Consider the following 71,769-nt stretch of genomic DNA (forward strand, 5'->3'; position numbering starts at 1 on the left):
AATTTCGGCTTCAAAAAAGTTGAAAATTTTCACGACAGGATTTCGGCTTTAAAAAAGTCGAACATTTTCATGAAGTATTTCGGATTCAAAAAAGTTGAAAATATTCATGAAAAGATTTTTGCTTCAAAAAAGTTGAAAATTTTCATGAAAAGATTTCGGCTTCAAAAAAGTTTAAAATTTTCACGACAGGATTTTGGCTTTAAAAAAGTCGAACATTTTCATGAAGTATTTGGGCTTCAAAAAAGTTGAAAATTTTCATGAAAAGATTTCGGCTTCAAAAAAGTTGAAAATTTTCACGACAGGATTTCGGCTTTAAAAAAGTCTAACATTTTCATGAAGTATTTCAGCTTCAAAAAAGTTGAAAATTTTCATGAAAAGATTTCGGCTTCAAAAAAGTTGAAAATTTTCATGAAAAGATTTCGGCTTAAAAAAAGTCGAAAATTTTCATTACAGGATTTCGGCTTTAAAAAAGTCGAACATTTTCATGAAAAGATTTCGGCTTCAAAAAAGTTTAAAATTTTCACGACAGGATTTCGGCTTTAAAAAAGTCGAACATTTTCATGAAGTATTTCAGCTTCAAAAAAGTTGAAAATTTTCATGAAAAGATTTCGGTTTCAAAAAAGTTGAAAATTTTCACGACAGGATTTCGGCTTTAAAAAAGTTGAACATTTTCATGAAGTATTTCGGCTTCAAAAAAGTTGAACATTTTCATGAAGTATTTGGGCTTCAAAAAGTTTGAAAATTTTCACGACAGGATTTCAGCTTCAAAAAAGTCGAACATTTTCATGAAGTATTTCGGCTTCAAAAAAGTTGAACATTTTCATGAAGTATTTGGGCTTCAAAAAAGTTTAAAATTTTCACGACAGGATTTCGGCTTTAAAAAAGTCGAACATTTGCATGAAGTATTTCAGCTTCAAAAAAGTTGAAAATTTTCATGAAAAGATTTCGGCTACAAAAAAGTTGAAAATTTTCATGAAAAGATTTCGGCTTCAAAAAAGTTGAAAATTTTCACGACAGGATTTCGGCTTTAAAAAAGTCGAACGTTTTCATGAAGTATTTCGACTTCAAAAAAGTCGAACATTTTCATGAAGTATTTTGGATTCAAAAAAGTTGAAAATATTCATGAAAAGATTTTGGCTTCAAAAAAGTTGAAAATTTTCATGAAAAGATTTCGGCTTCAAAAAAGTTGAAAATTTTCACGACAGGATTTTGGCTTTAAAAAAGTCGAACATTTTCATGAAGTATTTGGGCTTCAAAAAAGTTGAAAATTTTCACGACAGGATTTCGGCTTTAAAAAAGTCGAACATTTTCATGAAGTATTTCAGCTTCAAAAAAGTTGAAAATTTTCATGAAAAGATTTCGGCTTCAAAAAAGTTGAAAATTTTCATGAAAAGATTTCGGCTTCAAATAAGTTTAAAATTTTCACGACAGGATTTCGGCTTTAAAAAAGTCTAACATTTTCATGAAGTATTTCAGCTTCAAAAAAGTTGAAAATTTTCATGAAAAGATTTCGGCTTCAAAAAAGTTGAAAATTTTCATGAAAAGAATTCGGCTTCAAAAAAGTTGAAAATTTTCACGACAGTATTTCGGCTTTAAAAAAGTCGAACATTTTCATGAAGTATTTCAGCTTCAAAAAAGTTGAAAATTTTCATGAAAAGATTTCAGCTTCAAAAAAGTTGAAAATTTTCATGAAAAGAATTCGGCTTCAAAAAAGTTGAAAATTTTCACGACAGGATTTCGGCTTTAAAAGTGTCGAACATTTTCATGAAAAGATTTCGGCTTCAAAAAAGTTTAAAATTTTCAAGACAGGATTTCGGCTTTAAAAAAGTCGAACATTTTCATGAAGTATTTCAGCTTCAAAAAAGTTGAAAATTTTCATGAAAAGATTTCGGTTTCAAAAAAGTTGAAAATTTTCATCACAGGATTTCGGCTTTAAAAAAGTTGAACATTTTCATGAAGTATTTCGGATTCAAAAAAGTTGAAAATTTTCATGAAAAGATTTCGGCTACAAAAAAGTTGAAAATTTTCATGAAAAAATTTCGGCTTCAAAAAAGTTGAAAATTTTCACGACAGGATTTCGGCTTTAAAAAAGTCGAACATTTTCATGAAGTATTTCGGATTCAAAAAAGTTGAAAATATTCATGAAAAGATTTTTGCTTCAAAAAAGTTGAAAATTTTCATGAAAAGATTTCGGCTTCAAAAAAGTTTAAAATTTTCACGACAGGATTTTGGCTTTAAAAAAGTCGAACATTTTCATGAAGTATTTGGGCTTCAAAAAAGTTGAAAATTTTCATGAAAAGATTTCGGCTTCAAAAAAGTTGAAAATTTTCACGACAGGATTTCGGCTTTAAAAAAGTCTAACATTTTCATGAAGTATTTCAGCTTCAAAAAAGTTGAAAATTTTCATGAAAAGATTTCGGCTTCAAAAAAGTCGAAAATTTTCATGAAAAGATTTCGGCTTCAAAAAAGTCGAAAATTTTCACGACAGGATTTCGGCTTTAAAAAAGTCGAACATTTTCATGAAAAGATTTCGGCTTCAAAAAAGTTTAAAATTTTCACGACAGGATTTCGGCTTTAAAAAAGTCGAACATTTTCATGAAGTATTTCAGCTTCAAAAAAGTTGAAAATTTTCATGAAAAGATTTCGGTTTCAAAAAAGTTGAAAATTTTCACGACAGGATTTCGGCTTTAAAAAAGTTGAACATTTTCATGAAGTATTTCGGATTCAAAAAAGTTGAAAATTTTCATGAAAAGATTTCGGCTACAAAAAAGTTGAAAATTTTCACGACAGGCTTTCGGCTTTAAAAAAGTCGAACATTTTCATGAAGTATTTCAGCTTCAAAAAAGTTGAAAATTTTCATGAAAAGATTTCGGCTACAAAAAAGTTGAAAATTTTCATGAAAAGATTTCGGCTTCAAAAAAGTTGAAAATTTTCACGACAGGATTTCGGCTTTAAAAAAGTCGAACGTTTTCATGAAGTATTTCGGCTTCAAAAAAGTCGAACATTTTCATGAAGTATTTCGGCTTCAAAAAAGTTGAACATTTTCATGAAGTATTTGGGCTTCAAAAAGGTTGAAAATTTTCACGACAGGATTTCAGCTTCAAAAAAGTCGAACATTTTCATGAAGTATTTCGGCTTCAAAAAAGTTGAACATTTTCATGAAGTATTTGGGCTTCAAAAAAGTTGAAAATTTTCACGACAGGATTTCGGCTTTAAAAAAGTCGAACATTTGCATGAAGTATTTCAGCTTCAAAAAAGTTGAAAATTTTCATGAAAAGATTTCGGCTACAAAAAAGTTGAAAATTTTCATGAAAAGATTTCGGCTTCAAAAAAGTTGAAAATTTTCACGACAGGATTTCGGCTTTAAAAAAGTCGAACGTTTTCATGAAGTATTTCGACTTCAAAAAAGTCGAACATTTTCATGAAGTATTTTGGATTCAAAAAAGTTGAAAATATTCATGAAAAGATTTTGGCTTCAAAAAAGTTGAAAATTTTCATGAAAAGATTTCGGCTTCAAAAAAGTTGAAAATTTTCACGACAGGATTTTGGCTTTAAAAAAGTCGAACATTTTCATGAAGTATTTGGGCTTCAAAAAAGTTGAAAATTTTCACGACAGGATTTCGGCTTTAAAAAAGTCGAACATTTTCATGAAGTATTTCAGCTTCAAAAAAGTTGAAAATTTTCATGAAAAGATTTCGGCTTCAAAAAAGTTGAAAATTTTCATGAAAAGATTTCGGCTTCAAATAAGTTGAAAATTTTCACGACAGGATTTCGGCTTTAAAAAAGTCTAACATTTTCATGAAGTATTTCAGCTTCAAAAAAGTTGAAAATTTTCATGAAAAGATTTCGGCTTCAAAAAAGTTGAAAATTTTCATGAAAAGAATTCGGCTTCAAAAAAGTTGAAAATTTTCACGACAGGATTTCGGCTTTAAAAAAGTCGAACATTTTCATGAAAAGATTTCGGCTTCAAAAAAGTTTAAAATTTTCACGACAGGATTTCGGCTTTAAAAAAGTCGAACATTTTCATGAAGTATTTCAGCTTCAAAAAAGTTGAAAATTTTCATGAAAAGATTTCGGTTTCAAAAAAGTTGAAAATTTTCACGACAGGATTTCGGCTTTAAAAAAGTTGAACATTTTCATGAAGTATTTCGGATTCAAAAAAGTTGAAAATTTTCATGAAAAGATTTCGGCTACAAAAAAGTTGAAAATTTTCATGAAAAAATTTCGGCTTCAAAAAAGTTGAAAATTTTCACGACAGGATTTCGGCTTTAAAAAAGTCGAACATTTTCATGAAGTATTTCAGCTTCAAAAAAGTTGAAAATTTTCATGAAAAGATTTCGGCTTCAAAAAAGTTGAAAATTTTCACGACAGGATTTCGGCTTTAAAAAAGTCGAACGTTTTCATGAAGTATTTCGACTTCAAAAAAGTCGAACATTTTCATGAAGTATTTTGGATTCAAAAAAGTTGAAAATATTCATGAAAAGATTTTGGCTTCAAAAAAGTTGAAAATTTTCATGAAAAGATTTCGGCTTCAAAAAAGTTGAAAATTTTCACGACAGGATTTTGGCTTTAAAAAAGTCGAACATTTTCATGAAGTATTTGGGCTTCAAAAAAGTTGAAAATTTTCACGACAGGATTTCGGCTTTAAAAAAGTCGAACATTTTCATGAAGTATTTCAGCTTCAAAAAAGTTGAAAATTTTCATGAAAAGATTTCGGCTTCAAAAAAGTTGAAAATTTTCATGAAAAGATTTCGGCTTCAAATAAGTTGAAAATTTTCACGACAGGATTTCGGCTTTAAAAAAGTCTAACATTTTCATGAAGTATTTCAGCTTCAAAAAAGTTGAAAATTTTCATGAAAAGATTTCGGCTTCAAAAAAGTTGAAAATTTTCATGAAAAGAATTCGGCTTCAAAAAAGTTGAAAATTTTCACGACAGGATTTCGGCTTTAAAAAAGTCGAACATTTTCATGAAAAGATTTCGGCTTCAAAAAAGTTTAAAATTTTCACGACAGGATTTCGGCTTTAAAAAAGTCGAACATTTTCATGAAGTATTTCAGCTTCAAAAAAGTTGAAAATTTTCATGAAAAGATTTCGGTTTCAAAAAAGTTGAAAATTTTCACGACAGGATTTCGGCTTTAAAAAAGTTGAACATTTTCATGAAGTATTTCGGATTCAAAAAAGTTGAAAATTTTCATGAAAAGATTTCGGCTACAAAAAAGTTGAAAATTTTCATGAAAAAATTTCGGCTTCAAAAAAGTTGAAAATTTTCACGACAGGATTTCGGCTTTAAAAAAGTCGAACATTTTCATGAAGTATTTCAGCTTCAAAAAAGTTGAAAATTTTCATGAAAAGATTTCGGCTTCAAAAAAGTTGAAAATTTTCATGAAAAGAATTCGGCTTCAAAAAAGTTGAAAATTTTCACGACAGGATTTCGGCTTTAAAAAAGTCGAACATTTTCATGAAGTATTTCAGCTTCAAAAAAGTTGAAAATTTTCATGAAAAGATTTCGGCTTCAAAAAAGTTGAAAATTTTCATGAAAAGATTTCGGCTTCAAATAAGTTGAAAATTTTCACGACAGGATTTCGGCTTTAAAAAAGTCTAACATTTTCATGAAGTATTTCAGCTTCAAAAAAGTTGAAAATTTTCATGAAAAGATTTCAGCTTCAAAAAAGTTGAAAATTTTCATGAAAAGATTTCGGTTTCAAAAAAGTTGAAAATTTTCACGACAGGATTTCGGCTTTAAAAAAGTTGAACATTTTCATGAAGTATTTCGGCTTCAAAAAAGTTGAACATTTTCATGAAGTATTTGGGCTTCAAAAAGTTTGAAAATTTTCACGACAGGATTTCAGCTTCAAAAAAGTCGAACATTTTCATGAAGTATTTCGGCTTCAAAAAAGTTGAACATTTTCATGAAGTATTTGGGCTTCAAAAAAGTTTAAAATTTTCACGACAGGATTTCGGCTTTAAAAAAGTCGAACATTTGCATGAAGTATTTCAGCTTCAAAAAAGTTGAAAATTTTCATGAAAAGATTTCGGCTACAAAAAAGTTGAAAATTTTCATGAAAAGATTTCGGCTTCAAAAAAGTTGAAAATTTTCACGACAGGATTTCGGCTTTAAAAAAGTCGAACGTTTTCATGAAGTATTTCGACTTCAAAAAAGTCGAACATTTTCATGAAGTATTTTGGATTCAAAAAAGTTGAAAATATTCATGAAAAGATTTTGGCTTCAAAAAAGTTGAAAATTTTCATGAAAAGATTTCGGCTTCAAAAAAGTTGAAAATTTTCACGACAGGATTTTGGCTTTAAAAAAGTCGAACATTTTCATGAAGTATTTGGGCTTCAAAAAAGTTGAACATTTTCACGACAGGATTTCGGCTTTAAAAAAGTCGAACATTTTCATGAAGTATTTCAGCTTCAAAAAAGTTGAAAATTTTCATGAAAAGATTTCGGCTTCAAAAAAGTTGAAAATTTTCATGAAAAGATTTCGGCTTCAAATAAGTTGAAAATTTTCACGACAGGATTTCGGCTTTAAAAAAGTCTAACATTTTCATGAAGTATTTCAGCTTCAAAAAAGTTGAAAATTTTCATGAAAAGATTTCGGCTTCAAAAAAGTTGAAAATTTTCATGAAAAGAATTCGGCTTCAAAAAAGTTGAAAATTTTCACGACAGTATTTCGGCTTTAAAAAAGTCGAACATTTTCATGAAGTATTTCAGCTTCAAAAAAGTTGAAAATTTTCATGAAAAGATTTCAGCTTCAAAAAAGTTGAAAATTTTCATGAAAAGAATTCGGCTTCAAAAAAGTTGAAAATTTTCACGACAGGATTTCGGCTTTAAAAGTGTCGAACATTTTCATGAAAAGATTTCGGCTTCAAAAAAGTTTAAAATTTTCAAGACAGGATTTCGGCTTTAAAAAAGTCGAACATTTTCATGAAGTATTTCAGCTTCAAAAAAGTTGAAAATTTTCATGAAAAGATTTCGGTTTCAAAAAAGTTGAAAATTTTCATCACAGGATTTCGGCTTTAAAAAAGTTGAACATTTTCATGAAGTATTTCGGATTCAAAAAAGTTGAAAATTTTCATGAAAAGATTTCGGCTACAAAAAAGTTGAAAATTTTCATGAAAAAATTTCGGCTTCAAAAAAGTTGAAAATTTTCACGACAGGATTTCGGCTTTAAAAAAGTCGAACATTTTCATGAAGTATTTCGGATTCAAAAAAGTTGAAAATATTCATGAAAAGATTTTTGCTTCAAAAAAGTTGAAAATTTTCATGAAAAGATTTCGGCTTCAAAAAAGTTTAAAATTTTCACGACAGGATTTTGGCTTTAAAAAAGTCGAACATTTTCATGAAGTATTTGGGCTTCAAAAAAGTTGAAAATTTTCATGAAAAGATTTCGGCTTCAAAAAAGTTGAAAATTTTCACGACAGGATTTCGGCTTTAAAAAAGTCTAACATTTTCATGAAGTATTTCAGCTTCAAAAAAGTTGAAAATTTTCATGAAAAGATTTCGGCTTCAAAAAAGTCGAAAATTTTCATGAAAAGATTTCGGCTTCAAAAAAGTCGAAAATTTTCACGACAGGATTTCGGCTTTAAAAAAGTCGAACATTTTCATGAAAAGATTTCGGCTTCAAAAAAGTTTAAAATTTTCACGACAGGATTTCGGCTTTAAAAAAGTCGAACATTTTCATGAAGTATTTCAGCTTCAAAAAAGTTGAAAATTTTCATGAAAAGATTTCGGTTTCAAAAAAGTTGAAAATTTTCACGACAGGATTTCGGCTTTAAAAAAGTTGAACATTTTCATGAAGTATTTCGGATTCAAAAAAGTTGAAAATTTTCATGAAAAGATTTCGGCTACAAAAAAGTTGAAAATTTTCACGACAGGCTTTCGGCTTTAAAAAAGTCGAACATTTTCATGAAGTATTTCAGCTTCAAAAAAGTTGAAAATTTTCATGAAAAGATTTCGGCTACAAAAAAGTTGAAAATTTTCATGAAAAGATTTCGGCTTCAAAAAAGTTGAAAATTTTCACGACAGGATTTCGGCTTTAAAAAAGTCGAACGTTTTCATGAAGTATTTCGGCTTCAAAAAAGTCGAACATTTTCATGAAGTATTTCGGCTTCAAAAAAGTTGAACATTTTCATGAAGTATTTGGGCTTCAAAAAGGTTGAAAATTTTCACGACAGGATTTCAGCTTCAAAAAAGTCGAACATTTTCATGAAGTATTTCGGCTTCAAAAAAGTTGAACATTTTCATGAAGTATTTGGGCTTCAAAAAAGTTGAAAATTTTCACGACAGGATTTCGGCTTTAAAAAAGTCGAACATTTGCATGAAGTATTTCAGCTTCAAAAAAGTTGAAAATTTTCATGAAAAGATTTCGGCTACAAAAAAGTTGAAAATTTTCATGAAAAGATTTCGGCTTCAAAAAAGTTGAAAATTTTCACGACAGGATTTCGGCTTTAAAAAAGTCGAACGTTTTCATGAAGTATTTCGACTTCAAAAAAGTCGAACATTTTCATGAAGTATTTTGGATTCAAAAAAGTTGAAAATATTCATGAAAAGATTTTGGCTTCAAAAAAGTTGAAAATTTTCATGAAAAGATTTCGGCTTCAAAAAAGTTGAAAATTTTCACGACAGGATTTTGGCTTTAAAAAAGTCGAACATTTTCATGAAGTATTTGGGCTTCAAAAAAGTTGAAAATTTTCACGACAGGATTTCGGCTTTAAAAAAGTCGAACATTTTCATGAAGTATTTCAGCTTCAAAAAAGTTGAAAATTTTCATGAAAAGATTTCGGCTTCAAAAAAGTTGAAAATTTTCATGAAAAGATTTCGGCTTCAAATAAGTTGAAAATTTTCACGACAGGATTTCGGCTTTAAAAAAGTCTAACATTTTCATGAAGTATTTCAGCTTCAAAAAAGTTGAAAATTTTCATGAAAAGATTTCGGCTTCAAAAAAGTTGAAAATTTTCATGAAAAGAATTCGGCTTCAAAAAAGTTGAAAATTTTCACGACAGGATTTCGGCTTTAAAAAAGTCGAACATTTTCATGAAAAGATTTCGGCTTCAAAAAAGTTTAAAATTTTCACGACAGGATTTCGGCTTTAAAAAAGTCGAACATTTTCATGAAGTATTTCAGCTTCAAAAAAGTTGAAAATTTTCATGAAAAGATTTCAGCTTCAAAAAAGTTGAAAATTTTCATGAAAAGAATTCGGCTTCAAAAAAGTTGAAAATTTTCACGACAGGATTTCGGCTTTAAAAGTGTCGAACATTTTCATGAAAAGATTTCGGCTTCAAAAAAGTTTAAAATTTTCAAGACAGGATTTCGGCTTTAAAAAAGTCGAACATTTTCATGAAGTATTTCAGCTTCAAAAAAGTTGAAAATTTTCATGAAAAGATTTCGGTTTCAAAAAAGTTGAAAATTTTCATCACAGGATTTCGGCTTTAAAAAAGTTGAACATTTTCATGAAGTATTTCGGATTCAAAAAAGTTGAAAATTTTCATGAAAAGATTTCGGCTACAAAAAAGTTGAAAATTTTCATGAAAAAATTTCGGCTTCAAAAAAGTTGAAAATTTTCACGACAGGATTTCGGCTTTAAAAAAGTCGAACATTTTCATGAAGTATTTCGGATTCAAAAAAGTTGAAAATATTCATGAAAAGATTTTTGCTTCAAAAAAGTTGAAAATTTTCATGAAAAGATTTCGGCTTCAAAAAAGTTTAAAATTTTCACGACAGGATTTTGGCTTTAAAAAAGTCGAACATTTTCATGAAGTATTTGGGCTTCAAAAAAGTTGAAAATTTTCATGAAAAGATTTCGGCTTCAAAAAAGTTGAAAATTTTCACGACAGGATTTCGGCTTTAAAAAAGTCTAACATTTTCATGAAGTATTTCAGCTTCAAAAAAGTTGAAAATTTTCATGAAAAGATTTCGGCTTCAAAAAAGTCGAAAATTTTCATGAAAAGATTTCGGCTTCAAAAAAGTCGAAAATTTTCACGACAGGATTTCGGCTTTAAAAAAGTCGAACATTTTCATGAAAAGATTTCGGCTTCAAAAAAGTTTAAAATTTTCACGACAGGATTTCGGCTTTAAAAAAGTCGAACATTTTCATGAAGTATTTCAGCTTCAAAAAAGTTGAAAATTTTCATGAAAAGATTTCGGTTTCAAAAAAGTTGAAAATTTTCACGACAGGATTTCGGCTTTAAAAAAGTTGAACATTTTCATGAAGTATTTCGGATTCAAAAAAGTTGAAAATTTTCATGAAAAGATTTCGGCTACAAAAAAGTTGAAAATTTTCACGACAGGCTTTCGGCTTTAAAAAAGTCGAACATTTTCATGAAGTATTTCAGCTTCAAAAAAGTTGAAAATTTTCATGAAAAGATTTCGGCTACAAAAAAGTTGAAAATTTTCATGAAAAGATTTCGGCTTCAAAAAAGTTGAAAATTTTCACGACAGGATTTCGGCTTTAAAAAAGTCGAACGTTTTCATGAAGTATTTCGGCTTCAAAAAAGTCGAACATTTTCATGAAGTATTTCGGCTTCAAAAAAGTTGAACATTTTCATGAAGTATTTGGGCTTCAAAAAGGTTGAAAATTTTCACGACAGGATTTCAGCTTCAAAAAAGTCGAACATTTTCATGAAGTATTTCGGCTTCAAAAAAGTTGAACATTTTCATGAAGTATTTGGGCTTCAAAAAAGTTGAAAATTTTCACGACAGGATTTCGGCTTTAAAAAAGTCGAACATTTGCATGAAGTATTTCAGCTTCAAAAAAGTTGAAAATTTTCATGAAAAGATTTCGGCTACAAAAAAGTTGAAAATTTTCATGAAAAGATTTCGGCTTCAAAAAAGTTGAAAATTTTCACGACAGGATTTCGGCTTTAAAAAAGTCGAACGTTTTCATGAAGTATTTCGACTTCAAAAAAGTCGAACATTTTCATGAAGTATTTTGGATTCAAAAAAGTTGAAAATATTCATGAAAAGATTTTGGCTTCAAAAAAGTTGAAAATTTTCATGAAAAGATTTCGGCTTCAAAAAAGTTGAAAATTTTCACGACAGGATTTTGGCTTTAAAAAAGTCGAACATTTTCATGAAGTATTTGGGCTTCAAAAAAGTTGAAAATTTTCACGACAGGATTTCGGCTTTAAAAAAGTCGAACATTTTCATGAAGTATTTCAGCTTCAAAAAAGTTGAAAATTTTCATGAAAAGATTTCGGCTTCAAAAAAGTTGAAAATTTTCATGAAAAGATTTCGGCTTCAAATAAGTTGAAAATTTTCACGACAGGATTTCGGCTTTAAAAAAGTCTAACATTTTCATGAAGTATTTCAGCTTCAAAAAAGTTGAAAATTTTCATGAAAAGATTTCGGCTTCAAAAAAGTTGAAAATTTTCATGAAAAGAATTCGGCTTCAAAAAAGTTGAAAATTTTCACGACAGGATTTCGGCTTTAAAAAAGTCGAACATTTTCATGAAAAGATTTCGGCTTCAAAAAAGTTTAAAATTTTCACGACAGGATTTCGGCTTTAAAAAAGTCGAACATTTTCATGAAGTATTTCAGCTTCAAAAAAGTTGAAAATTTTCATGAAAAGATTTCGGTTTCAAAAAAGTTGAAAATTTTCACGACAGGATTTCGGCTTTAAAAAAGTTGAACATTTTCATGAAGTATTTCGGATTCAAAAAAGTTGAAAATTTTCATGAAAAGATTTCGGCTACAAAAAAGTTGAAAATTTTCATGAAAAAATTTCGGCTTCAAAAAAGTTGAAAATTTTCACGACAGGATTTCGGCTTTAAAAAAGTCGAACATTTTCATGAAGTATTTCAGCTTCAAAAAAGTTGAAAATTTTCATGAAAAGATTTCGGCTTCAAAAAAGTTGAAAATTTTCATGAAAAGAATTCGGCTTCAAAAAAGTTGAAAATTTTCACGACAGGATTTCGGCTTTAAAAAAGTCGAACATTTTCATGAAGTATTTCAGCTTCAAAAAAGTTGAAAATTTTCATGAAAAGATTTCGGCTTCAAAAAAGTTGAAAATTTTCATGAAAAGATTTCGGCTTCAAATAAGTTGAAAATTTTCACGACAGGATTTCGGCTTTAAAAAAGTCTAACATTTTCATGAAGTATTTCAGCTTCAAAAAAGTTGAAAATTTTCATGAAAAGATTTCAGCTTCAAAAAAGTTGAAAATTTTCATGAAAAGAATTCGGCTTCAAAAAAGTTGAAAATTTTCACGACAGGATTTCGGCTTTAAAAAAGTCGAACATTTTCATGAAAAGATTTCGGCTTCAAAAAAGTTTAAAATTTTCAAGACAGGATTTCGGCTTTAAAAAAGTCGAACATTTTCATGAAGTATTTCAGCTTCAAAAAAGTTGAAAATTTTCATGAAAAGATTTCGGTTTCAAAAAAGTTGAAAATTTTCATGACAGGATTTCGGCTTTAAAAAAGTTGAACATTTTCATGAAGTATTTCGGATTCAAAAAAGTTGAAAATTTTCATGAAAAGATTTCGGCTACAAAAAAGTTGAAAATTTTCATGAAAAAATTTCGGCTTCAAAAAAGTTGAAAATTTTCACGACAGGATTTCGGCTTTAAAAAAGTCGAACATTTTCATGAAGTATTTCAGCTTCAAAAAAGTTGAAAATTTTCATGAAAAGATTTCGGCTTCAAAAAAGTTGAAAATTTTCATGAAAAGAATTCGGCTTCAAAAAAGTTGAAAATTTTCACGACAGGATTTCGGCTTTAAAAAAGTCGAACATTTTCATGAAGTATTTCAGCTTCAAAAAAGTTGAAAATTTTCATGAAAAGATTTCGGCTTCAAAAAAGTTGAAAATTTTCATGAAAAGATTTCGGCTTCAAATAAGTTGAAAATTTTCACGACAGGATTTCGGCTTTAAAAAAGTCTAACATTTTCATGAAGTATTTCAGCTTCAAAAAAGTTGAAAATTTTCATGAAAAGATTTCAGCTTCAAAAAAGTTGAAAATTTTCATGAAAAGAATTCGGCTTCAAAAAAGTTGAAAATTTTCACGACAGGATTTCGGCTTTAAAAAAGTCGAACATTTTCATGAAAAGATTTCGGCTTCAAAAAAGTTTAAAATTTTCAAGACAGGATTTCGGCTTTAAAAAAGTCGAACATTTTCATGAAGTATTTCAGCTTCAAAAAAGTTGAAAATTTTCATGAAAAGATTTCGGTTTCAAAAAAGTTGAAAATTTTCATGACAGGATTTCGGCTTTAAAAAAGTTGAACATTTTCATGAAGTATTTCGGATTCAAAAAAGTTGAAAATTTTCATGAAAAGATTTCGGCTACAAAAAAGTTGAAAATTTTCATGAAAAAATTTCGGCTTCAAAAAAGTTGAAAATTTTCACGACAGGATTTCGGCTTTAAAAAAGTCGAACATTTTCATGAAGTATTTCGGATTCAAAAAAGTTGAAAATATTCATGAAAAGATTTTTGCTTCAAAAAAGTTGAAAATTTTCATGAAAAGATTTCGGCTTCAAAAAAGTTTAAAATTTTCACGACAGGATTTTGGCTTTAAAAAAGTCGAACATTTTCATGAAGTATTTGGGCTTCAAAAAAGTTGAAAATTTTCATGAAAAGATTTCGGCTTCAAAAAAGTTGAAAATTTTCACGACAGGATTTCGGCTTTAAAAAAGTCTAACATTTTCATGAAGTATTTCAGCTTCAAAAAAGTTGAAAATTTTCATGAAAAGATTTCGGCTTCAAAAAAGTCGAAAATTTTCATGAAAAGATTTCGGCTTCAAAAAAGTCGAAAATTTTCACGACAGGATTTCGGCTTTAAAAAAGTCGAACATTTTCATGAAAAGATTTCGGCTTCAAAAAAGTTTAAAATTTTCACGACAGGATTTCGGCTTTAAAAAAGTCGAACATTTTCATGAAGTATTTCAGCTTCAAAAAAGTTGAAAATTTTCATGAAAAGATTTCGGTTTCAAAAAAGTTGAAAATTTTCACGACAGGATTTCGGCTTTAAAAAAGTTGAACATTTTCATGAAGTATTTCGGATTCAAAAAAGTTGAAAATTTTCATGAAAAGATTTCGGCTACAAAAAAGTTGAAAATTTTCACGACAGGCTTTCGGCTTTAAAAAAGTCGAACATTTTCATGAAGTATTTCAGCTTCAAAAAAGTTGAAAATTTTCATGAAAAGATTTCGGCTACAAAAAAGTTGAAAATTTTCATGAAAAGATTTCGGCTTCAAAAAAGTTGAAAATTTTCACGACAGGATTTCGGCTTTAAAAAAGTCGAACGTTTTCATGAAGTATTTCGGCTTCAAAAAAGTCGAACATTTTCATGAAGTATTTCGGCTTCAAAAAAGTTGAACATTTTCATGAAGTATTTGGGCTTCAAAAAGGTTGAAAATTTTCACGACAGGATTTCAGCTTCAAAAAAGTCGAACATTTTCATGAAGTATTTCGGCTTCAAAAAAGTTGAACATTTTCATGAAGTATTTGGGCTTCAAAAAAGTTGAAAATTTTCACGACAGGATTTCGGCTTTAAAAAAGTCGAACATTTGCATGAAGTATTTCAGCTTCAAAAAAGTTGAAAATTTTCATGAAAAGATTTCGGCTACAAAAAAGTTGAAAATTTTCATGAAAAGATTTCGGCTTCAAAAAAGTTGAAAATTTTCACGACAGGATTTCGGCTTTAAAAAAGTCGAACGTTTTCATGAAGTATTTCGACTTCAAAAAAGTCGAACATTTTCATGAAGTATTTTGGATTCAAAAAAGTTGAAAATATTCATGAAAAGATTTTGGCTTCAAAAAAGTTGAAAATTTTCATGAAAAGATTTCGGCTTCAAAAAAGTTGAAAATTTTCACGACAGGATTTTGGCTTTAAAAAAGTCGAACATTTTCATGAAGTATTTGGGCTTCAAAAAAGTTGAAAATTTTCACGACAGGATTTCGGCTTTAAAAAAGTCGAACATTTTCATGAAGTATTTCAGCTTCAAAAAAGTTGAAAATTTTCATGAAAAGATTTCGGCTTCAAAAAAGTTGAAAATTTTCATGAAAAGATTTCGGCTTCAAATAAGTTGAAAATTTTCACGACAGGATTTCGGCTTTAAAAAAGTCTAACATTTTCATGAAGTATTTCAGCTTCAAAAAAGTTGAAAATTTTCATGAAAAGATTTCGGCTTCAAAAAAGTTGAAAATTTTCATGAAAAGAATTCGGCTTCAAAAAAGTTGAAAATTTTCACGACAGGATTTCGGCTTTAAAAAAGTCGAACATTTTCATGAAAAGATTTCGGCTTCAAAAAAGTTTAAAATTTTCACGACAGGATTTCGGCTTTAAAAAAGTCGAACATTTTCATGAATTATTTCAGCTTCAAAAAAGTTGAAAATTTTCATGAAAAGATTTCGGTTTCAAAAAAGTTGAAAATTTTCACGACAGGATTTCGGCTTTAAAAAAGTTGAACATTTTCATGAAGTATTTCGGATTCAAAAAAGTTGAAAATTTTCATGAAAAGATTTCGGCTACAAAAAAGTTGAAAATTTTCATGAAAAAATTTCGGCTTCAAAAAAGTTGAAAATTTTCACGACAGGATTTCGGCTTTAAAAAAGTCGAACATTTTCATGAAGTATTTCAGCTTCAAAAAAGTTGAAAATTTTCATGAAAAGATTTCGGCTTCAAAAAAGTTGAAAATTTTCATGAAAAGATTTCGGCTTCAAATAAGTTGAAAATTTTCACGACAGGATTTCGGCTTTAAAAAAGTCTAACATTTTCATGAAGTATTTCAGCTTCAAAAAAGTTGAAAATTTTCATGAAAAGATTTCGGCTTCAAAAAAGTTGAAAATTTTCATGAAAAGAATTCGGCTTCAAAAAAGTTGAAAATTTTCACGACAGGATTTCGGCTTTAATAAAGTTGAACATTTTCATGAAGTATTTCGGATTCAAAAAAGTTGAAAATTTTCATGAAAAGATTTCGGCTACAAAAAAGTTGAAAATTTTCATGAAAAAATTTCGGCTTCAAAAAAGTTGAAAATTTTCACGACAGGATTTCGGCTTTAAAAAAGTCGAACATTTTCATGAAGTATTTCGGATTCAAAAAAGTTGAAAATATTCATGAAAAGATTTTGGCTTCAAAAAAGTTGAAAATTTTCATGAAAAGATTTCGGCTTCAAAAAAGTTTAAAATTTTCACGACAGGATTTTGGCTTTAAAAAAGTCGAACATTTTCATGAAGTATTTGGGCTTCAAAAAAGTTGAAAATTTTCATGAAAAGATTTCGGCTTCAAAAAAGTTGAAAATTTTCACAACAGGATTTCGGCTTTAAAAAAGTCGAACATTTTCATGAAGTATTTCAGCTTCAAAAAAGTTGAAAATTTTCATGAAAAGATTTCGGCTTCAAAAAAGTTGAAAATTTTCACGACAGGATTTCGGCTTTAAAAAAGTCGAACATTTTCATGAAGTATTTCAGCTTCAAAAAAGTTGAAAATTTTCATGAAAAGATTTCGGCTTCAAAAAAGTTGAAAAATTTCACGACAGGATTTCGGCTTTAAAAAAGTCGAACGTTTTCATGAAGTATTTCGGATTCAAAAAAGTTGAAAATATTCATGAAAAGATTTTGGCTTCAAAAAAGTTGAAAATTTTCATGAAAAGATTTCGGCTTCAAAAAAGTTTAAAATTTTCACGACAGGATTTTGGCTTTAAAAAAGTCGAACATTTTCATGAAGTATTTGGGCTTCAAAAAAGTTGAAAATTTTCATGAAAAGATTTCGGCTTCAAAAAAGTTGAAAATTTTCACGACAGGATTTCGGCTTTAAAAAAGTCGAACATTTTCATGAAGTATTTCAGCTTCAAAAAAGTTGAAAATTTTCATGAAAAGATTTCGGCTTCAAAAAAGTTGAAAAATTTCACGACAGGATTTCGGCTTTAAAAAAGTCGAACGTTTTCATGAAGTATTTCGGCTTCAAAAAAGTCGAACATTTTCATGAAGTATTTCGGATTCAAAAAAGTTGAACATTTTCATGAAAAGATTTTGGCTTCAAAAAAGTTGAAAATTTTCATGAAAAGATTTCGGCTTCAAAAAAGTTGAAAATTTTCATGAAGTATTTCGGCTTCAAAAAAGTTGAACATTTTCATGAAGTATTTTGGCTTCAAAAAAGTTGAAAATTTTCACGACAGGCTTTCGGCTTTAAAAAAGTCGAACATTTTCATGAAGTATTTCAGCTTCAAAAAAGTTGAAAATTTTCATGAAAAGATTTTGGCTTCAAAAAAGTTGAAAATTTTCATGAAAAGATTTGGGCTTCAAAAAAGTTTAAAATTTTCACGACAGGATTTTGGCTTTAAAAAAGTCGAACATTTTCATGAAGTATTTGGGCTTCAAAAAAGTTGAAAATTTTCATGAAAAGATTTCGGCTTCAAAAAAGTTGAAAATTTTCACGACAGGATTTCGGCTTTAAAAAAGTCGAACGTTTTCATGAAGTATTTCGGCTTTAAAAAAGTCGAACGTTTTCATGAAGTATTTCGGATTCAAAAAAGTTGAAAATATTCATGAAAAGATTTTGGCTTCAAAAAAGTTGAAAATTTTCATGAAAAGATTTCGGCTTCAAAAAAGTTTAAAATTTTCAAGACAGGATTTTGGCTTTAAAAAAGTCGAACATTTTCATGAAGTATTTGGGCTTCAAAAAAGTTGAAAATTTTCATGAAAAGATTTCGGCTTCAAAAAAGTTGAAAATTTTCACGACAGGATTTCGGCTTTAAAAAAGTCGAACATTTTCATGAAGTATTTCAGCTTCAAAAAAGTTGAAAATTTTCATGAAAAGATTTCGGCTTCAAAAAAGTTGAAAAATTTCACGACAGGATTTCGGCTTTAAAAAAGTCGAACGTTTTCATGAAGTATTTCGGCTTCAAAAAAGTCGAACATTTTCATGAAGTATTTCGGATTCAAAAAAGTTGAACATTTTCATGAAAAGATTTTGGCTTCAAAAAAGTTGAAAATTTTCATGAAAAGATTTCGGCTTCAAAAAAGTTGAAAATTTTCATGAAGTATTTCGGCTTCAAAAAAGTTGAACATTTTCATGAAGTATTTTGGCTTCAAAAAAGTTGAAAATTTTCACGACAGGCTTTCGGCTTTAAAAAAGTCGAACATTTTCATGAAGTATTTCAGCTTCAAAAAAGTTGAAAATTTTCATGAAAAGATTTTGGCTTCAAAAAAGTTGAAAATTTTCATGAAAAGATTTGGGCTTCAAAAAAGTTTAAAATTTTCACGACAGGATTTTGGCTTTAAAAAAGTCGAACATTTTCATGAAGTATTTGGGCTTCAAAAAAGTTGAAAATTTTCATGAAAAGATTTCGGCTTCAAAAAAGTTGAAAATTTTCACGACAGGATTTCGGCTTTAAAAAAGTCGAACGTTTTCATGAAGTATTTCGGCTTCAAAAAAGTCGAACATTTTCATGAAGTATTTCGGATTCAAAAAAGTTGAACATTTTCATGAAAAGATTTTGGCTTCAAAAAAGTTGAAAATTTTCATGAAAAGATTTCGGCTTCAAAAAAGTTGAAAATTTTCACGACAGGATTTTGGCTTTAAAAAAGTCGAACATTTTCATGAAGTATTTGGGCTTCAAAAAAGTAGAAAATTTTCACGACAGGATTTCAGCTTCAAAAAAGTCGAACATTTTCATGAAGTATTTCGGCTTCAAAAAAGTTGAACATTTTCATGAAGTATTTGGGCTTCAAAAAAGTTGAAAATTTTCACGACAGGCTTTCGGCTTTAAAAAAGTCGAACATTTTCATGAAGTATTTCAGCTTCAAAAAAGTTGAAAATTTTCATGAAAAGATTTTGGCTTCAAAAAAGTTGAAAATTTTCATGAAAAGATTTCGGCTTCAAAAAAGTTTAAAATTTTCACGACAGGATTTTGGCTTTAAAAAAGTCGAACATTTTCATGAAGTATTTGGGCTTCAAAAAAGTTGAAAATTTTCATGAAAAGATTTCGGCTTCAAAAAAGTTGAAAATTTTCATGAATTATTTCGGATTCAAAAAAGTTGAACATTTTCATGAAAAGATTTTGGCTTCAAAAAAGTTGAAAATTTTCATGAAAAGATTTCGGCTTCAAAAAAGTTGAAAATTTTCACGACAGGATTTTGGCTTTAAAAAAGTCGAACATTTTCATGAAGTATTTGGGCTTCAAAAATGTCGAACATTTTCATGAAGTATTTCGGCTTCAAAAAAGTTGAACATTTTCATGAATTATTTGGGCTTCAAAAAAGTTGAAAATTTTCACGACAGGCTTTCGGCTTTAAAAAAGTCGAACATTTTCATGAAGTATTTCGGCTTCAAAAAAGTTGAACATTTTCATGAAGTATTTGGGCTTCAAAAAAGTTGAAAATTTTCACGACAGGCTTTCGGCTTTAAAAAAGTCGAACATTTTCATGAAGTATTTCAGCTTCAAAAAAGTTGAAAACTTTCATGAAAAGATTTTGGTTTCAAAAAAGTTGAAAATTTTCACGACAGGATTTCGGCTTTAAAAAAGTTGAACATTTTCATGAAGTATTTCGGATTCAAAAAAGTTGAAAATTTTCATGAAAAGATTTCGGCTACAAAAAAGTTGAAAATTTTCATGAAAAAATTTCGGCTTCAAAAAAGTTGAAAATTTTCACGACAGGATTTCGGCTTTAAAAAAGTCGAACATTTTCATGAAGTATTTCGGATTCAAAAAAGTTGAAAATATTCATGAAAAGATTTTTGCTTCAAAAAAGTTGAAAATTTTCATGAAAAGATTTCGGCTTCAAAAAAGTTTAAAATTTTCACGACAGGATTTTGGCTTTAAAAAAGTCGAACATTTTCATGAAGTATTTGGGCTTCAAAAAAGTTGAAAATTTTCATGAAAAGATTTCGGCTTCAAAAAAGTTGAAAATTTTCACGACAGGATTTCGGCTTTAAAAAAGTCGAACATTTTCATGAAGTATTTCAGCTTCAAAAAACTTGAAAATTTTCATGAAAAGATTTCGGCTACAAAAAAGTTTAAAATTTTCATGAAAAGATTTCGGCTTCAAAAAAGTTGAAAAATTTCACGACAGGATTTCGGCTTTAAAAAAGTCGAACGTTTTCATGAAGTATTTCGGCTTCAAAAAAGTCGAACATTTTCATGAAGTATTTCGGATTCAAAAAAGTTGAACATTTTCATGAAAAGATTTTGGCTTCAAAAAAGTTGAAAATTTTCACGACAGGATTTTGGCTTTAAAAAAGTCGAACATTTTCATGAAGTATTTGGGCTTCAAAAAAGTTGAAAATTTTCACGACAGGATTTCAGCTTCAAAAAAGTCGAACATTTTCATGAAGTATTTCGGCTTCAAAAAAGTTGAACATTGTCATGAAGTATTTGGGCTTCAAAAAAGTTGAAAATTTTCACGACAGGATTTCGGCTTTAAAAAAGTCGAACATTTTCATGAAGTATTTCAGCTTCAAAAAAGTTGAAAATTTTCATGAAAAGATTTCGGCTACAAAAAAGTTGAAAATTTTCATGAAAAGATTTCGGCTTTAAAAAAGTTGAAAATTTTCACGACAGGATTTCGGCTTTAAAAAAGTCGAACGTTTTCATGAAGTATTTCGGCTTCAAAAAAGTCGAACATTTTCATGAAGTATTTCGGCTTCAAAAAAGTTGAACATTTTCATGAAGTATTTGGGCTTCAAAAAGGTTGAAAATTTTCACGACAGGATTTCAGCTTCAAAAAAGTCGAACATTTTCATGAAGTATTTCGGCTTCAAAAAAGTCGAACATTTTCATGAAGTATTTGGGCTTCAAAAAAGTCGAACATTTTCACGACAGGATTTCGGCTTTAAAAAAGTCGAACGTTTTCATGAAGTATTTCGGCTTCAAAAAAGTCGAACATTTTCATGAAGTATTTCGGCTTCAAAAAATTCGAACATTTTCATGAAGTATTTCGGATTCAAAAAAGTTGAAAATATTCATGAAAAGATTTTGGCTTCAAAAAAGTTGAAAATTTTCATGAAAAGATTTCGGCTTCAAAAAAGTTGAAAATTTTCACGATAGGATTTTGGCTTTAAAAAAGTCGAACATTTTCATGAAGTATTTCAGCTTTAAAAAAGTCGAACATTTTCATGAAGTATTTCAGCTTCAAAAAAGTTGAAAATTTTCATGAAACGATTTCGGCTTCAAAAAAGTTGAAAATTTTCATGAAAAGATTTCGGCTTCAAAAAAGTTGAAAATTTTCACGACAGGATTTCGGCTTTAAAAAAGTCGAACATTTTCATGAAGTATTTCGGATTCAAAAAAGTTGAAAATTTTCACGATAGGATTTCGGCTTTAAAAAAGTCGAACATTTTCATGAAGTATTTCAGCTTCAAAAAAGTTGAAAATTTTCATGAAAAGATTTCGGCTTCAAAAAAGTTGAAAATTTTCATGAAAAGATTTCGGCTTCAAAAAAGTTGAAAATTTTCACGACAGGATTTCAGCTTTAAAAAAGTCGAACATTTTCATGAAGTATTTCAGCTTCAAAAAAGTTGAAAATTTTCATGAAAAGATTTCGGTTTCAAAAAAGTTGAAAATTTTCACGACAGGATTTCGGCTTTAAAAAAGTCGAACATTTTCATGAAGTATTTCAGCTTCAAAAAAGTTGAACATTTTCATGAAAAGATTTCGGCTACAAAAAAGTTGAAAATTTTCATGAAAAGATTTCGGCTTTAAAAAAGTTGAAAATTTTCACGACAGGATTTCGGCTTTAAAAAAGTCGAACGTTTTCATGAAGTATTTCGGCTTCAAAAAAGTCGAACATTTTCATGAAGTATTTCGGCTTCAAAAAAGTCGAACATTTTCATGAAGTATTTCGGATTCAAAAAAGTTGAAAATATTCATGAAAAGATTTTGGCTTCAAAAAAGTTGAAAATTTTCATGAAAAGATTTCGGCTTCAAAAAAGTTGAAAATTTTCACGATAGGATTTTGGCTTTAAAAAAGTCGAACATTTTCATGAAGTATTTCAGCTTCAAAAAAGTTGAAAATTTTCATGAAAAGATTTCGGTTTCAAAAAAGTTGAAAATTTTCACGACAGGATTTCGGCTTTAAAAAAGTCGAACATTTTCATGAAGTATTTCAGCTTCAAAAAAGTTGAAAATTTTCATGAAAAGATTTCGGCTTCAAAAAAGTTGAACATTTTCACGACAGGATTTCGGCTTTAAAAAAGTCGAACGTTTTCATGAAGTATTTCGACTTCAAAAAAGTCGAACATTTTCATGAAGTATTTCGGATTCAAAAAAGTTGAAAATATTCATGAAAAGATTTCGGCTTCAAAAATGTTGAAAATTTTCACGACAGGATTTTGGCTTCAAAAAAGTTGAACATTTTCATGAAGTATTTGGGCTTTAAAAAAGTTGAAAATTTTCACGACAGGATTTCAGCTTTAAAAAAGTCGAACATTTTCATGAAGTATTTCGGCTTCAAAAAGGTTGAAAATTTTCACGACAGGATTTCAGCTTTAAAAAAGTTGAACATTTTCATGAAGTATCTGGGCTTCAAAAAAGTTGAACATTTTCATGAAGTATTTCAGCTTCAAAAAAGTTGAAAATTTTCATGAAGTATTTCAGCTTCAAAAAAGTTGAAAATTTTCATGAACAGATTTCGACTTCAAAAAAGTTGAAAATTTTCACGACAGGATTTCGGCTTTAAAAAAGTCGAACATATTCATGAAGTATTTCAGCTTCAAAAAAGTTGAAAATTTTCATGAAAAGATTTCGGCTTCAAAAAGGTTGAAAATTTTCACGACAGGATTTCAGCTTCAAAAAAGTCGAACATTTTCATGAAGTATTTCGGCTTCAAAAAAGTCGAACATTTTCATGAAGTATTTGGGCTTCAAAAAAGTTGAAAATTTTCACGACAGGATTTCGGCTTTAAAAAAGTCGAACGTTTTCATGAAGTATTTCGGCTTCAAAAAAGTCGAACATTTTCATGAAGTATTTCGGCTTCAAAAAATTCGAACATTTTCATGAAGTATTTCGGATTCAAAAAAGTTGAAAATATTCATGAAAAGATTTTGGCTTCAAAAAAGTTGAAAATTTTCATGAAAAGATTTCGGCTTCAAAAAAGTTGAAAATTTTCACGATAGGATTTTGGCTTTAAAAAAGTCGAACATTTTCATGAAGTATTTCAGCTTTAAAAAAGTCGAACATTTTCATGAAGTATTTCAGCTTCAAAAAAGTTGAAAATTTTCATGAAACGATTTCGGCTTCAAAAAAGTTGAAAATTTTCATGAAAAGATTTCGGCTTCAAAAAAGTTGAAAATTTTCACGACAGGATTTCGGCTTTAAAAAAGTCGAACATTTTCATGAAGTATTTCGGATTCAAAAAAGTTGAAAATTTTCACGATAGGATTTCGGCTTTAAAAAAGTCGAACATTTTCATGAAGTATTTCAGCTTCAAAAAAGTTGAAAATTTTCATGAAAAGATTTCGGCTTCAAAAAAGTTGAAAATTTTCATGAAAAGATTTCGGCTTCAAAAAAGTTGAAAATTTTCACGACAGGATTTCAGCTTTAAAAAAGTCGAACATTTTCATGAAGTATTTCAGCTTCAAAAAAGTTGAAAATTTTCATGAAAAGATTTCGGTTTCAAAAAAGTTGAAAATTTTCACGACAGGATTTCGGCTTTAAAAAAGTCGAACATTTTCATGAAGTATTTCAGCTTCAAAAAAGTTGAACATTTTCATGAAAAGATTTCGGCTACAAAAAAGTTGAAAATTTTCATGAAAAGATTTCGGATTCAAAAAAGTTGAAAATTTTCACGACAGGATTTCGGATTTAAAAAAGTCGAACATTTTCATGAAGTATTTCGGCTTCAAAAAAGTTGAACATTGTCATGAAGTATTTGGGCTTCAAAAAAGTTGAAAATTTTCACGACAGGATTTCGGCTTTAAAAAAGTAGAACATTTTCATGAAGTATTTCAGCTTCAAAAAAGTTGAAAATTTTCATGAAAAGATTTCGGCTACAAAAAAGTTGAAAATTTTCATGAAAAGATTTCGGCTTTAAAAAAGTTGAAAATTTTCACGACAGGATTTCGGCTTTAAAAAAGTCGAACGTTTTCATGAAGTATTTCGGCTTCAAAAAAGTCGAACATTTTCATGAAGTATTTCGGCTTCAAAAAAGTCGAACATTTTCATGAAGTATTTCGGATTCAAAAAAGTTGAAAATATTCATGAAAAGATTTTGGCTTCAAAAAAGTTGAAAATTTTCATGAAAAGATTTCGGCTTCAAAAAAGTTGAAAATTTTCACGATAGGATTTTGGCTTTAAAAAAGTCGAACATTTTCATGAAGTATTTCAGCTTCAAAAAAGTTGAAAATTTTCATGAAAAGATTTCGGCTTCAAAAAAGTTGAAAATTTTCACGACAGGATTTCGGCTTTAAAAAAGTCGAACATTTTCATGAAGTATTTCAGCTTCAAAAAAGTTGAAAATTTTCATGAAAAGATTTCGGCTTCAAAAAAGTTGAACATTTTCACGACAGGATTTCGGCTTTAAAAAAGTCGAACGTTTTCATGAAGTATTTCGACTTCAAAAAAGTCGAACATTTTCATGAAGTATTTCGGATTCAAAAAAGTTGAAAATATTCATGAAAAGATTTCGGCTTCAAAAATGTTGAAAATTTTCACGACAGGATTTTGGCTTCAAAAAAGTTGAACATTTTCATGAAGTATTTGGGCTTTAAAAAAGTTGAAAATTTTCACGACAGGATTTCAGCTTTAAAAAAGTCGAACATTTTCATGAAGTATTTCGGCTTCAAAAAGGTTGAAAATTTTCACGACAGGATTTCAGCTTTAAAAAAGTTGAACATTTTCATGAAGTATTTGGGCTTCAAAAAAGTTGAACATTTTCATGAAGTATTTGGGCTTCAAAAAAGTTGAAAATTTTCACGACAGGATTTCGGCTTTAAAAAAGTCGAACATTTTCATGAAGTATTTCAGCTTCAAAAAAGTTGAAAATTTTCATGACGTATTTCAGCTTCAAAAAAGTTGAAAATTTTCATGAACAGATTTCGACTTCAAAAAAGTTGAAAATTTTCACGACAGGATTTCGGCTTTAAAAAAGTCGAACATATTCATGAAGTATTTCAGCTTCAAAAAAGTTGAAAATTTTCATGAAAAGATTTCGGCTTCAAAAAAGTTGAAAATTTTCATGAAAAGATTTCGGCTTCAAAAAAGTTGAAAATTTTCACGAAAAGATTTCGGCTTCAAAAAAGTTGAAAATTTTCACGACAGGATTTCGGCTTTAAAAAAGTCGAACATTTTCATGAAGTATTTCGGATTCAAAAAAGTTGATAATTTTTAAGACAGGATTTCGGCGTTAAAAAAGTCGAACATTTTCATGAAGTATTTCAGCTTCAAAAAAGTTGAAAATTTTCATGAAAAGATTTCGGCTTTAAAAAAGTTGAACATTTTCATGAAAAGATTTTGGCTTCAAAAAAGTTGAAAATTTTCATGAAAAGATTTCTGCTTCAAAAAAGTTGAAAATTTTCATGACAAGATTTCGGCTTCAAAAAAGTTGAAAATTTTCACGACAGGATTTTGGCTTTATAAAAGTCGAACATTTTCATGAAGTATTTGGGCTTCAAAAAAGTTGAAAATTTTCACGACAGGATTTCGGCTTTAAAAAAGTCGAACATTTTCATGAAGTATTTCGGCTTCAAAAAGGTTAAAAATTTTCACGACAGGATTTCGGCTTTAAAAAAGTCGAACATTTTCATGAAGTATTTCGGCTTCAAAAAAGTTGAACATTTTCATGAAGTATTTGGGCTTCAAAAAAGTTGAAAATTTTCACGACTGGATTTCGGCTTTAAAAAAGTCAAACATTTTCATGAAGTGTTTCAGCTTCAAAAAAGTTGAAAATTTTCATGAAAAGATTTCGGCTTCAAAAAAGTTGAAAATTTTCATGAAAAGATTTCGGCTTCAAAAAAGTTGAAAATTTTCACGACAGGATTTCGGCTTTAAAAAAGTCGAACATTTTCATGAAGTATTTCGGATTCAAAAAAGTTGAAAATTTTCAAGACAGGATTTCAGCTTTAAAAAAGACGAACATTTTCATGAAGTATTTCGGCTTCAAAATAGTCGAACATTTTCATGAAGTATTTCGGATTCAAAAAAGTTGAAAATTTTCATGAAAAGAATTTGGCTTCAAAAAAGTTGAAAATTTTCATGAAAAGATTTCGGCTTCAAAAAAGTTGAAAATTTTCAAGACAGGATTTCAGCTTTAAAAAAGTTGAACATTTTCATGAAGTATTTCGGCTTCAAAAAAGTTGAACATTTTCATGAAGTATTTCGGCTTCAAAAAAGTTGAAAATTTTCATGAAAAGATTTCGGTTTCAAAAAAGTTGAAAATTTTCACGACAGGATTTCGGCTTTAAAAAAGTCGAACATTTTCATGAAGTATTTCGGATTCAAAAAAGTTGAAAATTTTCACGACAGGATTTCGGCTTTAAAAAAGTCGAACATTTTCATGAAGTATTTCAGCTTAAAAAAAGTTGAAAATTTTCACGAAAAGATTTCGGCTTCAAAAAAGTTGAAAATTTTCACGACAGGATTTCGGCTTTAAAAAAGTCGAACATTTTCATGAAGTATTTCGGATTCAAAAAAGTTGAAAATTTTCACGACAGGATTTCGGCTTTAAAAAAGTCGAACATTTTCATGAAGTATTTCAGCTTAAAAAAAGTTGAAAATTTTCATGAAAAGATTTCGGCTTCAAAAAAGTTGAAAATTTTCATGAAAAGATTTCGGCTTCAAAAAAGTTGAAAATTTTCACGACAGGATTTCGGCTTTAAAAAAGTCGAACATTTTCATGAAGTAATTCAGCTTCAAAAAAGTTGAAAATTTTCATGAAAAGATTTCGGCTTCAAAAGAGTTGAAAATTTTCACGACAGGATTTCGGCGTTAAAAAAGTCGAACATTTTTATGAAGTATTTCAGCTTCAAAAAAGTTGAAAATTTTCATGAAAAGATTTCGGCTTCAAAAAGGTTGAAAATTTTCATGAAAAGATTTCGGCTTCAAAAAAGTTGAAAATTTTCATGAAAAGATTTCGGCTTCAAAAAAGTTGAAAATTTTCACGACAGGATTTCGGCTTTAAAAAAGTCGAACATTTTCATGAAGTATTTCAGCTTAAAAAAAGTTGAAAATTTTCATGAAAAGATTTCGGTTTCAAAAAAGTTGAAAATTTTCACGACAGGATTTCGGCTTTAAAAAAGTCGAACATTTTCATGAAGTATTTCGGATTCAAAAAGTTGAAAATTTTCACGACAGGATTTCGGCTTTAAAAAAGTCGAACATTTTCATGAAGTATTTCAGCTTCAAAAAAGTTGAAAATTTTCACGAGAAGATTTCGGCTTCAAAAAAGTTGAAAATTTTCACGACAGGATTTCGGCTTTAAAAAAGTCGAACATTTTCATGAAGTATTTCGGATTCAAAAAAGTTGAAAATTTTCACGACAGGATTTCGGCTTTAAAAAAGTCGAACATTTTCATGAAGTATTTCAGCTTAAAAAAAGTTGAAAATTTTCATGAAAAGATTTCGGCTTCAAAAAAGTTGAAAATTTTCATGAAAAGATTTCGGCTTCAAAAAAGTTGAAAATTTTCACGACAGGATTTCGGCTTTAAAAAAGTCGAACATTTTCATGAAGTAATTCAGCTTCAAAAAAGTTGAAAATTTTCATGAAAAGATTTCGGCTTCAAAAGAGTTGAAAATTTTCACGACAGGATTTCGGCGTTAAAAAAGTCGAACATTTTTATGAAGTATTTCAGCTTCAAAAAAGTTGAAAATTTTCATGAAAAAATTTCGGCTTCAAAAAAGTTGAAAATTTTCATGAAAAGATTTCGGCTTCAAAAAAGTTGAAAATTTTCATGAAAAGATTTCGGCTTCAAAAAAGTTGAAAATTTTCACGACAGGATTTCGGCTTTAAAAAAGTCGAACATTTTCATGAAGTATTTCAGCTTAAAAAAAGTTGAAAATTTTCATGAAAAGATTTCGGTTTCAAAAAAGTTGAAAATTTTCACGACAGGATTTCGGCTTTAAAAAAGTCGAACATTTTCATGAAGTATTTCGGATTCAAAAAGTTGAAAATTTTCACGACAGGATTTCGGCTTTAAAAAAGTCGAACATTTTCATGAAGTATTTCAGCTTCAAAAAAGTTGAAAATTTTCATGAAAAGATTTCGGTTTAAAAATAGTTGAAAATTTTCACGACAGGATTTCGGCTTTAAAAAAGTCGAACATTTTCATGAAGTATTTCGGATTCAAAAAAGTTGAAAATTTTCACGACAGGATTTCGGCTTTAAAAAAGTCGAACATTTTCATGAAGTATTTCAGCTTAAAAAAAGTTGAAAATTTTCATGAAAAGATTTCGGCTTCAAAAAAGTTGAAAATTTTCACGACAGGATTTCGGCTTTAAAAAAGTCGAACATTTTCATGAAGTATTTCGGAATCAAAAAAGTTGAAAATTTTCACGACAGGATTTCGGCTTTAAAAAAGTCGAACATTTTCATGAAGTATTTCAGCTTAAAAAAAGTTGAAAATTTTCATGAAAAGATTTCGGTTTCAAAAAAGTTGAAAATTTTCACGACAGGATTTCGGCTTTAAAAAAGTCGAACATTTTCATGAAGTATTTCAGCTTCAAAAAAGTTGAACATTTTCATGAAGTATTTCGGATTCAAAAAAGTTGAAAATTTTCACGACAGGATTTCAGCTTTAAAAAAGTCGAACATTTTCATGAAGTATTTCGGCTTCAAAAAGGTTGAAAATTTTCACGACAGGATTTCAGCTTTAAAAAAGTTGAACATTTTCATGAAGTATTTGGGCTTCAAAAAAGTTGAACATTTTCATGAAGTATTTCAGCTTCAAAAAAGTTGAAAATTTTCATGAAGTATTTCAGCTTCAAAAAAGTTGAAAATTTTCATGAACAGATTTCGACTTCAAAAAAGTTGAAAATTTTCACGACAGGATTTCGGCTTTAAAAAAGTCGAACATATTCATGAAGTATTTCAGCTTCAAAAAAGTTGAAAATTTTCATGAAAAGATTTCGGCTTCAAAAAGGTTGAAAATTTTCACGACAGGATTTCAGCTTCAAAAAAGTCGAACATTTTCATGAAGTATTTCGGCTTCAAAAAAGTCGAACATTTTCATGAAGTATTTGGGCTTCAAAAAAGTTGAAAATTTTCACGACAGGATTTCGGCTTTAAAAAAGTCGAACGTTTTCATGAAGTATTTCGGCTTCAAAAAAGTCGAACATTTTCATGAAGTATTTCGGCTTCAAAAAATTCGAACATTTTCATGAAGTATTTCGGATTCAAAAAAGTTGAAAATATTCATGAAAAGATTTTGGCTTCAAAAAAGTTGAAAATTTTCATGAAAAGATTTCGGCTTCAAAAAAGTTGAAAATTTTCACGATAGGATTTTGGCTTTAAAAAAGTCGAACATTTTCATGAAGTATTTCAGCTTTAAAAAAGTCGAACATTTTCATGAAGTATTTCAGCTTCAAAAAAGTTGAAAATTTTCATGAAACGATTTCGGCTTCAAAAAAGTTGAAAATTTTCATGAAAAGATTTCGGCTTCAAAAAAGTTGAAAATTTTCACGACAGGATTTCGGCTTTAAAAAAGTCGAACATTTTCATGAAGTATTTCGGATTCAAAAAAGTTGAAAATTTTCACGATAGGATTTCGGCTTTAAAAAAGTCGAACATTTTCATGAAGTATTTCAGCTTCAAAAAAGTTGAAAATTTTCATGAAAAGATTTCGGCTTCAAAAAAGTTGAAAATTTTCATGAAAAGATTTCGGATTCAAAAAAGTTGAAAATTTTCACGACAGGATTTCAGCTTTAAAAAAGTCGAACATTTTCATGAAGTATTTCAGCTTCAAAAAAGTTGAAAATTTTCATGAAAAGATTTCGGTTTCAAAAAAGTTGAAAATTTTCACGACAGGATTTCGGCTTTAAAAAAGTCGAACATTTTCATGAAGTATTTCAGCTTCAAAAAAGTTGAACATTTTCATGAAAAGATTTCGGCTACAAAAAAGTTGAAAATTTTCATGAAAAGATTTCGGATTCAAAAAAGTTGAAAATTTTCACGACAGGATTTCGGATTTAAAAAAGTCGAACATTTTCATGAAGTATTTCGGCTTCAAAAAAGTTGAACATTGTCATGAAGTATTTGGGCTTCAAAAAAGTTGAAAATTTTCACGACAGGATTTCGGCTTTAAAAAAGTAGAACATTTTCATGAAGTATTTCAGCTTCAAAAAAGTTGAAAATTTTCATGAAAAGATTTCGGCTACAAAAAAGTTGAAAATTTTCATGAAAAGATTTCGGCTTTAAAAAAGTTGAAAATTTTCACGACAGGATTTCGGCTTTAAAAAAGTCGAACGTTTTCATGAAGTATTTCGGCTTCAAAAAAGTCGAACATTTTCATGAAGTATTTCGGCTTCAAAAAAGTCGAACATTTTCATGAAGTATTTCGGATTCAAAAAAGTTGAAAATATTCATGAAAAGATTTTGGCTTCAAAAAAGTTGAAAATTTTCATGAAAAGATTTCGGCTTCAAAAAAGTTGAAAATTTTCACGATAGGATTTTGGCTTTAAAAAAGTCGAACATTTTCATGAAGTATTTCAGCTTCAAAAAAGTTGAAAATTTTCATGAAAAGATTTCGGCTTCAAAAAAGTTGAAAATTTTCACGACAGGATTTCGGCTTTAAAAAAGTCGAACATTTTCATGAAGTATTTCAGCTTCAAAAAAGTTGAAAATTTTCATGAAAAGATTTCGGCTTCAAAAAAGTTGAACATTTTCACGACAGGATTTCGGCTTTAAAAAAGTCGAACGTTTTCATGAAGTATTTCGACTTCAAAAAAGTCGAACATTTTCATGAAGTATTTCGGATTCAAAAAAGTTGAAAATATTCATGAAAAGATTTCGGCTTCAAAAATGTTGAAAATTTTCACGACAGGATTTTGGCTTCAAAAAAGTTGAACATTTTCATGAAGTATTTGGGCTTTAAAAAAGTTGAAAATTTTCACGACAGGATTTCAGCTTTAAAAAAGTCGAACATTTTCATGAAGTATTTCGGCTTCAAAAAGGTTGAAAATTTTCACGACAGGATTTCAGCTTTAAAAAAGTTGAACATTTTCATGAAGTATTTGGGCTTCAAAAAAGTTGAACATTTTCATGAAGTATTTGGGCTTCAAAAAAGTTGAAAATTTTCACGACAGGATTTCGGCTTTAAAAAAGTCGAACATTTTCATGAAGTATTTCAGCTTCAAAAAAGTTGAAAATTTTCATGACGTATTTCAGCTTCAAAAAAGTTGAAAATTTTCATGAACAGATTTCGACTTCAAAAAAGTTGAAAATTTTCACGACAGGATTTCGGCTTTAAAAAAGTCGAACATATTCATGAAGTATTTCAGCTTCAAAAAAGTTGAAAATTTTCATGAAAAGATTTCGGCTTCAAAAAAGTTGAAAATTTTCATGAAAAGATTTCGGCTTCAAAAAAGTTGAAAATTTTCACGAAAAGATTTCGGCTTCAAAAAAGTTGAAAATTTTCACGACAGGATTTCGGCTTTAAAAAAGTCGAACATTTTCATGAAGTATTTCGGATTCAAAAAAGTTGATAATTTTTAAGACAGGATTTCGGCGTTAAAAAAGTCGAACATTTTCATGAAGTATTTCAGCTTCAAAAAAGTTGAAAATTTTCATGAAAAGATTTCGGCTTTAAAAAAGTTGAACATTTTCATGAAAAGATTTTGGCTTCAAAAAAGTTGAAAATTTTCATGAAAAGATTTCTGCTTCAAAAAAGTTGAAAATTTTCATGACAAGATTTCGGCTTCAAAAAAGTTGAAAATTTTCACGACAGGATTTTGGCTTTATAAAAGTCGAACATTTTCATGAAGTATTTGGGCTTCAAAAAAGTTGAAAATTTTCACGACAGGATTTCGGCTTTAAAAAAGTCGAACATTTTCATGAAGTATTTCGGCTTCAAAAAGGTTAAAAATTTTCACGACAGGATTTCGGCTTTAAAAAAGTCGAACATTTTCATGAAGTATTTCGGCTTCAAAAAAGTTGAACATTTTCATGAAGTATTTGGGCTTCAAAAAAGTTGAAAATTTTCACGACTGGATTTCGGCTTTAAAAAAGTCAAACATTTTCATGAAGTGTTTCAGCTTCAAAAAAGTTGAAAATTTTCATGAAAAGATTTCGGCTTCAAAAAAGTTGAAAATTTTCATGAAAAGATTTCGGCTTCAAAAAAGTTGAAAATTTTCACGACAGGATTTCGGCTTTAAAAAAGTCGAACATTTTCATGAAGTATTTCGGATTCAAAAAAGTTGAAAATTTTCAAGACAGGATTTCAGCTTTAAAAAAGACGAACATTTTCATGAAGTATTTCGGCTTCAAAATAGTCGAACATTTTCATGAAGTATTTCGGATTCAAAAAAGTTGAAAATTTTCATGAAAAGAATTTGGCTTCAAAAAAGTTGAAAATTTTCATGAAAAGATTTCGGCTTCAAAAAAGTTGAAAATTTTCAAGACAGGATTTCAGCTTTAAAAAAGTTGAACATTTTCATGAAGTATTTCGGCTTCAAAAAAGTTGAACATTTTCATGAAGTATTTCGGCTTCAAAAAAGTTGAAAATTTTCATGAAAAGATTTCGGTTTCAAAAAAGTTGAAAATTTTCACGACAGGATTTCGGCTTTAAAAAAGTCGAACATTTTCATGAAGTATTTCGGATTCAAAAAAGTTGAAAATTTTCACGACAGGATTTCGGCTTTAAAAAAGTCGAACATTTTCATGAAGTATTTCAGCTTAAAAAAAGTTGAAAATTTTCACGAAAAGATTTCGGCTTCAAAAAAGTTGAAAATTTTCACGACAGGATTTCGGCTTTAAAAAAGTCGAACATTTTCATGAAGTATTTCGGATTCAAAAAAGTTGAAAATTTTCACGACAGGATTTCGGCTTTAAAAAAGTCGAACATTTTCATGAAGTATTTCAGCTTAAAAAAAGTTGAAAATTTTCATGAAAAGATTTCGGCTTCAAAAAAGTTGAAAATTTTCATGAAAAGATTTCGGCTTCAAAAAAGTTGAAAATTTTCACGACAGGATTTCGGCTTTAAAAAAGTCGAACATTTTCATGAAGTAATTCAGCTTCAAAAAAGTTGAAAATTTTCATGAAAAGATTTCGGCTTCAAAAGAGTTGAAAATTTTCACGACAGGATTTCGGCGTTAAAAAAGTCGAACATTTTTATGAAGTATTTCAGCTTCAAAAAAGTTGAAAATTTTCATGAAAAGATTTCGGCTTCAAAAAGGTTGAAAATTTTCATGAAAAGATTTCGGCTTCAAAAAAGTTGAAAATTTTCATGAAAAGATTTCGGCTTCAAAAAAGTTGAAAATTTTCACGACAGGATTTCGGCTTTAAAAAAGTCGAACATTTTCATGAAGTATTTCAGCTTAAAAAAAGTTGAAAATTTTCATGAAAAGATTTCGGTTTCAAAAAAGTTGAAAATTTTCACGACAGGATTTCGGCTTTAAAAAAGTCGAACATTTTCATGAAGTATTTCGGATTCAAAAAGTTGAAAATTTTCACGACAGGATTTCGGCTTTAAAAAAGTCGAACATTTTCATGAAGTATTTCAGCTTCAAAAAAGTTGAAAATTTTCACGAGAAGATTTCGGCTTCAAAAAAGTTGAAAATTTTCACGACAGGATTTCGGCTTTAAAAAAGTCGAACATTTTCATGAAGTATTTCGGATTCAAAAAAGTTGAAAATTTTCACGACAGGATTTCGGCTTTAAAAAAGTCGAACATTTTCATGAAGTATTTCAGCTTAAAAAAAGTTGAAAATTTTCATGAAAAGATTTCGGCTTCAAAAAAGTTGAAAATTTTCATGAAAAGATTTCGGCTTCAAAAAAGTTGAAAATTTTCACGACAGGATTTCGGCTTTAAAAAAGTCGAACATTTTCATGAAGTAATTCAGCTTCAAAAAAGTTGAAAATTTTCATGAAAAGATTTCGGCTTCAAAAGAGTTGAAAATTTTCACGACAGGATTTCGGCGTTAAAAAAGTCGAACATTTTTATGAAGTATTTCAGCTTCAAAAAAGTTGAAAATTTTCATGAAAAAATTTCGGCTTCAAAAAAGTTGAAAATTTTCATGAAAAGATTTCGGCTTCAAAAAAGTTGAAAATTTTCATGAAAAGATTTCGGCTTCAAAAAAGTTGAAAATTTTCACGACAGGATTTCGGCTTTAAAAAAGTCGAACATTTTCATGAAGTATTTCAGCTTAAAAAAAGTTGAAAATTTTCATGAAAAGATTTCGGTTTCAAAAAAGTTGAAAATTTTCACGACAGGATTTCGGCTTTAAAAAAGTCGAACATTTTCATGAAGTATTTCGGATTCAAAAAGTTGAAAATTTTCAGGACAGGATTTCGGCTTTAAAAAAGTCGAACATTTTCATGAAGTATTTCAGCTTCAAAAAAGTTGAAAATTTTCATGAAAAGATTTCGGTTTAAAAATAGTTGAAAATTTTCACGACAGGATTTCGGCTTTAAAAAAGTCGAACATTTTCATGAAGTATTTCGGATTCAAAAAAGTTGAAAATTTTCACGACAGGATTTCGGCTTTAAAAAAGTCGAACATTTTCATGAAGTATTTCAGCTTAAAAAAAGTTGAAAATTTTCATGAAAAGATTTCGGCTTCAAAAAAGTTGAAAATTTTCATGAAAAGATTTCGGCTTCAAAAAAGTTGAAAATTTTCACGACAGGATTTCGGCTTTAAAAAAGTCGAACATTTTCATGAAGTAATTCAGCTTCAAAAAAGTTGAAAATTTTCATGAAAAGATTTCGGCTTCAAAAGAGTTGAAAATTTTCACGACAGGATTTCGGCGTTAAAAAAGTCGAACATTTTTATGAAGTATTTCAGCTTCAAAAAAGTTGAAAATTTTCATGAAAAGATTTCGGCTTCAAAAAGGTTGAAAATTTTCATGAAAAGATTTCGGCTTCAAAAAAGTTGAAAATTTTCACGAGAAGATTTCGGCTTCAAAAAAGTTGAAAATTTTCACGACAGGATTTCGGCTTTAAAAAAGTCGAACATTTTCATGAAGTATTTCGGATTCAAAAAAGTTGAAAATTTTCACGACAGGATTTCGGCTTTAAAAAAGTCGAACATTTTCATGAAGTATTTCAGCTTAAAAAAAGTTGAAAATTTTCATGAAAAGATTTCGGCTTCAAAAAAGTTGAAAATTTTCATGAAAAGATTTCGGCTTCAAAAAAGTTGAAAATTTTCACGACAGGATTTCGGCTTTAAAAAAGTCGAACATTTTCATGAAGTAATTCAGCTTCAAAAAAGTTGAAAATTTTCATGAAAAGATTTCGGCTTCAAAAGAGTTGAAAATTTTCACGACAGGATTTCGGCGTTAAAAAAGTCGAACATTTTTATGAAGTATTTCAGCTTCAAAAAAGTTGAAAATTTTCATGAAAAAATTTCGGCTTCAAAAAAGTTGAAAATTTTCATGAAAAGATTTCGGCTTCAAAAAAGTTGAAAATTTTCATGAAAAGATTTCGGCTTCAAAAAAGTTGAAAATTTTCACGACAGGATTTCGGCTTTAAAAAAGTCGAACATTTTCATGAAGTATTTCAGCTTAAAAAAAGTTGAAAATTTTCATGAAAAGATTTCGGTTTCAAAAAAGTTGAAAATTTTCACGACAGGATTTCGGCTTTAAAAAAGTCGAACATTTTCATGAAGTATTTCGGATTCAAAAAGTTGAAAATTTTCACGACAGGATTTCGGCTTTAAAAAAGTCGAACATTTTCATGAAGTATTTCAGCTTCAAAAAAGTTGAAAATTTTCATGAAAAGATTTCGGTTTAAAAATAGTTGAAAATTTTCACGACAGGATTTCGGCTTTAAAAAAGTCGAACATTTTCATGAAGTATTTCGGATTCAAAAAAGTTGAAAATTTTCACGACAGGATTTCGGCTTTAAAAAAGTCGAACATTTTCATGAAGTATTTCAGCTTAAAAAAAGTTGAAAATTTTCATGAAAAGATTTCGGCTTCAAAAAAGTTGAAAATTTTCACGACAGGATTTCGGCTTTAAAAAAGTCGAACATTTTCATGAAGTATTTCGGAATCAAAAAAGTTGAAAATTTTCACGACAGGATTTCGGCTTTAAAAAAGTCGAACATTTTCATGAAGTATTTCAGCTTAAAAAAAGTTGAAAATTTTCATGAAAAGATTTCGGTTTCAAAAAAGTTGAAAATTTTCACGACAGGATTTCGGCTTTAAAAAAGTCGAACATTTTCATGAAGTATTTCAGCTTCAAAAAAGTTGAACATTTTCATGAAGTATTTCGGATTCAAAAAAGTTGAAAATTTTCACGACAGGATTTCGGCTTTAAAAAAGTCGAACATTTTCATGAAGTATTTCAGCTTAAAAAAAGTTGAAAATTTTCATGAAAAGATTTCGGCTTCAAAAAAGTTGAAAATTTTCATGAAAAGATTTCGGCTTCAAAAGAGTTGAAAATTTTCACGACAGGATTTCGACTTTAAAAAAGTCCAACATTTTCATGAAGTATTTCGGCTTCAAAAAAGTTGAAAATTTTCATGAAGTATTTCGGATTCAAAAAAGTTGAAAATTTTCACGACAGGATTTCGGCGTTAAAAAAGTCGAACATTTTTATGAAGTATTTCAGCTTCAAAAAAGTTGAAAATTTTCATGAAAAGATTTCGGCTTCAAAAAAGTTGAAAATTTTCATGAAAAGATTTCGGCTTCAAAAAAGTTTAAAATTTTCACGACAGGATTTCGGCTTTAAAAAAGTCGAACATTTTCATGAAGTATTTCAGCTTAAAAAAAGTTGAAAATTTTCATGAAAAGATTTCGGTTTCAAAAAAGTTGAAAATTTTCACGACAGGATTTCGGCTTTAAAAAAGTCGAACATTTTCATGAAGTATTTCGGATTCAAAAAGTTGAAAATTTTCACGACAGGATTTCGGCTTTAAAAAAGTCGAACATTTTCATGAAGTATTTCAGCTTCAAAAAAGTTGAAAATTTTCATGAAAAGATTTCGGTTTAAAAAAAGTTGAAAATTTTCACGACAGGATTTCGGCTTTAAAAAAGTCGAACATTTTCATGAAGTATTTCGGATTCAAAAAAGTTGAAAATTTTCACGACAGGATTTCGGCTTTAAAAAAGTCGAACATTTTCATGAAGTATTTCAGCTTAAAAAAAGTTGAAAATTTTCATGAAAAGATTTCGGCTTCAAAAAAGTTGAAAATTTTCACGACAGGATTTCGGCTTTAAAAAAGTCGAACATTTTCATGAAGTATTTCGGAATCAAAAAAGTTGAAAATTTTCACGACAGGATTTCGGCTTTAAAAAAGTCGAACATTTTCATGAAGTATTTCAGCTTAAAAAAAGTTGAAAATTTTCATGAAAAGATTTCGGTTTCAAAAAAGTTGAAAATTTTCACGACAGGATTTCGGCTTTAAAAAAGTCGAACATTTTCATGAAGTATTTCAGCTTCAAAAAAGTTGAACATTTTCATGAAGTATTTCGGATTCAAAAAAGTTGAAAATTTTCACGACAGGATTTCGGCTTTAAAAAAGTCGAACATTTTCATGAAGTATTTCAGCTTAAAAAAAGTTGAAAATTTTCATGAAAAGATTTCGGCTTCAAAAAAGTTGAAAATTTTCATGAAAAGATTTCGGCTTCAAAAAAGTTGAAAATTTTCACGACAGGATTTCGGCTTTAAAAAAGTTGAACATTTTCATGAAGTAATTCAGCTTCAAAAAAGTTGAAAATTTTCATGAAAAGATTTCTGCTTCAAAAAAGTTGAAAATTTTCATGAAAAGATTTCGGCTTCAAAAGAGTTGAAAATTTTCACGACAGGATTTCGACTTTAAAAAAGTCCAACATTTTCATGAAGTATTTCGGCTTCAAAAAAGTTGAAAATTTTCATGAAGTATTTCGGATTCAAAAAAGTTGAAAATTTTCACGACAGGATTTCGGCGTTAAAAAAGTCGAACATTTTTATGAAGTATTTCAGCTTCAAAAAAGTTGAAAATTTTCATGAAAAGATTTCGGCTTCAAAAAAGTTTAAAATTTTCATGAAAAGATTTCGGCTTCAAAAAAGTTTAAAATTTTCATGAAAAGATTTCGGCTTCAAAAAAGTTGAAAATTTTCTCGACAGGATTTCGGCTACAAAAAAGTCCAACATTTTCATGAAGTATTTCGGATTCAAAAAAGTTGAAAATTTTCACGACAGGATTTCGGCTTTAAAAAAGTCGAACATTTTCATGAAGTATTTCAGCTTAAAAAAAGTTGAAAGTTTTCATGAAAAGATTTCGGCTTCAAAAAAGTTGAAAATTTTCATGAAAAGATTTCGGCTTCAAAAAAGTTGAAAATTTTCACGACAGGATTTCGGCTTTAAAAAAGTCGAACATTTTCATGAAGTAATTCAGCTTCAAAAAAGTTGAAAATTTTCATGAAAAGATTTCGGCTTCAAAAAAGTTGAAAATTTTCATGAAAAGATTTCAGCTTCAAAAGAGTTGAAAATTTTCACGACAGGATTTCGACTTTAAAAAAGTCCAACATTTTCATGAAGTATTTCAGCTTCAAAAAAGTTGAAAATTTTCATGAAAAGATTTCGGCTTCAAAAAAGTTGAAAATTTTCATGAAAAGATTTCGGCTTCAAAAAAGTTTAAAATTTTCATGAAAAGATTTCGGCTTCAAAAAAGTTGAAAATTTTCACGACAGGATTTCGGCTACAAAAAAGTCGAACATTTTCATGAAGTATTTCGGATTCAAAAAAGTTGAAAATTTTCACGACAGGATTTCGGCTTTAAAAAAGTCGAACATTTTCATGAAGTATTTCAGCTTAAAAAAAGTTGAAAGTTTTCATGAAAAGATTTCGGCTTCAAAAAAGTTGAAAATTTTCATGAAAAGATTTCGGCTTCAAAAAAGTTGAAAATTTTCACGACAGGATTTCGGCTTTAAAAAAGTCGAACATTTTCATGAAGTAATTCAGCTTCAAAAAAGTTGAAAATTTTCATGAAAAGATTTCGGCTTCAAAAAAGTTGAAAATTTTCATGAAAAGATTTCGGCTTCAAAAGAGTTGAAAATTTTCACGACAGGATTTCGACTTTAAAAAAGTCCAACATTTTCATGAAGTATTTCAGCTTCAAAAAAGTTGAAAATTTTCATGAAAAGATTTCGGTTTCAAAAAAGTTGAAAATTTTCACGACAGGATTTCGGCTTTAAAAAAGTCGAACATTTTCATGAAGTATTTCGGATTTAAAAAAGTTGAAAATTTTCACGACAGGATTTCGGCTTTAAAAAAGTCGAACATTTTCATGAAGCATTTCAGCTTAAAAAAAGTTGAAAATTTTCATGAAAAGATTTCGGCTTCAAAAAAGTTGAAAATTTTCACGACAGGATTTCGGCTTTAAAAAAGTCGAACATTTTCATGAAGTATTTCGGATTCAAAAAAGTTGAAAATTTTCACGACAGGATTTCGGCTTTAAAAAAGTCGAACATTTTCATGAAGTATTTCAGCTTAAAAAAAGTTGAAAATTTTCATGAAAAGATTTCGGTTTCAAAAAAGTTGAAAATTTTCACGACAGGATTTCGGCTTTAAAAAAGTCGAACATTTTCATGAAGTATTTCAGCTTCAAAAAAGTTGAACATTTTCATGAAGTATTTCGGATTCAAAAAAGTTGAAAATTTTCACGACAGGATTTCGGCTTTAAAAAAGTCGAACATTTTCATGAAGTATTTCAGCTTAAAAAAAGTTGAAAATTTTCATGAAAAGATTTCGGCTTCAAAAAAGTTGAAAATTTTCATGAAAAGATTTCGGCTTCAAAAAAGTTGAAAATTTTCACGACAGGATTTCGGCTTTAAAAAAGTTGAACATTTTCATGAAGTAATTCAGCTTCAAAAAAGTTGAAAATTTTCATGAAAAGATTTCGGCTTCAAAAAAGTTGAAAATTTTCATGAAAAGATTTCGGCTTCAAAAGAGTTGAAAATTTTCACGACAGGATTTCGACTTTAAAAAAGTCCAACATTTTCATGAACTATTTCGGCTTCAAAAAAGTTGAAAATTTTCATGAAGTATTTCGGATTCAAAAAAGTTGAAAATTTTCACGACAGGATTTCGGCATTAAAAAAGTCGAACATTTTTATGAAGTATTTCAGCTTCAAAAAAGTTGAAAATTTTCATGAAAAGATTTCGGCTTCAAAAAAGTTGAAAATTTTCATGAAAAGATTTCGGCTTCAAAAAAGTTTAAAATTTTCATGGAAAGATTTCGGCTTCAAAAAAGTTGAAAATTTTCACGACAGGATTTCGGCTACAAAAAAGTCGAACATTTTCATGAAGTATTTCGGATTCAAAAAAGTTGAAAATTTTCACGACAGGATTTCGGCTTTAAAAAAGTCGAACATTTTCATGAAGTATTTCAGCTTAAAAAAAGTTGAAAGTTTTCATGAAAAGATTTCGGATTCAAAAAAGTTGAAAATTTTCATGAAAAGATTTCGGCTTCAAAAAAGTTGAAAATTTTCACGACAGGATTTCGGCTTTAAAAAAGTCGAACATTTTCATGAAGTAATTCAGCTTCAAAAAAGTTGAAAATTTTCATGAAAAGATTTCGGCTTCAAAAAAGTTGAAAATTTTCATGAAAAGATTTCGGCTTCAAAAGAGTTGAAAATTTTCACGACAGGATTTCGACTTTAAAAAAGTCCAACATTTTCATGAAGTATTTCAGCTTCAAAAAAGTTGAAAATTTTCATGAAAAGATTTCGGTTTCAAAAAAGTTGAAAATTTTCACGACAGGATTTCGGCTTTAAAAAAGTCGAACATTTTCATGAAGTATTTCGGATTGAAAAAAGTTGAAAATTTTCACGACAGGATTTCGGCTTTAAAAAAGTCGAACATTTTCATGAAGTATTTCAGCTTAAAAAAAGTTGAAAATTTTCATGAAAAGATTTTGGCTTCAAAAAAGTTGAAAATTTTCACGACAGGATTTCGGCTTTAAAAAAGTCGAACATTTTCATGAAGTATTTCGGATTCAAAAAAGTTGAAAATTTTCACGACAGGATTTCGGCTTTAAAAAAGTCGAACATTTTCATGAAGTATTTCAGCTTAAAAAAAGTTGAAAATTTTCATGAAAAGATTTCGGTTTCAAAAAAGTTGAAAATTTTCACGACAGGATTTCGGCTTTAAAAAAGTCGAACATTTTCATGAAGTATTTCAGCTTAAAAAAAGTTGAAAATTTTCATGAAAAGATTTCGGTTTCAAAAAAGTTGAAAATTTTCACGACAGGATTTCGGCTTTAAAAAAGTCGAACATTTTCATGAAGTATTTCAGCTTCAAAAAAGTTGAAAATTTTCATGAAAAGATTTCGGTTTCAAAAAAGTTGAAAATTTTCACGACAGGATTTCGGCTTTAAAAAAGTCGAACATTTTCATGAAGTATTTCGGATTCAAAAAAGTTGAAAATTTTCACGACAGGATTTCGGCTTTAAAAAAGTCGAACATTTTCATGAAGTATTTCAGCTTAAAAAAAGTTGAAAATTTTCATGAAAAGATTTCGGCTTCAAAAAAGTTGAAAATTTTCACGACAGTATTTCGGCTTTAAAAAAGTCGAACATTTTCATGAAGTATTTCGGATTCAAAAAAGTTGAAAATTTTCACGACAGCATTTCGGCTTTAAAAAAGTCGAACATTTTCATGAAGTATTTCAGCTTAAAAAAAGTTGAAAATTTTCATGAAAAGATTTCGGTTTCAAAAAAGTTGAAAATTTTCACGACAGGATTTCGGCTTTAAAAAAGTCGAACATTTTCATGAAGTATTTCAGCTTCAAAAAAGTTGAAAATTTTCATGAAAAGATTTCGGTTTCAAAAAAGTTGAAAATTTTCACGACAGGATTTCGGCTTTAAAAAAGTCGAACATTTTCATGAAGTATTTCGGATTCAAAAAAGTTGAAAATTTTCACGACAGGATTTCGGCTTTAAAAAAGTCGAACATTTTCATGAAGTATTTCAGCTTAAAAAAAGTTGAAAATTTTCATGAAAAGATTTCGGCTTCAAAAAAGTTGAAAATTTTCACGACAGTATTTCGGCTTTAAAAAAGTCGAACATTTTCATGAAGTATTTCGGATTCAAAAAAGTTGAAAATTTTCACGACAGGATTTCGGCTTTAAAAAAGTCGAACATTTTCATGAAGTATTTCAGCTTAAAAAAAGTTGAAAATTTTCATGAAAAGATTTCGGTTTCAAAAAAGTTGAAAATTTTCACGACAGGATTTCGGCTTTAAAAAAGTCGAACATTTTCATGAAGTATTTCAGCTTCAAAAAAGTTGAACATTTTCATGAAGTATTTCGGATTCAAAAAAGTTGAAAATTTTCACGACAGGATTTCGGCTTTAAAAAAGTCGAACATTTTCATGAAGTATTTCAGCTTAAAAAAAGTTGAAAATTTTCATGAAAAGATTTCGGCTTCAAAAAAGTTGAAAATTTTCATGAAAAGATTTCGGCTTCAAAAAAGTTGAAAATTTTCACGACAGGATTTCGGCTTTAAAAAAGTTGAACATTTTCATGAAGTAATTCAGTTTCAAAAAAGTTGAAAATTTTCATGAAAAGATTTCGGCTTCAAAAAAGTTGAAAATTTTCATGAAAAGATTTCGGCTTCAAAAGAGTTGAAAATTTTCACGACAGGATTTCGACTTTAAAAAAGTCCAACATTTTCATGAACTATTTCGGCTTCAAAAAAGTTGAAAATTTTCATGAAGTATTTCGGATTCAAAAAAGTTGAAAATTTTCACGACAGGATTTCGGCATTAAAAAAGTCGAACATTTTTATGAAGTATTTCAGCTTCAAAAAAGTTGAAAATTTTCATGAAAAGATTTCGGCTTCAAAAAAGTTGAAAATTTTCATGAAAAGATTTCGGCTTCAAAAAAGTTTAAAATTTTCATGGAAAGATTTCGGCTTCAAAAAAGTTGAAAATTTTCACGACAGGATTTCGGCTACAAAAAAGTCGAACATTTTCATGAAGTATTTCGGATTCAAAAAAGTTGAAAATTTTCACGACAGGATTTCGGCTTTAAAAAAGTCGAACATTTTCATGAAGTATTTCAGCTTAAAAAAAGTTGAAAGTTTTCATGAAAAGATTTCGGATTCAAAAAAGTTGAAAATTTTCATGAAAAGATTTCGGCTTCAAAAAAGTTGAAAATTTTCACGACAGGATTTCGGCTTTAAAAAAGTCGAACATTTTCATGAAGTAATTCAGCTTCAAAAAAGTTGAAAATTTTCATGAAAAGATTTCGGCTTCAAAAAAGTTGAAAATTTTCATGAAAAGATTTCGGCTTCAAAAGAGTTGAAAATTTTCACGACAGGATTTCGACTTTAAAAAAGTCCAACATTTTCATGAAGTATTTCAGCTTCAAAAAAGTTGAAAATTTTCATGAAAAGATTTCGGTTTCAAAAAAGTTGAAAATTTTCACGACAGGATTTCGGCTTTAAAAAAGTCGAACATTTTCATGAAGTATTTCGGATTCAAAAAAGTTGAAAATTTTCACGACAGGATTTCGGCTTTAAAAAAGTCGAACATTTTCATGAAGTATTTCAGCTTAAAAAAAGTTGAAAATTTTCATGAAAAGATTTTGGCTTCAAAAAAGTTGAAAATTTTCACGACAGGATTTCGGCTTTAAAAAAGTCGAACATTTTCATGAAGTATTTCGGATTCAAAAAAGTTGAAAATTTTCACGACAGGATTTCGGCTTTAAAAAAGTCGAACATTTTCATGAAGTATTTCAGCTTAAAAAAAGTTGAAAATTTTCATGAAAAGATTTCGGTTTCAAAAAAGTTGAACATTTTCATGAAGTATTTCAGCTTTAAAAAAGTCGAACATTTTCATGAAGTATTTCAGCTTCAAAAAAGTTGAACATTTTCATGAAGTATTTCGGATTCAAAAAAGTTGAAAATTTTCACGACAGGATTTCGGCTTTAAAAAAGTCGAACATTTTCATGAAGTATTTCAGCTTAAAAAAAGTTGAAAATTTTCATGAAAAGATTTCGGCTTCAAAAAAGTTGAAAATTTTCATGAAAAGATTTCGGCTTCAAAAAAGTTGAAAATTTTCACGACAGGATTTCGGCTTTAAAAAAGTTGAACATTTTCATGAAGTAATTCAGCTTCAAAAAAGTTGAAAATTTTCATGAAAAGATTTCGGCTTCAAAAAAGTTGAAAATTTTCATGAAAAGATTTCGGCTTCAAAAAAGTTGAAAATTTTCATGAAGTATTTCGGATTCAAAAAAGTTGAAAATTTTCACGACAGGATTTCGGCATTAAAAAAGTCGAACATTTTTATGAAGTATTTCAGCTTCAAAAAAGTTGAAAATTTTCATGAAAAGATTTCGGCTTTAAAAAAGTCGAACATTTTCATGAAGTATTTCAGCTTAAAAAAAGTTGAAAATTTTCATGAAAAGATTTCGGCTTCAAAAAAGTTGAAAATTTTCACGACAGGATTTCGGCTTTAAAAAAGTCGAACATTTTCATGAAGTATTTCGGATTCAAAAAAGTTGAAAATTTTCACGACAGGATTTCGGCTTTAAAAAAGTCGAACATTTTCATGAAGTATTTCAGCTTAAAAAAAGTTGAAAATTTTCATGAAAAGATTTCGGTTTCAAAAAAGTTGAAAATTTTCACGACAGGATTTCGGCTTTAAAAAAGTCGAACATTTTCATGAAGTATTTCAGCTTAAAAAAAGTTGAAAATTTTCATGAAAAGATTTCGGCTTCAAAAAAGTTGAAAATTTTCATGAAAAGATTTCGGCTTCAAAAAAGTTGAAAATTTTCATGAAAAGATTTCGGCTTCAAAAAAGTTGAAAATTTTCACGACAGGATTTCGGCTTTAAAAAAGTTGAACATTTTCATGAAGTAATTCAGCTTCAAAAAAGTTGAAAATTTTCATGAAAAGATTTCGGCTTCAAAAAAGTTGAAAATTTTCATGAAAAGATTTCGGCTACAAAAGAGTTGAAAATTTTCACGACAGGATTTCGACTTTAAAAAAGTCCAACATTTTCATGAAGTATTTCGGCTTCAAAAAAGTTGAAAATTTTCATGAAGTATTTCGGATTCAAAAAAGTTGAAAATTTTCACGACAGGATTTCGGCTTTAAAAAAGTCGAACATTTTCATGAAGTATTTCAGCTTCAAAAAAGTTGAACATTTTCATGAAGTATTTCGGATTCAAAAAAGTTGAAAATTTTCACGACAGGATTTCGGCTTTAAAAAAGTCGAACATTTTCATGAAGTATTTCAGCTTAAAAAAAGTTGAAAATTTTCATGAAAAGATTTCGGCTTCAAAAAAGTTGAAAATTTTCATGAAAAGATTTCGGCTTCAAAAAAGTTGAAAATTTTCACGACAGGATTTCGGCTTTAAAAAAGTTGAACATTTTCATGAAGTAATTCAGCTTCAAAAAAGTTGAAAATTTTCATGAAAAGATTTCGGCTTCAAAAAAGTTGAAAATTTTCATGAAAAGATTTCGGCTTCAAAAGAGTTGAAAATTTTCACGACAGGATTTCGACTTTAAAAAAGTCCAACATTTTCATGAACTATTTCGGCTTCAAAAAAGTTGAAAATTTTCATGAAGTATTTCGGATTCAAAAAAGTTGAAAATTTTCACGACAGGATTTCGGCATTAAAAAAGTCGAACATTTTTATGAAGTATTTCAGCTTCAAAAAAGTTGAAAATTTTCATGAAAAGATTTCGGCTTCAAAAAAGTTGAAAATTTTCATGAAAAGATTTCGGCTTCAAAAAAGTTTAAAATTTTCATGGAAAGATTTCGGCTTCAAAAAAGTTGAAAATTTTCACGACAGGATTTCGGCTACAAAAAAGTCGAACATTTTCATGAAGTATTTCGGATTCAAAAAAGTTGAAAATTTTAACGACAGGATTTCGGCTTTAAAAAAGTCGAACATTTTCATGAAGTATTTCAGCTTAAAAAAAGTTGAAAGTTTTCATGAAAAGATTTCGGATTCAAAAAAGTTGAAAATTTTCATGAAAAGATTTCGGCTTCAAAAAAGTTGAAAATTTTCACGACAGGATTTCGGCTTTAAAAAAGTCGAACATTTTCATGAAGTAATTCAGCTTCAAAAAAGTTGAAAATTTTCATGAAAAGATTTCGGCTTCAAAAAAGTTGAAAATTTTCATGAAAAGATTTCGGCTTCAAAAGAGTTGAAAATTTTCACGACAGGATTTCGACTTTAAAAAAGTCCAACATTTTCATGAAGTATTTCAGCTTCAAAAAAGTTGAAAATTTTCATGAAAAGATTTCGGTTTCAAAAAAGTTGAAAATTTTCACGACAGGATTTCGGCTTTAAAAAAGTCGAACATTTTCATGAAGTATTTCGGATTCAAAAAAGTTGAAAATTTTCACGACAGGATTTCGGCTTTAAAAAAGTCGAACATTTTCATGAAGTATTTCAGCTTAAAAAAAGTTGAAAATTTTCATGAAAAGATTTTGGCTTCAAAAAAGTTGAAAATTTTCATGACAGGATTTCGGCTTTAAAAAAGTCGAACATTTTCATGAAGTATTTCGGATTCAAAAAAGTTGAAAATTTTCACGACAGGATTTCGGCTTTAAAAAAGTCGAACATTTTCATGAAGTATTTCAGCTTAAAAAAAGTTGAAAATTTTCATGAAAAGATTTCGGTTTCAAAAAAGTTGAACATTTTCATGAAGTATTTCAGCTTTAAAAAAGTCGAACATTTTCATGAAGTATTTCAGCTTCAAAAAATTTGAACATTTTCATGAAGTATTTCGGATTCAAAAAAGTTGAAAATTTTCACGACAGGATTTCGGCTTTAAAAAAGTCGAACATTTTCATGAAGTATTTCAGCTTAAAAAAAGTTGAAAATTTTCATGAAAAGATTTCGGCTTCAAAAAAGTTGAAAATTTTCATGAAAAGATTTCGGCTTCAAAAAAGTTGAAAATTTTCACGACAGGATTTCGGCTTTAAAAAAGTTGAACATTTTCATGAAGTAATTCAGCTTCAAAAAAGTTGAAAATTTTCATGAAAAGATTTCGGCTTCAAAAAAGTTGAAAATTTTCATGAAAAGATTTCGGCTTCAAAAGAGTTGAAAATTTTCACGACAGGATTTCGACTTTAAAAAAGTCCAACATTTTCATGAAGTATTTCGGCTTCAAAAAAGTTGAAAATTTTCATGAAGTATTTCGGATTCAAAAAAGTTGAAAATTTTCACGACAGGATTTCGGCATTAAAAAAGTCGAACATTTTTATGAAGTATTTCAGCTTCAAAAAAGTTGAAAATTTTCATGAAAAGATTTCGGCTTTAAAAAAGTCGAACATTTTCATGAAGTATTTCAGCTTAAAAAAAGTTGAAAATTTTCATGAAAAGATTTCGGCTTCAAAAAAGTTGAAAATTTTCACGACAGGATTTCGGCTTTAAAAAAGTCGAACATTTTCATGAAGTATTTCGGATTCAAAAAAGTTGAAAATTTTCACGACAGGATTTCGGCTTTAAAAAAGTCGAACATTTTCATGAAGTATTTCAGCTTAAAAAAAGTTGAAAATTTTCATGAAAAGATTTCGGTTTCAAAAAAGTTGAAAATTTTCACGACAGGATTTCGGCTTTAAAAAAGTCGAACATTTTCATGAAGTATTTCAGCTTCAAAAAAGTTGAACATTTTCATGAAGTATTTCGGATTCAAAAAAGTTGAAAATTTTCACGACAGGATTTCGGCTTTAAAAAAGTCGAACATTTTCATGAAGTATTTCAGCTTAAAAAAAGTTGAAAATTTTCATGAAAAGATTTCGGCTTCAAAAAAGTTGAAAATTTTCATGAAAAGATTTCGGCTTCAAAAAAGTTGAAAATTTTCATGAAAAGATTTCGGCTTCAAAAAAGTTGAAAATTTTCACGACAGGATTTCGGCTTTAAAAAAGTTGAACATTTTCATGAAGTAATTCAGCTTCAAAAAAGTTGAAAATTTTCATGAAAAGATTTCGGCTTCAAAAAAGTTGAAAATTTTCATGAAAAGATTTCGGCTACAAAAGAGTTGAAAATTTTCACGACAGGATTTCGACTTTAAAAAAGTCCAACATTTTCATGAAGTATTTCGGCTTCAAAAAAGTTGAAAATTTTCATGAAGTATTTCGGATTCAAAAAAGTTGAAAATTTTCACGACAGGATTTCGGCATTAAAAAAGTCGAACATTTTTATGAAGTATTTCAGCTTCAAAAAAGTTGAAAATTTTCATGAAAAGATTTCGGCTTCAAAAAAGTTGAAAATTTTCATGAAAAGATTTCGGCTTCAAAAAAGTTTAAAATTTTCATGGAAAGATTTCGGCTTCAAAAAAGTTGAAAATTTTCACGACAGGATTTCGGCTACAAAAAAGTCGGACATTTTCATGAAGTATTTCGGATTCAAAAAAGTTGAAAATTTTCACGACAGGATTTCGGCTTTAAAAAAGTCGAACATTTTCATGAAGTATTTCAGCTTAAAAAAAGTTGAAAATTTTCATGAAAAGATTTCGGTTTCAAAAAAGTTGAAAATTTTCACGACAGGATTTCGGCTTTAAAAAAGTCGAACATTTTCATGAAGTATTTCAGCTTCAAAAAAGTTGAACATTTTCATGAAGTATTTCGGATTCAAAAAAGTTGAAAATTTTCACGACAGGATTTCGGCTTTAAAAAAGTCCAACATTTTCATGAAGTATTTCGGATTCAAAAAAGTTGAAAATTTTCACGACAGGATTTCGGCGTTAAAAAAGTCGAACATTTTTATGAAGTATTTCAGCTTCAAAAAAGTTGAAAATTTTCATGAAAAGATTTCGGCTTCAAAAAAGTTGAAAATTTTCATGAAAAGATTTCGGCTTCAAAAAAGTTTAAAATTTTCATGAAAAGATTTCGGCTTCAAAAAAGTTGAAAATTTTCACGACAGGATTTCGGCTACAAAAAAGTCCAACATTTTCATGAAGTATTTCGGATTCAAAAAAGTTGAAAATTTTCACGACAGGATTTCGGCTTTAAAAAAGTCGAACATTTTCATGAAGTATTTCAGCTTAAAAAAAGTTGAAAGTTTTCATGAAAAGATTTCGGCTTCAAAAAAGTTGAAAATTTTCATGAAAAGATTTCGGCTTCAAAAAAGTTGAAAATTTTCACGACAGGATTTCGGCTTTAAAAAAGTCGAACATTTTCATGAAGTAATTCAGCTTCAAAAAAGTTGAAAATTTTCATGAAAAGATTTCGGCTTCAAAAAAGTTGAAAATTTTCATGAAAAGATTTCGGCTTCAAAAGAGTTGAAAATTTTCACGACAGGATTTCGACTTTAAAAAAGTCCAACATTTTCATGAAGTATTTCGGCTTCAAAAAAGTTGAAAATTTTCATGAAGTATTTCAGCTTCAAAAAAGTTGAAAGTTTTCATGAAAAGATTTCGGCTTCAAAAAAGTTGAAAATTTTCATGAAAAGATTTCGGCTTCAAAAAAGTTGAAAATTTTCACGACAGGATTTCGGCTTTAAAAAAGTCGAACATTTTCATGAAGTAATTCAGCTTCAAAAAAGTTGAAAATTTTCATGAAAAGATTTCGGCTTCAAAAAAGTTGAAAATTTTCATGAAAAGATTTCGGCTTCAAAAGAGTTGAAAATTTTCACGACAGGATTTCGACTTTAAAAAAGTCCAACATTTTCATGAAGTATTTCGGCTTCAAAAAAGTTGAAAATTTTCATGAAGTATTTCAGCTTCAAAAAAGTTGAAAATTTTCATGAAAAGATTTCGGCTTCAAAAAAGTTGAAAATTTTCATGAAAAGATTTCGGCTTCAAAAAAGTTTAAAATTTTCATGAAAAGATTTCGGCTTCAAAAAAGTTGAAAATTTTCACGACAGGATTTCGGCTACAAAAAAGTCGAACATTTTCATGAAGTATTTCGGATTCAAAAAAGTTGAAAATTTTCACGACAGGATTTCGGCTTTAAAAAAGTCGAACATTTTCATGAAGTATTTCAGCTTAAAAAAAGTTGAAAGTTTTCATGAAAAGATTTCGGCTTCAAAAAAGTTGAAAATTTTCATGAAAAGATTTCGGCTTCAAAAAAGTTGAAAATTTTCACGACAGGATTTCGGCTTTAAAAAAGTCGAACATTTTCATGAAGTAATTCAGCTTCAAAAAAGTTGAAAATTTTCATGAAAAGATTTCGGCTTCAAAAAAGTTGAAAATTTTCATGAAAAGATTTCGGCTTCAAAAGAGTTGAAAATTTTCACGACAGGATTTCGACTTTAAAAAAGTCCAACATTTTCATGAAGTATTTCAGCTTCAAAAAAGTTGAAAATTTTCATGAAAAGATTTCGGTTTCAAAAAAGTTGAAAATTTTCACGACAGGATTTCGGCTTTAAAAAAGTCGAACATTTTCATGAAGTATTTCGGATTCAAAAAAGTTGAAAATTTTCACGACAGGATTTCGGCTTTAAAAAAGTCGAACATTTTCATGAAGTATTTCAGCTTAAAAAAAGTTGAAAATTTTCATGAAAAGATTTCGGCTTCAAAAAAGTTGAAAATTTTCACGACAGGATTTCGGCTTTAAAAAAGTCGAACATTTTCATGAAGTATTTCGGATTCAAAAAAGTTGAAAATTTTCACGACAGGATTTCGGCTTTAAAAAAGTCGAACATTTTCATGAAGTATTTCAGCTTAAAAAAAGTTGAAAATTTTCATGAAAAGATTTCGGTTTCAAAAAAGTTGAAAATTTTCACGACAGGATTTCGGCTTTAAAAAAGTCGAACATTTTCATGAAGTATTTCAGCTTCAAAAAAGTTGAACATTTTCATGAAGTATTTCGGATTCAAAAAAGTTGAAAATTTTCACGACAGGATTTCGGCTTTAAAAAAGTCGAACATTTTCATGAAGTATTTCAGCTTAAAAAAAGTTGAAAATTTTCATGAAAAGATTTCGGCTTCAAAAAAGTTGAAAATTTTCATGAAAAGATTTCGGCTTCAAAAAAGTTGAAAATTTTCATGAAAAGATTTCGGCTTCAAAAAAGTTGAAAATTTTCACGACAGGATTTCGGCTTTAAAAAAGTCGAACATTTTCATGAAGTAATTCAGCTTCAAAAAAGTTGAAAATTTTCATGAAAAGATTTCGGCTTCAAAAAAGTTGAAAATTTTCATGAAAAGATTTCGGCTTCAAAAGAGTTGAAAATTTTCACGACAGGATTTCGACTTTAAAAAAGTCCAACATTTTCATGAAGTATTTCGGCTTCAAAAAAGTTGAAAATTTTCATGAAGTATTTCAGCTTCAAAAAAGTTGAAAATTTTCATGAAAAGATTTCGGCTTCAAAAAAGTTGAAAATTTTCATGAAAAGATTTCGGCTTCAAAAAAGTTTAAAATTTTCATGAAAAGATTTCGGCTTCAAAAAAGTTGAAAATTTTCACGACAGGATTTCGGCTACAAAAAAGTCGAACATTTTCATGAAGTATTTCGGATTCAAAAAAGTTGAAAATTTTCACGACAGGATTTCGGCTTTAAAAAAGTCGAACATTTTCATGAAGTATTTCAGCTTAAAAAAAGTTGAAAGTTTTCATGAAAAGATTTCGGCTTCAAAAAAGTTGAAAATTTTCATGAAAAGATTTCGGCTTCAAAAAAGTTGAAAATTTTCACGACAGGATTTCGGCTTTAAAAAAGTCGAACATTTTCATGAAGTAATTCAGCTTCAAAAAAGTTGAAAATTTTCATGAAAAGATTTCGGCTTCAAAAGAGTTGAAAATTTTCACGACAGGATTTCGACTTTAAAAAAGTCCAACATTTTCATGAAGTATTTCAGCTTCAAAAAAGTTGAAAATTTTCATGAAAAGATTTCGGTTTCAAAAAAGTTGAAAATTTTCACGACAGGATTTCGGCTTTAAAAAAGTCGAACATTTTCATGAAGTATTTCGGATTCAAAAAAGTTGAAAATTTTCACGACAGGATTTCGGCTTTAAAAAAGTCGAACATTTTCATGAAGTATTTCAGCTTAAAAAAAGTTGAAAATTTTCATGAAAAGATTTCGGCTTCAAAAAAGTTGAAAATTTTCACGACAGGATTTCGGCTTTAAATAAGTCGAACATTTTCATGAAGTATTTCGGATTCAAAAAAGTTGAAAATTTTCACGACAGGATTTCGGCTTTAAAAAAGTCGAACATTTTCATGAAGTATTTCAGCTTAAAAAAAGTTGAAAATTTTCATGAAAAGATTTCGGTTTCAAAAAAGTTGAAAATTTTCACGACAGGATTTCGGCTTTAAAAAAGTCGAACATTTTCATGAAGTATTTCAGCTTCAAAAAAGTTGAACATTTTCATGAAGTATTTCGGATTCAAAAAAGTTGAAAATTTTCACGACAGGATTTCGGCTTTAAAAAAGTCGAACATTTTCATGAAGTATTTCAGCTTAAAAAAAGTTGAAAATTTTCATGAAAAGATTTCGGCTTCAAAAAAGTTGAAAATTTTCATGAAAAGATTTCGGCTTCAAAAAAGTTGAAAATTTTCATGAAAAGATTTCGGCTTCAAAAAAGTTGAAAATTTTCACGACAGGATTTCGGCTTTAAAAAAGTTGAACATTTTCATGAAGTAATTCAGCTTCAAAAAAGTTGAAAATTTTCATGAAAAGATTTCGGCTTCAAAAAAGTTGAAAATTTTCATGAAAAGATTTCGGCTACAAAAGAGTTGAAAATTTTCACGACAGGATTTCGACTTTAAAAAAGTCCAACATTTTCATGAAGTATTTCGGCTTCAAAAAAGTTGAAAATTTTCATGAAGTATTTCGGATTCAAAAAAGTTGAAGATTTTCACGACAGGATTTCGGCATTAAAAAAGTCGAACATTTTTATGAAGTATTTCAGCTTCAAAAAAGTTGAAAATTTTCATGAAAAGATTTCGGCTTCAAAAAAGTTGAAAATTTTCATGAAAAGATTTCGGCTTCAAAAAAGTTTAAAATTTTCATGGAAAGATTTCGGCTTCAAAAAAGTTGAAAATTTTCACGACAGGATTTCGGCTACAAAAAAGTCGAACATTTTCATGAAGTATTTCGGATTCAAAAAAGTTGAAAATTTTCACGACAGGATTTCGGCTTTAAAAAAGTCGAACATTTTCATGAAGTATTTCAGCTTAAAAAAAGTTGAAAGTTTTCATGAAAAGATTTCGGCTTCAAAAAAGTTGAAAATTTTCATGAAAAGATTTCGGCTTCAAAAAAGTTGAAAATTTTCATGAAGTATTTCAGCTTCAAAAAAGTTGAAAGTTTTCATGAAAAGATTTCGGCTTCAAAAAAGTTGAAAATTTTCATGAAAAGATTTCGGCTTCAAAAAAGTTGAAAATTTTCACGACAGGATTTCGGCTTTAAAAAAGTCGAACATTTTCATGAAGTAATTCAGCTTCAAAAAAGTTGAAAATTTTCATGAAAAGATTTCGGCTTCAAAAAAGTTGAAAATTTTCATGAAAAGATTTAGGCTTCAAAAGAGTTGAAAATTTTCACGACAGGATTTCGACTTTAAAAAAGTCCAACATTTTCATGAAGTATTTCGGCTTCAAAAAAGTTGAAAATTTTCATGAAGTATTTCAGCTTCAAAAAAGTTGAAAGTTTTCATGAAAAGATTTCGGCTTCAAAAAAGTTGAAAATTTTCATGAAAAGATTTAGGCTTCAAAAGAGTTGAAAATTTTCACGACAGGATTTCGACTTTAAAAAAGTCCAACATTTTCATGAAGTATTTCGGCTTCAAAAAAGTTGAAAATTTTCATGAAGTATTTCAGCTTCAAAAAAGTTGAAAGTTTTCATGAAAAGATTTCGGCTTCAAAAAAGTTGAAAATTTTCATGAAAAGATTTCGGCTTCAAAAAAGTTGAAAATTTTCACGACAGGATTTCGGCTTTAAAAAAGTCGAACATTTTCATGAAGTAATTCAGCTTCAAAAAAGTTGAAAATTTTCATGAAAAGATTTCGGCTTCAAAAAGTTGAAAATTTTCATGAAAAGATTTCGGCTTCAAAAGAGTTGAAAATTTTCACGACAGGATTTCGACTTTAAAAAAGTCCAACATTTTCATGAAGTATTTCGGCTTCAAAAAAGTTGAAAATTTTCATGAAGTATTTCAGCTTCAAAAAAGTTGAAAATTTTCATGAAAAGATTTCGGCTTCAAAAAAGTTGAAAATTTTCATGAAAAGATTTCGGCTTCAAAAAAGTTTAAAATTTTCATGAAAAGATTTCGGCTTCAAAAAAGTTGAAAATTTTCACGACAGGATTTCGGCTACAAAAAAGTCGAACATTTTCATGAAGTATTTCGGATTCAAAAAAGTTGAAAATTTTCACGACAGTATTTCAGCTTCAAAAAAGTTGAAAGTTTTCATGAAAAGATTTCGGCTTCAAAAAAGTTGAAAATTTTCATGAAAAGATTTCGGCTTCAAAAAAGTTGAAAATTTTCACGACAGGATTTCGGCTTTAAAAAAGTCGAACATTTTCATGAAGTAATTCAGCTTCAAAAAAGTTGAAAATTTTCATGAAAAGATTTCGGCTTCAAAAAAGTTGAAAATTTTCATGAAAAGATTTAGGCTTCAAAAGAGTTGAAAATTTTCACGACAGGATTTCGACTTTAAAAAAGTCCAACATTTTCATGAAGTATTTCGGCTTCAAAAAAGTTGAAAATTTTCATGAAGTATTTCAGCTTCAAAAAAGTTGAAAGTTTTCATGAAAAGATTTCGGCTTCAAAAAAGTTGAAAATTTTCATGAAAAGATTTAGGCTTCAAAAGAGTTGAAAATTTTCACGACAGGATTTCGACTTTAAAAAAGTCCAACATTTTCATGAAGTATTTCGGCTTCAAAAAAGTTGAAAATTTTCATGAAGTATTTCAGCTTCAAAAAAGTTGAAAGTTTTCATGAAAAGATTTCGGCTTCAAAAAAGTTGAAAATTTTCATGAAAAGATTTCGGCTTCAAAAAAGTTGAAAATTTTCACGACAGGATTTCGGCTTTAAAAAAGTCGAACATTTTCATGAAGTAATTCAGCTTCAAAAAAGTTGAAAATTTTCATGAAAAGATTTCGGCTTCAAAAAGTTGAAAATTTTCATGAAAAGATTTCGGCTTCAAAAGAGTTGAAAATTTTCACGACAGGATTTCGACTTTAAAAAAGTCCAACATTTTCATGAAGTATTTCGGCTTCAAAAAAGTTGAAAATTTTCATGAAGTATTTCAGCTTCAAAAAAGTTGAAAATTTTCATGAAAAGATTTCGGCTTCAAAAAAGTTGAAAATTTTCATGAAAAGATTTCGGCTTCAAAAAAGTTTAAAATTTTCATGAAAAGATTTCGGCTTCAAAAAAGTTGAAAATTTTCACGACAGGATTTCGGCTACAAAAAAGTCGAACATTTTCATGAAGTATTTCGGATTCAAAAAAGTTGAAAATTTTCACGACAGGATTTCGGCTTTAAAAAAGTCGAACATTTTCATGAAGTATTTCAGCTTAAAAAAAGTTGAAAGTTTTCATGAAAAGATTTCGGCTTCAAAAAAGTTGAAAATTTTCATGAAAAGATTTCGGCTTCAAAAAAGTTGAAAATTTTCACGACAGGATTTCGGCTTTAAAAAAGTCGAACATTTTCATGAAGTAATTCAGCTTCAAAAAAGTTGAAAATTTTCATGAAAAGATTTCGGCTTCAAAAAAGTTGAAAATTTTCATGAAAAGATTTCGGCTTCAAAAGAGTTGAAAATTTTCACGACAGGATTTCGACTTTAAAAAAGTCCAACATTTTCATGAAGTATTTCAGCTTCAAAAAAGTTGAAAATTTTCATGAAAAGATTTCGGTTTCAAAAAAGTTGAAAATTTTCACGACAGGATTTCGGCTTTAAAAAAGTCGAACATTTTCATGAAGTATTTCGGATTCAAAAAAGTTGAAAATTTTCACGACAGGATTTCGGCTTTAAAAAAGTCGAACATTTTCATGAAGTATTTCAGCTTAAAAAAAGTTGAAAATTTTCATGAAAAGATTTCGGCTTCAAAAAAGTTGAAAATTTTCACGACAGGATTTCGGCTTTAAAAAAGTCGAACATTTTCATGAAGTATTTCGGATTCAAAAAAGTTGAAAATTTTCACGACAGGATTTCGGCTTTAAAAAAGTCGAACATTTTCATGAAGTATTTCAGCTTAAAAAAAGTTGAAAATTTTCATGAAAAGATTTCGGTTTCAAAAAAGTTGAAAATTTTCACGACAGGATTTCGGCTTTAAAAAAGTCGAACATTTTCATGAAGTATTTCAGCTTCAAAAAAGTTGAACATTTTCATGAAGTATTTCGGATTCAAAAAAGTTGAAAATTTTCACGACAGGATTTCGGCTTTAAAAAAGTCGAACATTTTCATGAAGTATTTCAGCTTAAAAAAAGTTGAAAATTTTCATGAAAAGATTTCGGCTTCAAAAAAGTTGAAAATTTTCATGAAAAGATTTCGGCTTCAAAAAAGTTGAAAATTTTCATGAAAAGATTTCGGCTTCAAAAAAGTTGAAAATTTTCACGACAGGATTTCGGCTTTAAAAAAGTTGAACATTTTCATGAAGTAATTCAGCTTCAAAAAAGTTGAAAATTTTCATGAAAAGATTTCGGCTTCAAAAAAGTTGAAAATTTTCATGAAAAGATTTCGGCTACAAAAGAGTTGAAAATTTTCACGACAGGATTTCGACTTTAAAAAAGTCCAACATTTTCATGAAGTATTTCGGCTTCAAAAAAGTTGAAAATTTTCATGAAGTATTTCGGATTCAAAAAAGTTGAAAATTTTCACGACAGGATTTCGGCATTAAAAAAGTCGAACATTTTTATGAAGTATTTCAGCTTCAAAAAAGTTGAAAATTTTCATGAAAAGATTTCGGCTTCAAAAAAGTTGAAAATTTTCATGAAAAGATTTCGGCTTCAAAAAAGTTTAAAATTTTCATGGAAAGATTTCGGCTTCAAAAAAGTTGAAAATTTTCACGACAGGATTTCGGCTACAAAAAAGTCGAACATTTTCATGAAGTATTTCGGATTCAAAAAAGTTGAAAATTTTCACGACAGGATTTCGGCTTTAAAAAAGTCGAACATTTTCATGAAGTATTTCAGCTTAAAAAAAGTTGAAAGTTTTCATGAAAAGATTTCGGCTTCAAAAAAGTTGAAAATTTTCATGAAAAGATTTCGGCTTCAAAAAAGTTGAAAATTTTCATGAAGTATTTCAGCTTCAAAAAAGTTGAAAATTTTCATGAAAAGATTTTGGCTTCAAAAAAGTTGAAAATTTTCATGAAAAGATTTCGGCTTCAAAAAAGTTTAAAATTTTCATGAAAAGATTTCGGCTTCAAAAGAGTTGAAAATTTTCACGACAGGATTTCGACTTTAAAAAAGTCCAACATTTTCATGAAGTATTTCGGCTTCAAAAAAGTTGAAAATTTTCATGAAGTATTTCTGATTCAAAAAAGTTGAAAATTTTCACGACAGGATTTCGGCGTTAAAAAAGTCGAACATTTTTATGAAGTATTTCAGCTCCAAAAAAGTTGAAAATTTTCATGAAAAGATTTCGGTTTCAAAAAAGTTGAAAATTTTCACGACAGGATTTCGGCTATAAAAAAGTCGAACATTTTCATGAAGTATTTCGGATTCAAAAAAGTTGAAAATTTTCACGACAGGATTTCGGCTTTAAAAAAGTCGAACATTTTCATGAAGTATTTCAGCTTAAAAAAAGTTGAAAATTTTCATGAAAAGATTTCGGCTTCAAAAAAGTTGAAAATTTTCACGACAGGATTTCGGCTTTAAAAAAGTCGAACATTTTCATGAAGTATTTCGGATTCAAAAAAGTTGAAAATTTTCACGACAGGATTTCGGCTTTAAAAAAGTCGAACATTTTCATGAAGTATTTCACCTTAAAAAAAGTTGAAAATTTTCATGAAAAGATTTCGGTTTCAAAAAAGTTGAAAATTTTCACGACAGGATTTCGGCTTTAAAAAAGTCGAACATTTTCATGAAGTATTTCAGCTTCAAAAAAGTTGAACATTTTCATGAAGTATTTCGGATTCAAAAAAGTTGAAAATTTTCACGACAGGATTTCGGCATTAAAAAAGTCGAACATTTTTATGAAGTATTTCAGCTTCAAAAAAGTTGAAAATTTTCATGAAAAGATTTCGGCTTCAAAAAAGTTGAAAATTTTCATGAAAAGATTTCGGCTTCAAAAAAGTTGAAAATTTTCATGGAAAGATTTCGGCTTCAAAAAAGTTGAAAATTTTCACGACAGGATTTCGGCTACAAAAAAGTCGAACATTTTCATGAAGTATTTCGGATTCAAAAAAGTTGAAAATTTTCACGACAGGATTTCGGCTTTAAAAAAGTCGAACATTTTCATGAAGTATTTCAGCTTAAAAAAAGTTGAAAGTTTTCATGAAAAGATTTCGGCTTCAAAAAAGTTGAAAATTTTCATGAAGTATTTCTGATTCAAAAAAGTTGAAAATTTTCACGACAGGATTTCGGCGTTAAAAAAGTCGAACATTTTTATGAAGTATTTCAGCTTCAAAAAAGTTGAAAATTTTCATGAAAAGATTTCGGTTTCAAAAAAGTTGAAAATTTTCACGACAGGATTTCGGCTATAAAAAAGTCGAACATTTTCATGAAGTATTTCGGATTCAAAAAAGTTGAAAATTTTCACGACAGGATTTCGGCTTTAAAAAAGTCGAACATTTTCATGAAGTATTTCAGCTTAAAAAAAGTTGAAAATTTTCATGAAAAGATTTCGGCTTCAAAAAAGTTGAAAATTTTCACGACAGGATTTCGGCTTTAAAAAAGTCGAACATTTTCATGAAGTTTTTCAGCTTAAAAAAAGTTGAAAATTTTCATGAAAAGATTTCGGTTTCAAAAAAGTTGAAAATTTTCACGACAGGATTTCGGCTTTAAAAAAGTCGAACATTTTCATGAAGTATTTCAGCTTCAAAAAAGTTGAACATTTTCATGAAGTATTTCGGATTCAAAAAAGTTGAAAATTTTCACGACAGGATTTCGGCTTTAAAAAAGTCGAACATTTTCATGAAGTATTTCAGCTTAAAAAAAGTTGAAAATTTTCATGAAAAGATTTCGGCTTCAAAAAAGTTGAAAATTTTCATGAAAAGATTTCGGCTTCAAAAAAGTTGAAAATTTTCACGACAGGATTTCGGCTTTAAAAAAGTCGAACATTTTCATGAAGTAATTCAGCTTCAAAAAAGTTTAAAATTTTCATGAAAAGATTTCGGCTTCAAAAAAGTTGAAAATTTTCATGAAGTATTTCAGCTTCAAAAAAGTTGAAAATTTTCATGAAAAGATTTCGGCTTCAAAAAAGTTTAAAATTTTCATGAAAAGATTTCGGCTTCAAAAGAGTTGAAAATTTTCACGACAGGATTTCGACTTTAAAAAAGTCCAACATTTTCATGAAGTATTTCGGATTCAAAAAAGTTGAAAATTTTCACGACAGGATTTCGGCTACAAAAAAGTCCAACATTTTCATGAAGTATTTCGGATTCAAAAAAGTTGAAAATTTTCACGACAGGATTTCGGTTTTAAAAAAGTCGAACATTTTCATGAAGTATTTCAGCTTAAAAAAAGTTGAAAGTTTTCATGAAAAGATTTCGGCTTCAAAAAAGTTGAAAATTTTCATGAAAAGATTTCGGCTTCAAAAAAGTTTAAAATTTTCATGAAAAGATTTCGGCTTCAAAAGAGTTGAAAATTTTCACGACAGGATTTCGACTTTAAAAAAGTCCAACATTTTCATGAAGTATTTCGGCTTCAAAAAAGTTGAAAAATTTCATGAAGTATTTCTGATTCAAAAAAGTTGAAAATTTTCACGACAGGATTTCGGCGTTAAAAAAGTCGAACATTTTTATGAAGTATTTCAGCTTCAAAAAAGTTGAAAATTTTCATGAAAAGGTTTCGGTTTCAAAAAAGTTGAAAATTTTCACGACAGGATTTCGGCTATAAAAAAGTCGAACATTTTCATGAAGTATTTCGGATTCAAAAAAGTTGAAAATTTTCACGACAGGATTTCGGCTACAAAAAAGTCCAACATTTTCATGAAGTATTTCGGATTCAAAAAAGTTGAAAATTTTCACGACAGGATTTCGGTTTTAAAAAAGTCGAACATTTTCATGAAGTATTTCAGCTTAAAAAAAGTTGAAAGTTTTCATGAAAAGATTTCGGCTTCAAAAAAGTTGAAAATTTTCATGAAAAGATTTCGGCTTCAAAAAAGTTGAAAATTTTCACGACAGGATTTCGGCTTTAAAAAAGTCGAACATTTTCATGAAGTAATTCAGCTTCAAAAAAGTTGAAAATTTTCATGAAAAGATTTCGGCTTCAAAAAAGTTGAAAATTTTCATGAAAAGATTTCGGCTTCAAAAAAGTTGAAAATTTTCATGAAAAGATTTCGGCTTCAAAAAAGTTTAAAATTTTCATGAAAAGATTTCGGCTTCAAAAAAGTTGAAAATTTTCACGACAGGATTTCGGCTACAAAAAAGTCGAACATTTTCATGAAGTATTTCAGCTTAAAAAAAGTTGAAAATTTTCATGAAAAGATTTCGGTTTCAAAAAAGTTGAAAATTTTCACGACAGGATTTCGGCTTTAAAAAAGTCGAACATTTTCATGAAGTATTTCAGCTTCAAAAAAGTTGAACATTTTCATGAAGTATTTCGGATTCAAAAAAGTTGAAAATTTTCACGACAGGATTTCGGCATTAAAAAAGTCGAACATTTTTATGAAGTATTTCAGCTTCAAAAAAGTTGAAAATTTTCATGAAAAGATTTCGGCTTCAAAAAAGTTGAAAATTTTCATGGAAAGATTTCGGCTTCAAAAAAGTTGAAAATTTTCACGACAGGATTTCGGCTACAAAAAAGTCGAACATTTTCATGAAGTATTTCGGATTCAAAAAAGTTGAAAATTTTCACGACAGGATTTCGGCTTTAAAAAAGTCGAACATTTTCATGAAGTATTTCAGCTTAAAAAAAGTTGAAAGTTTTCATGAAAAGATTTCGGCTTCAAAAAAGTTGAAAATTTTCATGAAGTATTTCTGATTCAAAAAAGTTGAAAATTTTCACGACAGGATTTCGGCGTTAAAAAAGTCGAACATTTTTATGAAGTATTTCAGCTTCAAAAAAGTTGAAAATTTTCATGAAAAGATTTCGGTTTCAAAAAAGTTGAAAATTTTCACGACAGGATTTCGGCTATAAAAAAGTCGAACATTTTCATGAAGTATTTCGGATTCAAAAAAGTTGAAAATTTTCACGACAGGATTTCGGCTTTAAAAAAGTCGAACATTTTCATGAAGTATTTCAGCTTAAAAAAAGTTGAAAATTTTCATGAAAAGATTTCGGCTTCAAAAAAGTTGAAAATTTTCACGACAGGATTTCGGCTTTAAAAAAGTCGAACATTTTCATGAAGTATTTCAGCTTAAAAAAAGTTGAAAATTTTCATGAAAAGATTTCGGTTTCAAAAAAGTTGAAAATTTTCACGACAGGATTTCGGCTTTAAAAAAGTCGAACATTTTCATGAAGTATTTCAGCTTCAAAAAAGTTGAAAATTTTCATGAAAAGATTTCGGCTTCAAAAAAGTTGAAAATGTTCATGAAAAGATTTCGGCTTCAAAAAAGTTGAAAATTTTCACGACAGGATTTCGGCTTTAAAAAAGTCGAACATTTTCATGAAGTAATTCAGCTTCAAAAAAGTTGAAAATTTTCATGAAAAGATTTCGGCTTCAAAAAAGTTGAAAATTTTCATGAAGTATTTCAGCTTCAAAAAAGTTGAAAATTTTCATGAAAAGATTTCGGCTTCAAAAAAGTTGAAAATTTTCATGAAAAGATTTCGGCTTCAAAAAAGTTTAAAATTTTCATGAAAAGATTTCGGCTTCAAAAGAGTTGAAAATTTTCACGACAGGATTTCGACTTTAAAAAAGTCCAACATTTTCATGAAGTATTTCGGCTTCAAAAAAGTTGAAAATTTTCATGAAGTATTTCTGATTCAAAAAAGTTGAAAATTTTCACGACAGGATTTCGGCGTTAAAAAAATCGAACATTTTTATGAAGTATTTCAGCTTCAAAAAAGTTGAAAATTTTCATGAAAAGGTTTCGGTTTCAAAAAAGTTGAAAATTTTCACGACAGGATTTCGGCTATAAAAAAGTCGAACATTTTCATGAAGTATTTCGGATTCAAAAAAGTTGAAAATTTTCACGACAGGATTTCGGCTACAAAAAAGTCCAACATTTTCATGAAGTATTTCGGATTCAAAAAAGTTGAAAATTTTCACGACAGGATTTCGGTTTTAAAAAAGTCGAACATTTTCATGAAGTATTTCAGCTTAAAAAAAGTTGAAAGTTTTCATGAAAAGATTTCGGCTTCAAAAAAGTTGAAAATTTTCATGAAAAGATTTCGGCTTCAAAAAAGTTGAAAATTTTCACGACAGGATTTCGGCTTTAAAAAAGTCGAACATTTTCATGAAGTAATTCAGCTTCAAAAAAGTTGAAAATTTTCATGAAAAGATTTCGGCTTCAAAAAAGTTGAAAATTTTCATGAAAAGATTTCGGCTTCAAAAAAGTTGAAAATTTTCATGAAAAGATTTCGGCTTCAAAAAAGTTTAAAATTTTCATGAAAAGATTTCGGCTTCAAAAAAGTTGAAAATTTTCACGACAGGATTTCGGCTACAAAAAAGTCGAACATTTTCATGAAGTATTTCAGCTTAAAAAAAGTTGAAAATTTTCATGAAAAGATTTCGGTTTCAAAAAAGTTGAAAATTTTCACGACAGGATTTCGGCTTTAAAAAAGTCGAACATTTTCATGAAGTATTTCAGCTTCAAAAAAGTTGAACATTTTCATGAAGTATTTCGGATTCAAAAAAGTTGAAAATTTTCACGACAGGATTTCGGCATTAAAAAAGTCGAACATTTTTATGAAGTATTTCAGCTTCAAAAAAGTTGAAAATTTTCATGAAAAGATTTCGGCTTCAAAAAAGTTGAAAATTTTCATGGAAAGATTTCGGCTTCAAAAAAGTTGAAAATTTTCACGACAGGATTTCGGCTACAAAAAAGTCGAACATTTTCATGAAGTATTTCGGATTCAAAAAAGTTGAAAATTTTCACGACAGGATTTCGGCTTTAAAAAAGTCGAACATTTTCATGAAGTATTTCAGCTTAAAAAAAGTTGAAAGTTTTCATGAAAAGATTTCGGCTTCAAAAAAGTTGAAAATTTTCATGAAGTATTTCTGATTCAAAAAAGTTGAAAATTTTCACGACAGGATTTCGGCGTTAAAAAAGTCGAACATTTTTATGAAGTATTTCAGCTTCAAAAAAGTTGAAAATTTTCATGAAAAGATTTCGGTTTCAAAAAAGTTGAAAATTTTCACGACAGGATTTCGGCTATAAAAAAGTCGAACATTTTCATGAAGTATTTCGGATTCAAAAAAGTTGAAAATTTTCACGACAGGATTTCGGCTTTAAAAAAGTCGAACATTTTCATGAAGTATTTCAGCTTAAAAAAAGTTGAAAATTTTCATGAAAAGATTTCGGCTTCAAAAAAGTTGAAAATTTTCACGACAGGATTTCGGCTTTAAAAAAGTCGAACATTTTCATGAAGTATTTCAGCTTAAAAAAAGTTGAAAATTTTCATGAAAAGATTTCGGTTTCAAAAAAGTTGAAAATTTTCACGACAGGATTTCGGCTTTAAAAAAGTCGAACATTTTCATGAAGTATTTCAGCTTCAAAAAAGTTGAAAATTTTCATGAAAAGATTTCGGCTTCAAAAAAGTTGAAAATGTTCATGAAAAGATTTCGGCTTCAAAAAAGTTGAAAATTTTCACGACAGGATTTCGGCTTTAAAAAAGTCGAACATTTTCATGAAGTAATTCAGCTTCAAAAAAGTTGAAAATTTTCATGAAAAGATTTCGGCTTCAAAAAAGTTGAAAATTTTCATGAAGTATTTCAGCTTCAAAAAAGTTGAAAATTTTCATGAAAAGATTTCGGCTTCAAAAAAGTTGAAAATTTTCATGAAAAGATTTCGGCTTCAAAAAAGTTTAAAATTTTCATGAAAAGATTTCGGCTTCAAAAGAGTTGAAAATTTTCACGACAGGATTTCGACTTTAAAAAAGTCCAACATTTTCATGAAGTATTTCGGCTTCAAAAAAGTTGAAAATTTTCATGAAGTATTTCTGATTCAAAAAAGTTGAAAATTTTCACGACAGGATTTCGGCGTTAAAAAAGTCGAACATTTTTATGAAGTATTTCAGCTTCAAAAAAGTTGAAAATTTTCATGAAAAGGTTTCGGTTTCAAAAAAGTTGAAAATTTTCACGACAGGATTTCGGCTATAAAAAAGTCGAACATTTTCATGAAGTATTTCGGATTCAAAAAAGTTGAAAATTTTCACGACAGGATTTCGGCTACAAAAAAGTCCAACATTTTCATGAAGTATTTCGGATTCAAAAAAGTTGAAAATTTTCACGACAGGATTTCGGTTTTAAAAAAGTCGAACATTTTCATGAAGTATTTCAGCTTAAAAAAAGTTGAAAGTTTTCATGAAAAGATTTCGGCTTCAAAAAAGTTGAAAATTTTCATGAAAAGATTTCGGCTTCAAAAAAGTTGAAAATTTTCACGACAGGATTTCGGCTTTAAAAAAGTCGAACATTTTCATGAAGTAATTCAGCTTCAAAAAAGTTGAAAATTTTCATGAAAAGATTTCGGCTTCAAAAAAGTTGAAAATTTTCATGAAAAGATTTCGGCTTCAAAAAAGTTGAAAATTTTCATGAAAAGATTTCGGCTTCAAAAAAGTTTAAAATTTTCATGAAAAGATTTCGGCTTCAAAAAAGTTGAAAATTTTCACGACAGGATTTCGGCTACAAAAAAGTCGAACATTTTCATGAAGTATTTCGGATTCAAAAAAGTTGAAAATTTTCACGACAGGATTTCGGCTTTAAAAAAGTCGAACATTTTCATGAAGTATTTCAGCTTAAAAAAAGTTGAAAGTTTTCATGAAAAGATTTCGGCTTCAAAAAAGTTGAAAATTTTCATGAAAAGATTTCGGCTTCAAAAAAGTTGAAAATTTTCACGACAGGATTTCGGCTTTAAAAAAGTCGAACATTTTCATGAAGTAATTCAGCTTCAAAAAAGTTGAAAATTTTCATGAAAAGATTTCGGCTTCAAAAAAGTTGAAAATTTTCATGAAAAGATTTCGGCTTCAAAAGAGTTGAAAATTTTCACGACAGGATTTCGACTTTAAAAAAGTCCAACATTTTCATGAAGTATTTCAGCTTCAAAAAAGTTGAAAATTTTCATGAAAAGATTTCGGTTTCAAAAAAGTTGAAAATTTTCACGACAGGATTTCGGCTTTAAAAAAGTCGAACATTTTCATGAAGTATTTCGGATTCAAAAAAGTTGAAAATTTTCACGACAGGATTTCGGCTTTAAAAAAGTCGAACATTTTCATGAAGTATTTCAGCTTAAAAAAAGTTGAAAATTTTCATGAAAAGATTTCGGCTTCAAAAAAGTTGAAAATTTTCATGAAAATATTTCGGCTTCAAAAAAGTTGAAAATTTTCACGACAGGATTTCGGCTTTAAAAAAGTCGAACATTTTCATGAAGTATTTCAGCTTAAAAAAAGTTGAAAATTTTCATGAAAAGATTTCGGCTTCAAAAAAGTTGAAAATTTTCACGACAGGATTTCGGCTTTAAAAAAGTCGAACATTTTCATGAAGTATTTCGGATTCAAAAAAGTTGAAAATTTTCACGACAGGATTTCGGCTTTAAAAAAGTCGAACATTTTCATGAAGTATTTCAGCTTAAAAAAAGTTGAAAATTTTCATGAAAAGATTTCGGTTTCAAAAAAGTTGAAAATTTTCACGACAGGATTTCGGCTTTAAAAAAGTCGAACATTTTCATGAAGTATTTCAGCTTCAAAAAAGTTGAACATTTTCATGAAGTATTTCGGATTCAAAAAAGTTGAAAATTTTCACGACAGGATTTCGGCTTTAAAAAAGTCGAACATTTTCATGAAGTATTTCAGCTTAAAAAAAGTTGAAAATTTTCATGAAAAGATTTCGGCTTCAAAAAAGTTGAAAATTTTCATGAAAAGATTTCGGCTTCAAAAAAGTTGAAAATTTTCACGACAGGATTTCGGCTTTAAAAAAGTCGAACATTTTCATGAAGTAATTCAGCTTCAAAAAAGTTGAAAATTTTCATGAAAAGATTTCGGCTTCAAAAAAGTTGAAAATTTTCATGAAAAGATTTCGGCTTCAAAAAAGTTGAAAATTTTCATGAAGTATTTCAGCTTCAAAAAAGTTGAAAATTTTCATGAAAAGATTTCGGCTTCAAAAAAGTTGAAAATTTTCATGAAAAGATTTCGGCTTCAAAAAAGTTTAAAATTTTCATGAAAAGATTTCGGCTTCAAAAGAGTTGAAAATTTTCACGACAGGATTTCGACTTTAAAAAAGTCCAACATTTTCATGAAGTATTTCGGCTTCAAAAAAGTTGAAAATTTTCATGAAGTATTTCTGATTCAAAAAAGTTGAAAATTTTCACGACAGGATTTCGGCGTTAAAAAAGTCGAACATTTTTATGAAGTATTTCAGCTTCAAAAAAGTTGAAAATTTTCATGAAAAGGTTTCGGTTTCAAAAAAGTTGAAAATTTTCACGACAGGATTTCGGCTATAAAAAAGTCGAACATTTTCATGAAGTATTTCGGATTCAAAAAAGTTGAAAATTTTCACGACAGGATTTCGGCTACAAAAAAGTCCAACATTTTCATGAAGTATTTCGGATTCAAAAAAGTTGAAAATTTTCACGACAGGATTTCGGTTTTAAAAAAGTCGAACATTTTCATGAAGTAATTCAGCTTCAAAAAAGTTGAAAATTTTCATGAAAAGATTTCGGCTTCAAAAAAGTTGAAAATTTTCATGAAAAGATTTCGGCTTCAAAAAAGTTTAAAATTTTCATGAAAAGATTTCGGCTTCAAAAAAGTTGAAAATTTTCACGACAGGATTTCGGCTACAAAAAAGTCGAACATTTTCATGAAGTATTTCGGATTCAAAAAAGTTGAAAATTTTCACGACAGGATTTCGGCTTTAAAAAAGTCGAACATTTTCATGAAGTAATTCAGCTTCAAAAAAGTTGAAAATTTTCATGAAAAGATTTCGGCTTCAAAAAAGTTGAAAATTTTCATGAAAAGATTTCGGCTTCAAAAAAGTTGAAAATTTTCATGAAAAGATTTCGGCTTCAAAAAAGTTTAAAATTTTCATGAAAAGATTTCGGCTTCAAAAAAGTTGAAAATTTTCACGACAGGATTTCGGCTACAAAAAAGTCGAACATTTTCATGAAGTATTTCGGATTCAAAAAAGTTGAAAATTTTCACGACAGGATTTCGGCTTTAAAAAAGTCGAACATTTTCATGAAGTATTTCAGCTTAAAAAAAGTTGAAAGTTTTCATGAAAAGATTTCGGCTTCAAAAAAGTTGAAAATTTTCATGAAAAGATTTCGGCTTCAAAAGAGTTGAAAATTTTCACGACAGGATTTCGACTTTAAAAAAGTCCAACATTTTCATGAAGTATTTCAGCTTCAAAAAAGTTGAAAATTTTCATGAAAAGATTTCGGTTTCAAAAAAGTTGAAAATTTTCACGACAGGATTTCGGCTTTAAAAAAGTCGAACATTTTCATGAAGTATTTCGGATTCAAAAAAGTTGAAAATTTTCACGACAGGATTTCGGCTTTAAAAAAGTCGAACATTTTCATGAAGTATTTCAGCTTAAAAAAAGTTGAAAATTTTCATGAAAAGATTTCGGCTTCAAAAAAGTTGAAAATTTTCATGAAAAGATTTCGGCTTCAAAAAAGTTGAAAATTTTCACGACAGGATTTCGGCTTTAAAAAAGTTGAACATTTTCATGAAGTAATTCAGCTTCAAAAAAGTTGAAAATTTTCATGAAAAGATTTCGGCTTCAAAAAAGTTGAAAATTTTCATGAAAAGATTTCGGCTTCAAAAGAGTTGAAAATTTTCACGACAGGATTTCGACTTTAAAAAAGTCCAACATTTTCATGAAGTATTTCAGCTTCAAAAAAGTTGAAAATTTTCATGAAAAGATTTCGGTTTCAAAAAAGTTGAAAATTTTCACGACAGGATTTCGGCTTCAAAAAAGTTGAAAATTTTCATGAAGTATTTCGGATTCAAAAAAGTTGAAAATTTTCACGACAGGATTTCGGCATTAAAAAAGTCGAACATTTTTATGAAGTATTTCAGCTTCAAAAAAGTTGAAAATTTTCATGAAAAGATTTCGGCTTCAAAAAAGTTGAAAATTTTCATGAAAAGATTTCGGCTTCAAAAAAGTTTAAAATTTTCATGGAAAGATTTCGGCTTCAAAAAAGTTGAAAATTTTCACGACAGGATTTCGGCTTTAAAAAAGTCGAACATTTTCATGAAGTATTTCGGATTCAAAAAAGTTGAAAATTTTCACGACAGGATTTCGGCTTTAAAAAAGTCGAACATTTTCATGAAGTATTTCAGCTTAAAAAAAGTTGAAAATTTTCATGAAAAGATTTCGGCTTCAAAAAAGTTGAAAATTTTCATGAAAAGATTTCGGCTTCAAAAAAGTTGAAAATTTTCACGACAGGATTTCGGCTTTAAAAAAGTTGAACATTTTCATGAAGTAATTCAGCTTCAAAAAAGTTGAAAATTTTCATGAAAAGATTTCGGCTTCAAAAAAGTTGAAAATTTTCATGAAAAGATTTCGGCTTCAAAAGAGTTGAAAATTTTCACGACAGGATTTCGACTTTAAAAAAGTCCAACATTTTCATGAAGTATTTCAGCTTCAAAAAAGTTGAAAATTTTCATGAAAAGATTTCGGTTTCAAAAAAGTTGAAAATTTTCACGACAGGATTTCGGCTTCAAAAAAGTTGAAAATTTTCATGAAGTATTTCGGATTCAAAAAAGTTGAAAATTTTCACGACAGGATTTCGGCATTAAAAAAGTCGAACATTTTTATGAAGTATTTCAGCTTCAAAAAAGTTGAAAATTTTCATGAAAAGATTTCGGCTTCAAAAAAGTTGAAAATTTTCATGAAAAGATTTCGGCTTCAAAAAAGTTTAAAATTTTCATGGAAAGATTTCGGCTTCAAAAAAGTTGAAAATTTTCACGACAGGATTTCGGCTACAAAAAAGTCGAATATTTTCATGAAGTATTTCGGATTCAAAAAAGTTGAAAATTTTCACGACAGCATTTCGGCTTTAAAAAAGTCGAACATTTTCATGAAGTATTTCAGCTTAAAAAAAGTTGAAAGTTTTCATGAACAGATTTCGGCTTCAAAAAAGTTGAAAATTTTCATGAAAAGATTTCGGCTTCAAAAAAGTTGAAAATTTTCACGACAGGATTTCGGCTTTAAAAAAGTCGAACATTTTCATGAAGTAATTCAGCTTCAAAAAAGTTGAAAATTTTCATGAAAAGATTTCGGCTTCAAAAAAGTTGAAAATTTTCATGAAGTATTTCAGCTTCAAAAAAGTTGAAAATTTTCATGAAAAGATTTCGGCTTCAAAAAAGTTGAAAATTTTCATGAAAAGATTTCGGCTTCAAAAAAGTTTAAAATTTTCATGAAAAGATTTCGGCTTCAAAAGAGTTGAAAATTTTCACGACAGGATTTCGACTTTAAAAAAGTCCAACATTTTCATGAAGTATTTCGGCTTCAAAAAAGTTGAAAATTTTCATGAAGTATTTCTGATTCAAAAAAGTTGAAAATTTTCACGACAGGATTTCGGCGTTAAAAAAGTCGAACATTTTTATGAAGTATTTCAGCTTCAAAAAAGTTGAAAATTTTCATGAAAAGATTTCGGTTTCAAAAAAGTTGAAAATTTTCACGACAGGATTTCGGCTATAAAAAAGTCGAACGTTTTCATGAAGTATTTCGGATTCAAAAAAGTTGAAAATTTTCACGACAGGATTTCGGCTTTAAAAAAGTCGAACATTTTCATGAAGTATTTCAGCTTAAAAAAAGTTGAAAATTTTCATAAAAAGATTTCGGCTTCAAAAAAGTTGAAAATTTTCACGACAGGATTTCGGCTTTAAAAAAGTCGAACATTTTCATGAAGTATTTCGGATTCAAAAAAGTTGAAAATTTTCACGACAGGATTTCGGCTTTAAAAAAGTCGAACATTTTCATGAAGTATTTCAGCTTAAAAAAAGTTGAAAATTTTCATGAAAAGATTTCGGTTTCAAAAAAGTTGAAAATTTTCACGACAGGATTTCGGCTTTAAAAAAGTCGAACATTTTCATGAAGTATTTCAGCTTAAAAAAAGTTGAAAATTTTCATGAAAAGATTTCGGCTTCAAAAAAGTTGAAGATTTTCATGAAAAGATTTCGGCTTCAAAAAAGTTGAAAATTTTCACGACAGGATTTCGGCTTTAAAAAAGTTGAACATTTTCATGAAGTAATTCAGCTTCAAAAAAGTTGAAAATTTTCATGAAAAGATTTCGGCTTCAAAAAAGTTGAAAATTTTCATGAAAAGATTTCGGCTTCAAAAGAGTTGAACATTTTCACGATAGGATTTCGACTTTAAAAAAGTCCAACATTTTCATGAAGTATTTCGGCTTCAAAAAAGTTGAAAATTTTCATGAAGTATTTCGGATTCAAAAAAGTTGAAAATTTTCACGACAGGATTTCGGCGTTAAAAAAGTCGAACATTTTTATGAAGTATTTCAGCTTCAAAAAAGTTGAAAATTTTCATGAAAAGATTTCGGCTTCAAAAAAGTTGAAAATTTTCATGAAAAGATTTCGGCTTCAAAAAAGTTTAAAATTTTCATGGAAAGATTTCGGCTTCAAAAAAGTTGAAAATTTTCACGACAGGATTTCGGCTACAAAAAAGTCGAACATTTTCATGAAGTATTTCGGATTCAAAAAAGTTGAAAATTTTCACGACAGGATTTCGGCTTTGAAAAAGTCGAACATTTTCATGAAGTATTTCAGCTTAAAAAAAGTTGAAAGTTTTCATGAAAAGATTTCGGCTTCAAAAAAGTTGAAAATTTTCATGAAAAGATTTCGGCTTCAAAAAAGTTGAAAATTTTCACGACAGGATTTCGGCTTTAAAAAAGTCGAACATTTTCATGAAGTAATTCAGCTTCAAAAAAGTTGAACATTTTCATGAAAAGATTTCGGCTTCAAAAAAGTTGAAAATTTTCACGACAGGATTTCGGCTTTAAAAAAGTCGAACATTTTCATGAAGTATTTCAGCTTCAAAAAAGTTGAACATTTTCATGAAAAGATTTCGGTTTCAAAAAAGTTGAAAATTTTCACGACAGGATTTCGGCTTTAAAAAAGTCGAACATTTTCATGAAGTATTTCAGCTTAAAAAAAGTTGAAAATTTTCATGAAAAGATTTCGGCTTCAAAAAAGTTGAAAATTTTCAGGACAGGATTTCGGCTTTAAAAAAGTCGAACATTTTCATGAAGTAATTCAGCTTCAAAAAAGTTGAAAATTTTCATGAAAAGATTTCGGCTTCAAAAAAGTTGAAAATTTTCATGAAAAGATTTCGGCTTCAAAAGAGTTGAAAATTTTCACGACAGGATTTCGGCTTTAAAAAAGTCGAACATTTTCATGAAGTATTTCGGATTCAAAAAAGTTGAAAATTTTCACGACAGGATTTCGGCTTTAAAAAAGTCGAACATTTTCATGAAGTAATTCAGCTTCAAAAAAGTTGAAAATTTTCATGAAAAGATTTCGGCTTCAAAAAAGTTGAAAATTTTCATGAAAAGATTTCGGCTTCAAAAAAGTTGAAAATTTTCATGAAAAGATTTCGGCTTCAAAAAAGTTTAAAATTTTCATGAAAAGATTTCGGCTTCAAAAAAGTTGAAAATT

This window comes from Labrus mixtus, chromosome 3 (assembly GCF_963584025.1).
Source record: "Labrus mixtus chromosome 3, fLabMix1.1, whole genome shotgun sequence".
Taxonomy (NCBI): domain Eukaryota; kingdom Metazoa; phylum Chordata; class Actinopteri; order Labriformes; family Labridae; genus Labrus; species Labrus mixtus.